The following is a 72,089-nucleotide window of genomic DNA, read 5'->3' as shown; positions in this document are numbered from 1 at the left end:
GAAGATTCAATTACATCATCTTCAACAGCTTCAACATCAATGATATCAGGTAGCACAGGCTCTATCGAATAGCTGACCACTTCCTCGAGGTCAGCCTGTTCTAAGCCTAGAATTATTAACACCCATGATTGAAACGAATCCATAAAACAGATGTCACATACAGTTAAAGAGAAGAAAAAAAAATATTGAACAAGAGAAGCAAACCTCTGCAAATTCTGTAGCAGAAGATTCAATTACATCATCTTCAACAGCTTCAACATCAATGATATCAGTAGCACAGGCTCTATCGAATAGCTGACCACTTCCTCGAGGTCAGCCTGTTCTCTAATATCACAGGGAGGAACATTTAGATCCACATTATCTTCCTATGTTGATACCCTGTGAGAGAAGGTCCCCTCGTTTCAATAGCGTTCATGTCTGCTAATAATTTTCTCTTCACTGCCTAAATATCACAGCCTCAATAAAACCTAAAAGCAGCTAAAAAAACAACCTTCTCAGATTCTTTCACCATATATAATATCAAGATTCACTAAACACAATCAGTATTCAGTTCAATAAGGGTAGTAACACCTCCAAGGTGAAGGAGAGATATTTTAGCAAAATATATGTGTGTAGATATATATATCTCACAATTCACAAACGAGTGACAACTATTTATTTCATCTTTCCAGTCGGATTTTAAATTTATGAAAAACTACAGGATAATAGCAAGCACTTGACACACAAACTATTATTCTAGAAAGGGGATAAATTTAATAAAAAATAACACTCGAACGATAGCCAAAACAAAACAACTATGAAGTATAATCAACTAATAATCGAATAACAAATTCAATTTGAGAAATTTATCGAACAGGCCAATGTATCCTTTTAAATTTCCCAGAAATAACCGTAACGCCGATACTTCATAAAGAGAATTGAACTAAAAAACAAATTGATCAGAGAATTATAGAGTGTTGAGATATCAAAATCTTACCTCCAAATCCAATCGCTTTAAAAATTTCCAGACAGAATAATAATAAAAACCGAAACCGAAAACCGAAGAACACAAGCGAGTCCCAGAAACCTTCTGAAAGTCTTACCTGTTAAGGGTTTTTAATCAAATAAATTTGAGAGTAACCGCAACGCACAGATGGAGGAGACATGGGGTTTGAGTTCTCTCATGTTTGAACTTAAATTATTAGTAGTTATTTAGTACTATGTTTTCTTTAAAAAATAAACTAAATTATTATTTGTTTCTATGGAAGGTTTTTGTATAATTGGTATTTTTTAATATATTATATGATAATATCATATATTTTTAATTGATTTAATAGCTTACCCTAAAAACTCTAATTAATAGATAACCAAAGAAATAATGGTATAATAAATTTAATATTTATCATTGAAATTAATTATGATTTGTAATTTATATTATACTCTATATAATATTAGGGTAAAGTATAGTAATGGTCACTGAACTTTTCTAAAGTTTTCATTTAGGTCTCCCAACCTTTAAAAGTTACAATATAGTCCCCTCAACATTTAGTCCATTTGCATTATGGTCCCTGACGTTACAATGCCGTTAGTACGTTTGCAATATGGTCACTAAACTTTTCAGATGCTTGCATTTAGGTCCCCAAACTTTTAAAACTTGCAACACATTCCTTAATTTCATTCTAAACCCTAAATTCCTTTTTGATATCGAATTTCCTTTTTCATTTCTCTTCTAATTTCCAGCGTAACTAAGTTTTGTTAGAAATGCAGAGTTGAAAAATACTACTAAGATGAACTAAGTATCATCGTTGAAAGTCACCAACAAGCTGGAATTATTTGTATAAATGACATATAATAATTTCTCGTTAATCCTTGTGGTTAAAGATTTTCCAACAGATGATCAAATATAATGAAATCCCAAACAACACATTCACCTCTCAGTCTCTTTCGTAACTCGAAAGGCATCATGACAGGGTCAAGTAGCTGCTCCAAATATATTACCCTGTCATGATGTCTTTCAAGTTACGTGCATGTAGAATTTTCTTCTAAAACTATAATTCAATACAATTCAACTGTAAAATTTCCAAAACATGTAAAAAAATCCAATTCGTTCACGATATATCAGTCCCATAATCAACATGAACTTTTTAAAAAGAATACGAGCTCACATGACACATAAAACCATAGGTCATATCAATACAATTCTCAGTAAACTAGTACCAGCAATATCTTGGATTGAGCCTGGCGATTTCACTATGTCGATACTCACAACCAATTCCCTGATTTAAAGAAAAACCAAACAAGAATATAAAAAAAAAATTAGCATAGGACCCTATTTCACTTCTATTCGGATGGATTGAATATCTTTCGTAAGGAGTACTAAAAGTTTTGATTAAGAAGAAAGAAAAAAAAAACACACACAATTCGAGTTTAAAATGGGAAAGTACAAATGAGGAAAAGCTTACTTCCGGATAACCCAAAAGAGAAAATAAATACCTTCTTGCAAGTGAGGGGAGAGGCTAAAAAATAAACGCAATCGGTGTTGCGTTCCAACAATTCTTCCTCCATTTTTTCTTTGTAAATAAAAAGCTGAAAGACAGAGCACTGCTTGGGTTTACAATTTACATAGTAGAAAATTGAAGAACAAAAACCAAACGGGAGTGCATGTGAGCGAAAGAGATTGAGAGGTGAATGAGCTGTTTGGAATTTCATTATATTTGATCATCTTTTGGAAAATCTTTAACCACAAGGATTAAACGAATAAATTATTATATGTCATTTATACAAAATAATTTCAGCTTTGTTGGTGATTTTCAACAATGATACTTATTTCATCTTAGTAGTATTTGTCAACTCTACATTTCTAACCCAATTTTTTTCTCACAATCATTTCATCGAACATCTATGCTTCACCTGAGATGACCTGTATCTAACATTACACCTTGAATCGTTGATGGTCCCGATAGTCCCTTGGTCGGGTCTCCTCTCAATGGACCCCTATTCAAGTCAACGTCTCCACATAATTCAAAGTTAGATTAGAATTTCCCATGCATTCACGACTGAAAAGTTACACAAGAAATGAGAAGAGAGAAGCGAAAAAGGAAATTCGAGAATGAAAAGGAATTTGGGGTTTAGAATTAAATTGATGACTATGTTGCAAGTTTTAAAAGTTGGGGGCCTAAATGCAAGCGCCTAAAAAGTTCAGTGATCATATTGCAAATGTACTAACGGTAGTGTAACGTCGGGGACTATATTGCAAATAGACTAAATGTTGGGGGACTGTATTATAAGTTTTAAAAGTTGAGGGATCTAAATGAAAGCTTTTGAAACGTTCAGTGACCATTATTATACTTTACCCATAATATTATTTAGGGTTAAATACATGAATAATTACTTATGTTTGTGTTTTGTCTATTTTTTATCATTGATTTCAAAAAAAATAAAATATAATATCTATCGTTTTTGTTTAATTAATATATGATCACTTTCGTTTTTATTTAATTAAGATGTAGTCATTACAGGTTAACTGATGTTAACAATTAATAGAATATATGACGTGCTAGTTTGTATAATCACACATTTGATCCCTATTATTTACATATTCTCTCAATTTAATCATACTTTTAAATAAATTTTAACATAAAATATATATTTTTAAATGAAAATAAAAATATTTTTAAATTAAGTTAATAATAAATATATTTAATAAGTTAATATAAAAGATATTTTTAAGTTAATATATATATACATATTATAAATTTAAGTATCATACGCCAAGACACAAAATATATACACCACGTTGTGTACTTTAGACTGAGCAATGGTATTGGCTTAATAGTTGGATACATGTTTAGTTTCTTAAGTGACCAAGGTTTGAATCTTTTTGCCCCAATTTGTTTTCCTTTATTTTCTCTCAACCAGTGGGTGACACATGTCACTCTTTGATTCGTGAAAGTAAATATTAAATTAAAATAAAGTTAGTCCTCCAACCGAATAGTGACACGTGGCATGACATGTAACATCATTCGATTGGAGGATTAAATTTATTTTTAATTTATTAAAAGTAAGATTAAATTGAGAGAATATATAAATAACAGGGATCGAATGTGTGATTATATCAAAATATTTAAATGTTGTTAACAACAATTAACTCGGGGTGTCCATATCTTAATTAAATACAAACGAAATTAACCATATCCTATGTTTTTTGAAATTAGTGACCAAAAGTGGACAAAATACAAACATAAATGACCATCGATGTAGTTAACCCTATTATTTAAACAATATTAATTAAATAAAGAGTGGACTGATGTGAAACGATTATATTTAAAACAAAAATAAAGAGTGAACCGAGGTGAAATGACTAAATTTAAAAAATAAATAAAAATGTAATTTAGAATTGGTAATAGTTTAGTAAATTATATAAAATAAGTCATCTTAATGGTTAAAGAAATTATTGTTGTTTATAATTTAAAAGTTCACACATTATTTTGTAACGTCATCTAAACATTCATTGTTAAATAGTTAAAATCTTTTGAATCGATACCGTATTGTAAACTCCTTAGATTTTTAAGGTAAATTACACATTTAATATCTATTATCAATTTTGATCCGTTTTAGTACCTAAACTTTTATTTTTTCCAAAATCATATTTGAACTTTAGTTTTTGTTTGATTTTAATATCTCTGTTTCAAAATTTAACGTTAAATTTTGGAAAAAAAAATTAAAAGTTCAAGTACTAAAACAAACAAAAATTGATAGTTTAAGTACTAAACGCGTTAAGTTTTTTAACGTGTACTAAAATAAAAAAAAAACTAAACATTAAGCACGGTTTTAAAAAATTGAAAGTTTAGGTATTAAAACGAACCAAAACTGATAATTTAGGTACTAAATGCACAATTTATCCTTTTTTTAATATGTATTTCAAACAAGCTAAAAATTGCTTAAAAGTAATGAACAAATGTTTTCATTTTGAAAAAGAAAAGTTACAACTACCCTACCATTGAAAGCTTTTCATCAAAGCTTTTCAATTAGTTTGACCATGAAGCATTAACAACACCTGCATCCAACACAATCCATGAAGATTCAAACAACTCATGGAAGAATTCAGCTTCGGTTTCCCCGGTCTCGTTGCGAAAAGCAAAACCGAATGCATTCCCTTTAAGTTCACTAAGATGAGGCTTCCAGCAGACCCCGACAATCAACACCTTTGATGGCTCTTGCAGTATGTAGGCACAAAGCAAAGGCTTCAACTTAGCTCCTTTCTCCTTCAAGGCATCCATTAGAAAGTAACAGAACTTAGTCAGAACCTGGGGTTAGCTCAACAACTTTGTGTCTATTTAATCTTCAAGCTTCACCCACCTAAACTTCCTCCCACTCCTGATGCATCCACTCTTTGTAATTGCATCTTCTTGCCTAAGAATAGCTCTTTGTAACTTGATTTCTTGTTGCATTCCGGATTTCAGCTTATCGAGATTACCTAGGGTCAAAAAACCACGAGTGAATTGCAAACAACGATTATCATTTCTCTTCTACGAGACTCAGAACAGGAAGGAGAGCTCAAGGAACTTTCGAATTGGATTCCAAGAATTGCAGCCATCACCAATATGCTAAAGAATTTGCAACGGACGAATGAAGTAAAAGAGGCTAAGGTTACAAGTTTTTCTTGTGTTCTATGCTGTGGTAACCATCATGTGAGTGAGTGCCCCGAAAACCACGAGTCCACTAACTACATGGAGAATTTCAATCGAGGCAACAACAATCCATATTCAAACACTTACAATTCAGGATGGTGTCGACACCCGAACTTCTCATAGGGAAATCAAGGGACCAATAATGTAAATACTTTAAATTGGAAGTAGACTATGACTGAACCCCCCAGTTTTCAGTAAAATATGCCATGCCAAAATGCCAACAAGGGTTCAACATCCTCTTCAAATACAAATTCTTTGGAAGCCACAATGTATGACTTTATCGCCACTATAGGAGCATTAATTCAAGACCATGTTACATCTATAAAAAATCATGGAGCCTTGTTGCAAATTCAAGGAGTATCATTGAGGGCCTTGGAGACTCAAGTAGGTCAAATTGTATAAGCATTGCATGTGCGTCTTCAAGGAACTTTGCCCAGTGACATTGAAGTTACTAAAGCTCCAGGAAAGAGCAATGTAATGCTCTTACTTTGAGAAGTGGAACACAAATCAATAAAGGAGATAAGTTTGGAGGGAAAATCATTATGGATTCAACCCCCAATTTTGTCCAAGAAATACCCGACTTACAAGCTAATAAGGTTCAAGATTGATACAATAATGAAGGGAAGACGAGTAAATCTGCTGATGAATGATAGAAAGATGTTATAACAGAAAAACATTCCACCACTTATGGAAGAAGTTAGATCCCCACCACCCTTCCCTTAACGATTGAAGAAGCAAAATCAAGAGCTTCAATTCAAGAAATTTGTTGATGCTCTTAACCAGTTGTATATTAATGTCCATTTTCTTGAAGTTATTGAGCAAATGCCACATACATGAAGTTTCTAAATGACATTGTTACAAAAAAGAAGAAGGTGGAGCGATATGAAACTGTTGCCACAAAAAACTAGTGTTGTTCTGTGCTGAGTAAGTTGCCACCGAAGCAGAAAGACCCATGTAGTTTTATCATTCCTTGCACAATTGGTGACACTTATGTGAGAAAGGCTCTGTGTGATATAGGATCAAATGTGAACCTGATGCCTCAATCTATATTTTTTAAGTTGGGGATGGGACAAGCACGACCAACCATTGTCATCTTACAATTAATTGATCGGTCACAAGTTTGACCTGAAGGAAGTATCGAGGATTTATTGGTAAAGGTGGATAAATTTGTTTTTCCAGCTGACTTCCTTATTGTCAATTGTGAAGCAGATGCGAATACACCCATCATTTTGGGACGACCATTTTTATCAATTGACCGGATTTTAATTGATTGTGAGAAAGATGAATTCACCATGCGAGTTGCTGACCAGAGAATTACCATGAATGTGTTTAACACTCTCAAGTATATTGATGATCATGAAGAGTGTTAATATGCTCTAAACATGGATGACCTTGTGGAAGAAGGAACAGAAGAATTCTACTATATAAAATTCTTGCAGCTTGAGGATTTTGGGGAATTTAATGAAGAAAATGATGAAGAGCTCGAGGATTTTCATTTGGAGGTAAAACAATCTAACTTGCTTGCATCCAAACCTGGTACACATTTCGAACCTCTAGATTTCACTAAGTTTACCCTCCACATACATCCCTTGAGCATGCCCTAACTTTGGAATTAAAGCTTTTGCCATCTTATCTTAAGTATGCATATTTGGGTAGCAATGAGATATTACTTGCCCTAGGCTGGACCATGACTGACTTGAAGGGGATAAGTCCCATTATTTGTATGCATAATATTCTATTGGAAGATTTCCACAACAATTTCGTTGAGCCTCAAAGGAGATTAAATCCTGTGATGAAGAAGGTGGTAATAAAAGAAATCATCAAATAACTCGATGTTGGAGTTATTTACCCTATTTCCAACAATTCATGGGTCAACCCGATACAATGCGTACCCAATATAGGTGGCAAGACTGTGGTGAGCAATAAAAATAATGAGCTTTTACCTACAAGAACTTTACGAGATTGAGGATATGCATGGATTATTGCAAACTTACCAAAACTACAAAGAATGATCATTTTCTTCTCGTGTTTATCGATCAAATGTTGAATTGATTAGAGGGGAAATCTTTTTATTTCTTCATCGATGGATACTTAGGGTATAACCATATTGTTGTAACACTAGAGGACCAAGAGAAGACCACATTTACTTGTCCTTATGGAACATAAAGAATGCCTTTAGTCTGTCCAGTGCTCCAACTAGTTTTCAAAGATATATATTGATAATATTTTCTGATATAGTGGAGGACTTTCTAGAGATTTTCAAGGATGCTTTTTTTATATTCAGAGATGAATTTGATTCATGCTTAGACAACCTCAAAAAAGTGATAAAGCGATATGAAGAGGCTAACTTGGTTCTTAATTGGAATAAATGTCACTTCATAGTGATCGAGGAGATAGTTTTAGGCCACAAAAAATTCTAAGCAAGGGATAGAGGTTGATAAGGAAAAGGTCAAAAGGATAAATAAATTGCGTCCCCAATTACAATAAAAGGTATTCGGATTTTCTTGAGACATGCAGGGTTTTATAGACGATTCATAAATGACTTCTCTAAGATCTCTAAGCCTTTGTGTTTGCTGCTACAAAAAACCAGGCCTTTGTTTTCAATAACGATTGCTACAACACATTTAAAGAACTCAAGGAGAGACTCATTATAACCCTTGTTGTTGTTGCACCTGATTAGACCCTATATTTCCTTATGTATGGTGCAAGTGATCATGCAGTGGGAGCAATGCTTGGCTAGCGTCGAGGTAAAATTATCCATGTTATTTATTATGCTAACCACACTTTAAATGATGCTCAAATCAATTATACGACCAATGAAAAAGAATTGTTGGCTGTGGTATTTGCCTTTGATAAATTTAGGTCATACTTGATAGGCGCTAAGGTTATTTTTTATACTAATCATAAGACCATAAAATACCTAGTGACTAAAAAGATGCAAAACCTAGACTTATTAGGTGGATATTCATTTTACAAGAGTTCAACATAGAAGTGAAATATAGGAAAGGCACCGAAAATCAAGTAGCTGATCACTTTTCTAGGTTAGAGAATGAGGTCCATGGCAATGATACCCCTGAAATTAAGAAGCATTTCCCTGAAGAGAAAATATTAATTGCTACATTAATTCCATCATATGTTGATATTATTAATTTTCTTGTTAGTGGTGTTTTGCCTCATGATTTGAACAGCCAGGGTAGGAAGAAGTTCAAGCATGATGTGCACTTTTATTATTGGGATAAACTATATTTTTTCAAGCAATGTACTGATCAAATGATACGAGGGTTTGTCCTCGAGGAAGAGCAACAAGAGATCCTTTTTCACTGCTATGCAACACCATGTGGGGGTATTTCGGAGGAACGAGGACTGCATCAAAAGTCCACCAATCGAAATCTTATTGGCCCTCTTTGTTCAAAGATGCACACGAATTTTATAAGGTTTTTGACAAGGCCAATACATAGGGAATATCTCTAGGCACATAAATGCCATTGAAAAATATTATAGAGGTTAAACTCTTTGATGTTTGGGGTATATACTTTATGGGCCCATTTCATTCTTCCTTTGGAGACTTCTACATCTTGCTTACAGTCGATTACGTGTTCGAGTAGGTTGAGGCAATAGCTACTCAAAATAATGATGTCAAGATAGTCCTGAAGTTCCTTCATAAGCATATTTTTACAAGGTTTAGAGCTCCTATAGCCATCATAAGTGATGAAGGAACACACTTTGATAACAAGCTGATTTCCAAGGTATTATAGAGGTATGAAGTGAAGCGCAAGATTGCTACAACATATCATCCTCAGACGAATGGGCAAGCTGAGGTCTCTAATCGTGAGATAAAGCATATATTGGAGAAGGTTGTGAATCCAAAGAGGAAAGATTGATATCCAGAGCGTGATGAAGCATTATAGGCTTATTGATCAGCCTTCACGCCACCCCTTGGAATGTCTCCTTTTAAGTTAGCTTATGGGAAAACATGTCACCTTCTGGTAGAGCACGAGCAATAAAACACTTTGGGAAATTAAAAAGTTTAATATGAATGCTCAGTTAGCTAGAGAAAAGAGGTTACTAGAGTTGAATGAAATGGAAAAGTTTAGGGCTCAAGCTTACGAGAATGACAGGTTGTATAAGGAGAAAACAAAGAAGTGGCATAACAAGCATCTTTTTCCATGGTATTTTCATGAAGGACAACAGGTGTTACTCTATAACTCTAGGCTGAAGTTATTCCCTGGGAAGCTCAAGTCAAGATGGTCAAGCCCATTCCAAGTTCACAAAGTCTACCCTAACGGAGCAGTTGACATAAAGAATCTGGAGGATGCTACAACCTTCAAAGTCAATGGTCAATGATTGAAAGCTTACAATGCTGCTCCTATTCTGCATGATAATTCTTTTTTCTTTTTTAAGATGCATGAGATTTTTATTTTTTCCCTTGTATTTTTCATTTTCATTTTGCAATAACATATTTTTATTTTTAGTGTAGCTTAGTAAATAAATAATTTTTTTATTGTCTTTTTCTTCTAGTTATTTATTTAACTTAATTTTTTAGTGTCTTTTGTCAATCCTTTTATTCAGAGATAGATGAAGGATTGGTTTGTGGATAGAGGAACTTTTCAATTTGAGATAGGGTTTTATCTTTACCCTAATGGAACCAGCCAAAAAACACTTTCTCCTTAACTTTAGGGTGGTGTGAATATTAAAAAAGAGGGAACTTTTGTCTTTTCACTATTTATAACTCCACCAAATCTTTAAAACCCTTTTTCTTTATTATTTTCTCTTTCCCCTTTATACCTTGCATTTAAACCCCATCACATCTCAACTCTTCTCTAAAAATCTCTTCCTATCACCATCATTATTAACCTAACTACTTTTTCAATTTTCTTTTCATAACCCCTATCTTCAACATCTCTCTATATTCTCTTGCTCAAAAACTTTTTTCTTTATTGTTTTATTTTTTCTTCACTGTAGTAAAACCCTAAAAGTCATAACTTTCTTTCATTCTTTTCTACAATGCCTCAGTGCAAGAACGTCAATGCCATATTTCATGCTCCTCAAACCCTAAGAATAGAATGGTTACTTGACGATGAACACAATTAAGGTTCAAAAGCTTCTAGGATATAATGTTTTTACCTAACAAGGGATTATCTTTCCCTTGAGTGATGAGGAGGGTTTTGATGCCAAATTGTTGGAGGTTAACTCCAATCAAAATTGGAAAACTTTCATTTCTTATCGTGGTTCGATCTATGTCACATTGGTAAGAAAGCTTATCTGATGAGTCTCACACAGTCCAGTATGGTGGCAAGCGATGTTAACATCAAGTTCATCGTTACAGCAATCAATAAATTCTATATATTGAAGGACATTGTTGACCTTTATACTTTCTTTGTTGACAATATTACAACCCAAACTCACCAAGAACTCTTGAAGGACCTTTGTTTTACAGGTACTATGTGGACGGTGTCCCCTTCGATGAACAAGATGACAATGGAAAATATCAACCTAAAGCCCAAAGCTAAACTGTGGAACCACTTTTTGATGACTCGATTGATGCAACTTCTTATCATACTATAGTCTCGCTGAATAGGGTGATGTTGTTCTATTCCATTATCAAGGGTCGATCTATTGATGTGGAAAAATCATTATGGATGAGGTCTATGGGGTTTTAAATAGAAAGCAAGCCCTCTGTTTTTCCTAATCTAATCATTTTTTTATAGATCGAAGCATGTCTATAAGGATAGTATGGATGAACCCATGCTGGCAAGGAAGACTTAACCCCAAAGAAAATCCTAGGCTTGAGAAGATTTAACCAAGATGCTCCAGTTGAAACATTGGATGGTGGAGCCAAAACTTTTGCTGCAGCAAGACTGACCTCAATGGTTGCATCCATTCATAATATGAAGGATAAATAGGATGAGATCAAGCACAGTCTCCAGACCTTCTTCACATATGTGAAGCAGCGTGATGAGGTGTTGAACACTTATTTTCAGGAGATGTTGTCTTATACTTCTGGTGATTTTCCTTTGTTCCTAGAGTCATTGTTGGTACCACCTAGAGCATCCCACCTTTCTACGAATATCCCAACCCCTCAGCAGGAAACCACTCAAACTCATATTCCACCTGAAGCCCCTCATACCCAACCAAGCAGCAAAAAGACATGGGTAAAGTCCCCATGCAATCTTCTCTTGTACCATCCACTAAAGAAGGCCCCATCACTGTTGAGAATAACGATGATAGCCATTATGATCCTCATATTGATCATGTCTCACCACCGTAACTGGCATCTACCCCGATAACTAGGTGTCGTTTGAAGCGTACTACTGGTTGCATTTGGAACTCCCCTAGTGAGGGAAATGCTGATTCGGATGATGATCAAGTTCTCCCACCACCTGAACCAGAGCCACTCATTACAGCACTTCTGAAGAAGAGAGTCAAGCACATGGCCACGAAGATTCCACCATCACCACAGTAAGACAGTTTTTTTTTCCATTGCATTTCATGTAGTGTAGTTTAATTACTTTTTATGATTTCATGTATTGAGAATAACGCCCCCCTCAAGTTTAGGGGATGTAGTGTTTGTAGATAAACATTTTCATTTGATAGTTGTTAGCAGAATGTTTTCTATGGCATTAGTTAACTTTTAAGTTAATTTTTTGGAATAAATTAATGATGCCTAATGATGATAATTTTTTTATAGCTATGATTGACTGAATGTACATGAATGTTGAGCTTGATAAAAACTAACTTTAGGTCTTCATTTTTGTGATTTATTTGGACATGAGTGTATGCTTTATATACTTAAGAAACTTAGAATTTTTTATGAAAGAACTCTCACATGTGACAACATATTCTGTTAATTAATGAATTGAATTAGTGAAATTCCCTTATGGTATGAATTGTGTTGAATTGTGAATAAATGCTTCGGCATAACTGTAGAGGGACACTCTATGCCATAGTATTGCTTGCATATTGCATTTCCATAAATGGTAGCTGGATTCATATGAGTGAATGAAAGTAGTCATGGGATGACTCTGCCTGACTAGCTCGGGGATATAATGTTTGCTCCAGTTCATCTAGAGTGTGGGATGGTAGTTGTAATACGTTGACTCCCTTCGTAGCAGTACCTTAAAAAATTAATTAAATTAAGTTAAACTTAAATGAGATGGGAGTAACTGTGCACTTAATGGGTAAAGAATTGTGAAAGCATAACAAAGGACTAGCTTAAACTTTTCTAATTTAGTTAAGCATAGATCGGATGCACTCACGCAAAAGTTCTTGATACCTTAACATGTCTAGCTTATTGACCCATTCTAGTTTCGAGAGATAAAATTTAAATCATACAAACTTACTTTGCTTGAACTTTGCCATAGCTTGAGGACAAGCAATAACTTAAGTTTGAGGGTATGATAACCCCGTAAAAAGGCTATAATTTGTGCCTTTTATTTAGGTTATTGGTTGTTTAAAAGTTTATTTCATTGCATATGTTGCATATAATACATTCATTTACATTTGGTGGTGTTTGTTGACTTGTTATTTTTCTAAAATTAATGCTGCTCGAGGAATGTTCATTTTGTTATGGTGTTGTGCAGGTAGCTTAAGGAAAACTAATGGGAGAGGACAATTATGTTGCAGAAAAAAGAGAGAGAGTATTTATATGCGCACTAGAAGACAAAAAAAATAAGATATTTCATTTTGCCAGCCCACATGTGACACCTGCTAGCTGACCCCCATACGTGAAGGGTATATTCCCTTAGGGAAACATTAAGAATGAAAGCACAAAACCCTAGGAGCCCACACTATATAAAGCAAAAGGACACCACGTTTATGGGAGAGAAGTACGTGAGATAAGAAAGAGAAAAAAAGAGTCAGTCGTTCTTCAACTTCTCTTATCCAACGAGGTGACCTCCATTATTGAAGCTCTAAGGGGATAAAGCTTGCTGGACTTTAATAGAAGCAGTAGTGGTTAGAGTAGTTCACGGTGTTCACTGAAGCTCTCAGCTTGGGAGTATTCTTCTTTCCTTTTATTGCTTCTATTTCCTCAATTTATTTCTAAAATGGATTGTATTAAACAAATGATTATGGATGCTTGTTACCCAACCATTAACTAACTTAAGTTGGCTTGGGTTTATTTTGGATGAATATGTTTTTCTTTTGATAAATGTCATAGCATTTTCAGTTTACTTTCATGTTTTGTTCACTGTTTTATTGCTTGGATATGTAAGAGCTTTCGAGAGATAGCCTTTATCTTGTTTGATGCTTAATATCGAGAGAGTTAAGCTTAGATCTACGTGAACAATAGGTTGGACCTCTTTAGAAAAACCTTAACGTGCCTTATAGATAAGGAAAGTGTTTCAACGACTAAAAGAAGTATAGCTTAAATGATAGTATCTTGCTAGGGTTTATGTTGAGAGGTATTGATTTAACATTATTCTGTCAAATTTCTTGCTAGAGATAGTTTAGAAGCAACTTAGAAAACTTTGTCGAGCATAGTGTAGGCTTGAAATTATTAATATTCGTTGAGGGTAAAACATAGGATTCTAAGGTAAACCTAGACATTTAGCTTTGTTGGTAGTTTCTCTCATGTGAGGTCAAATTGTGGTCTTATTTCTGCAGTTTTTCTTAATTTATAGTTTTTTTTAACACATTTCTCATTTAATCTTTGCCACAAAATTTTCTTATAGTTGATACTTGTATCAACACTCACAATCATTTGTTCATATTATACTTAGTTAGTTTGTTAATATTTCAATGCATAATCTTTACTCGAAATCCCCCAATCCCTATGGAGATGATACTCACTCATCACTTTATTACTTGTTTGATGTGTATACTTGCACAAATTGAGTATCACGATTAGCATACTATCACACACAACTAAATTTCATGAAAAATTCTTCTTTAAAATCAACCATGGGCGTGAGCTTCACAAGGTATGGAGGAAAAAATATTTTTTATATTCAAGCAAATTCCTTAGGTTTTTAGATTAAAACGTGAAATAGAAAATTGTTCTATTTGAAATGCTCTATCATTTGGTACCAATTATACATGCTAATCATGCTTGAAATCACAAGTTCATGAATATGGTGGATAAAAGGGTTGTTAGGGCTTTAAGAATTGATAATAGATTTTGATGTTGTTGATGTTGTAGAATTGTTTTCATGCTTGTATGAAGAGTAAAACTACTTCAAATTGCCTATATAAGATTTCTGCCATAACTAGGGTTTTGAAATAAATTATGTTTTAGATAAATTATATTAAGGGTTTGATTGTAAAAGCTTTGAAATGTTGTTTGAAGGTTGAATTTATGCTTGAATCAAGTTGAAAATCAATTAATCCTAAACCCTAAGTTCGACCTAATGAATAAAATTAAGGAAAAATTATGAAAAATCTCCCTAGGCTTAGAAATTATATTTAAAAAGTTCTACAAGCTTTTGAATGTTATTTGGACCAATTTGTAAATTTACACAAATTTAGGGACCTATTTTGTAATTTATAAAAAAATATGGGGTTGATGTGCAATTATATAATAATTGATGTACTATTCTAAAATTGAATGTTAGAATGTTGAATTTGATATTAGAATGTGAAATTGCCCATTTTGGAAGTTTGTATAAGTGAAAATTGTGTAATTGTTGAAGTAGTGTGTTGGCATTAAATGCTGGAATATCTAACTATGTTAATTGAAGCTTGAATTGAAGTTAAATGGCAAATGACTATTTTTAATAAAATGGAAAATTTGAGATAAATTCTAAAAGAATTCATAATTAGTGATTAAAATGTAAAATTGAAAATGTTATGTAAAGTTTTGATGATTTTAATAAAAAGGGACTTGAATGGTCAATTCAAGTGTTTAGATCAACATTTATGTTGTGACATGAAATTAGTATCGAATGGGCATTGAAAGATTTTTAGGAATTTATTTATATTGTGTGTATATTTTAGTAAGATTATAACATGTGGTTTGAAATATATATGTTTTGTAAATGATGTTCATTTAGATTATGATTGAAATCAAGATCAAGCAATATTAAAGCTAAGGAAAAGCTTAAGGATGAAATATGAATTACGAAGGAAGGTTTGCAATCTAAGTACACCAGGTGAGTGCATATTTAAGTTGTATTTATGAATCATGCAAACATTGACTTGCGATGATGAGCTAGTGACGTAATTAATATGGTAACAAGTGACTCCTAAATGTTATGTGATTTTTATTCATGTATAAATGTTCATTTGGTAAGATAATAAAATTAGTAAACAAGTTAAGGATGCAAATTAGTGAAATATGTCTAATTTGTGATCTAAACAATAAGTTTATAAAATCACCATAAATTCTACAGAAATGATTAGAGGATGTTTTTTATACCGTTTGATTTGTATATCAGTCTAGTTTTGTGTAAAATAAACTTCTACTAATTTTGAGATGTATAAAAATATATATGAATTTTTAATCTATGATAGGTCAGAAAACAGGACAACAAATTTAGCTCAAATCAGCTTTTGTTAGTTAGATAAGAAAATTCACCATAAATTGTACAAATTGAACTAGAATGAGTGCCTTATATGTTTAGATTTGTATTTGAATCTAGTTTCTAGTGGTATAAACAAAATATTTTTTAAGTGTGTATATTAATGCATAATAATTTTTTAGGGTAGCACAAACTACGAGAATATTAAATTTGGTAAATCATATATTTTATAATACTCTTATATTGTATGTTATCTTAAATGTTTGAAATGATCAAACTTTATTACAATTGGCATGATAGTTATGATATTTATTAAATGATGAATATGATGTGTATATGTTAAAACAAAAGTAATTGATGATGATCATGATATACACATGTTATGTAGAAATGAAATGTTTAGGGTATGAATTTCTCATTGCATTATTATATGAAAAGTTGTATATGTTGATATCTTTGATAATTTAATAACATTATTACATTGGCTATAAATTGAATATGTGAATAGTTTGGTTTAAATGAAAACAAATGGTTCATTAAGTATTTTGATTTGGCATAATACACCTTATGTATGATGAAGTATTTATACATGCTATATGATTTGAAAGAAAGTTAATGTTTTATAGAATTATTTGTTTTGACTTTATAAGTGTTATATATATATGATTTTATAGGTTACAGTATAAAGAAAGAGGTTTGAAAGTCAATTTTATATGTTCATATATTTTTATATGACATTCCTAGTACTTTAATTATTTTAATATTTTATATTTCGAAAAGCCTTAAATTTATATGTGCCTCACTAAGTGAATATTTAGCGTGTGATGATTTTTATGTGTAGGTAAATGAGAGCAAGTGAAGTAAGGAGTTGATTTTGGCATCAATCAATAAAGAACATTTATATGTATCAGTAATGACATCCTATGATTATTTGTTTTCTAGTCGACATATATACGCATAATAAGTGAACTTCCAAATCATTGCTTAAAATCGAGCTTTATTTGCATGATAATTTATTATATTTTGATTTTACACGATTAAACAATTTTGGTAAAAAGTTTATATTTTGATTTTACTCGATTAAACAATTTTGCATAAATATTATGTAACAAAAGTTTATTGATTTTTAGATAAGAAATATTTTACAAGTATCATGTGACATCTCTAACTCGTATTCAGGATTGAATACAGGAAGGGGTGTTACACCCTCTAAAATTTGTGAGTTAAAAAAATCTTGTCTCATTTTTCTTTACATTATTATTTCACAAGCGGGTGCTGAGATAAAATTTGGCTAATCTGATGCCTTAGTTTTGTAGTGGTTAGAAAATAAGGAAAGAGACAACTGAAACTCTTTGCTATGACGATAACTGCCATTTATGATATTTCTACAGCACCATTTTAATGAAACTTTGTACGATCAAATTATCACCATATGCTTTTGTAAACCTTTATTCATGACTTAAATGCTTCTAACTCATTCTTTTGAAAATCATCATATATGTGAATTTCAGAATCAACATGTTTTGTAAAGGAATTGTATCAATGTATTTATAGTCGATTGAACCAAATCCACTTCTCCCCACTATAACTTCTTTCTTTAAACCTTTCCCTTAACGGGGATAGTACCTTAAACTTTCCAGTGTTGTTGAGGCAAGAATATAACTAATTAGGAAATGCATTTTCTGTTAATCTTATTATTTCATTACTACTAATTATGATAGCTTTGTTTTACTTTTGCTCTTACGTTGCAACCAATTAAGTAGATGAAAATGTGTAAGATTTAACTTTTATAATTAGCAACACTATTTAAAGAATAAAATAACAAATTAAGTGATTGTATTGTTTCTTATTCTTCATACGCCTCTGGTTGAATCTCCATAAAGTAATATGATGAAAGATTCAAGTCACGAAGAAAACCATTTTCTACGTATAGACATGTTAAGTAAATATGCAAAGTAATCTTGGTTTCTTACAAGTATTCAAATGTAAGTTATCCCATATCGTTCAAAACAAACAAGAAATTGTTGTTTCTTGCCTCATATTTTTTCATTTTTTTGCTGAGATTTATCCCAATAATTGGCTTGAATATATTTCAGGTCTTTATGTAACACCCTAATCTGATCTGATTCAAAGAATCAAAGGATTAAAGTATCACATGGACCACAAAAATGGCTGACCATAAATTTTCTTAAAAACATTTGCAAATATCATATGAAAAACATACATAAAATTCGTAAAATAAGACATAATATTTCAAATTACAAAATACAGGATATGCAAATGATAAATCTCCAAAATACATGAAGTTTTAAATATAGTTATGACTTGAAATATTACAATGGTCCATGATAATACATGTCCTCTAAAAGACTGACGACATACTCCGAACAACGGTTGATCTGGAATATGACTACGCGATAAGCTCTTCATCGATCTCTCTACTAACCTGCGCACGGAAACAAATTTCTAACGTTGAGGCCACAAACTTAGTGCCACACTAATAACTATGATATACTATATGCATTCATTACATGAACATGCTAGCAAGTGAAGTCATGGCATACAAAGAAGTCAATAACATGTAGAGGTAGGTTTAGTGGTGTAGTCGGAAAAATTTTGTGCATCTCAAAACCACACCCTAGCCTACCTAAAATACGAGGGTATTAGAGTGAGATACAAAATTTTCTGCATTAGAAACGTACATCCTTAGATTATTTTTAGGCCCTCGAGTATTAGAGTGCTATACGAGATTTCCTAAATCAAAACATACACGCGACCAACTTATTCCGTGGAGTCTTGGGCAACTGTGCCCAGTTGGCAACTGAAGTGCCTAACGCACTAATAAAGCTATATTAAGATATTTCATCATGAAAGACGATCATCATACTACCAAAATAACTCGGGTGTCCTGGTTGTTTCTCGAGTATCACATAAGGCTAGTTCTATGTCATCCTGATTTACACCGTTCCTAGTTGTAATTGTAATTATTTCGGTGGTTCAAACTTGTAGTCTTATTCACAAAGTTTTGATGACCCTTAATTCCCCTACCTGAACTCCTAAATCGATTTGGGTTATATAGGGTGAGGGTATAAATACTGGGTCTCACAGTATCGATACTGACCTTTGGGTATCAATACTTATCCCCGATACTAAAAATAGCTTTGATGTTTTGGAAAAATCTTCAATATTGATACTCTTAGCTGGGGTATTGATACTCATGTATGAGGGTGTTGACTATTGATACTATTTCGAGTACTGATACCAAAAATGGCTTTGATGTTTAAAAAATTAGATGAGTATCGATACTCTTACGTAGGGTATCAATACTCCCTCCTGGTATCGATACTCCATCAAGTATCGATACTAAAAATGGCTACTGAAATCTGAAATCTAAATTTGGTATCGATACTCCACCTTGAGTATCAATACTCTTGAAACATTATCAATACCCTTTGAATGAATTTCGATACTCACAGCCTCAAAACACCTTATTTAGGGCTATACAAAGAACAATATCAATATTGTTCGTACAATACCGATACTCTTACCCATAAATGCTCTCTTTTGAGCATGAAAATATGCCTTAACTCTATTCATTTGTCATACTAAGGTCACTAAACTATGTTTAACTCTTATTTGAGCTATTAGGGGTTAAAATGAGTCATTTTTTATATTGAATAACATCAAAAATTAAAACTACCATAAAATGCTCCAACATGCTTCATGAACTAAAATGACCCATAATGCACAACTAATGAGCTACAAGTGGCATAATAAAGTCATAAATGTGTTACCTTAGTGCTATGATATTGGAAAAGGTCCTTACTCACCCAACAACCAACTTCTCTTTGCCTTTGGTCTTAGAAATTTATCCAATCTCTTTCACTAATCATAACAAGTAAAATGAGTTACTAACCCTTAATAACTTGGAATAAGGCTAAGGACATTTCCTAGAACTTAAATCTATAAAAAAAAATGAGTTGGAAATAAATGGTTCCTCAAACCCCCACTAAACCCTCATTTTTTGTCACTTGGCCAAATCTTATTTTAAAGGTTTGTAGAAAGTTAGAGGACTAGATTACAACTCTTACCTTGGTGTTCCCAAATCGGACTTGTAAGACTTCAAAGTTTCAACCTCTACTTAATTCTTAGAGGGGAAGAATGAAATGGAGAAAAAAAAAAAGAAGACAAGGGAAAATGGGGGGAAAAGATAAGGCTTCAGACGTGATATCATCAAACATAAATGGGATTTAGCCTTTGTTTCAAAAGATGGGATATTTTCCCTATTAGTCATTCCTCATTTGCTCTAAGTTTAAAAATGTTATTTTTATTACATGTTGGGCTCAAGCTAAGCCCAACCCAACCTAAATGGACAAGGCTTCTCACAAGCTATGGAAATTTTTATTTAAGGCCCTCTCGAGATATGCCAAGACTCTTCGCCTAGAATTTAGGGCATTACACTTTACGACACATTGTTCTCTTTAAACGAAGGTGTACTATGGAACATTTTTGTATGATGCCTATTGATAAGCCCATAAAAAGACTATATTTTCTTCCTTTTTACTTAGGTTATTGGTTGTTTAAAAGCCCATTTCATTTCATATAGTTGCATTTAGGTTTATATATTTGCATGTGGTGGTAATGTTTTGATGCAACATTATATTTTTGAAACAGATACTGCTGAAGGGGAAAGGTCTTGGTTTTGTTAATAATGTGCAGATGAAGAAAACTAACGGAGAAGTAATGAGTTTTCATGGCATTATGGACAAGGAAATTTGGTAGACAACTGAAGCTGAAGGGGACAAAGAATTGCTATAGTATTTTGGACAACAATTCTAGGCACAAAAAAGACAAAAAGACAAAGATATTTTGTTTCCATGTTGTCCCACCACAAGTGAATGCCTTACCGAGTTGTCTTTTTTGGACCACATGTCAGCCTACCTCATTCCTCACGTGAAGGGTGTGAAATCATAGGGTACAAAGAAAATTTTAGGGCACAATACCCTAGAAAATGCCCTAGTATAAATAGCCAATGACATCTTAAATTAAGGGAGCTTTTAGAAAGAGTGAACTAAGAGATAAGAGAAAAACTGTTGCACAAAAAGCTTCAATTTTTCTCTTTTTTTTTCCTTCCTTTTCGTGGTGTCCTCCATAGCCAAGCTCAAGGGGATAGTAATTGGGTCTTCGAGAGGAACCAAATTTACTAAGGTAGTTTAACGCAACAGTTCTAACTCATGGCGGTGGCTCACGTTTGGGAGTTCTTCTTATTCCTTTGTGTTTTTCATTTTTATTGTCTATGTGGGTTCATATTAAACGAATAACGATGATGGATGAACTTATCCCAACCATGAACTAACTTATTTGGATAGGGTTTACTTTGGATGATTATATTTTGTTTCGAATGAATGATGTATATTTTCCAAGTTTAAATGTTACTTTGTTTATTATTTTAATGCTATAGGTTATACTTGTAAGAGCTTTTGAGAGTTAATCATTTTCTAAGTTTGGATACCTAATATCTAGAGAGTTAGGTTATATCGACGTGAACAATGGAGCTAAGCTGGGATAGTGAGGCTCTAATCCGCCTTAGAGATAAAGAAAGGGTTTCAATGACTAAAAGAAATATGACTTAGTCGATATTATTATGTTACTGTTTACGTTGAGAGGTATTATCGTAGCATTTTCATTATTAGGTTCCTTACTGAAGATATCATAGGAACACTTTAATAAATATTATTGAGAAACATACTCTTAGAAAAGGTGAACCAGTCCAAAGACAAGGTATAATATCCCTTAGTAAACCTGACCATTTATCTCTATTGTAGCTCGATTATGTGAGGTTGCCAAGTCTTATTTCATTCCCTAGAGTTCAACTTTACTTTTCCTCAACACTTTTCATTCATTTATCTCAGTATATTATACTATTTTGCCACAATATTTTCATACTCATTCATCTGTATTTGATGAAATTGTTCCTCTAAAACATTCACTACCGTATGCACCTACCTTGAAGTTAAAGCCTAACTAGGTAGTGATGAAACCTTTCTTGTGATAATTTATTCCAATCTTAACCCTATATAAGAACATTGTTTGATAAATATCTTAGCACAACATAAGAAAACTCTAGGTTGGACTATGGCTGATTCAAAAGGAATAAGCCTATTATATGCATGCACAAGATTTTGCTTGATGAATGCCACAATAATTTTGTTGAACCTCAAAGAACACTTAACCCATATATAAAGAAAATAATGATGAAGGAGATTATAAAGTGGCTCGATGTTGGGGTAATCTACCCTATATCCAGCAATTCATGGGTTAGCCCGGTGTAGTGTGTGCCCAAGAAAGAAGGCTTGATCGTGGTTAGCAATGAGGAAAATGAAATCCTAACCACACGAACTGTGACTAGATAGAGGATTTGTATAGACTATCACAAGCTCAACAAGGCAACCAAGAAAGATCATTTCCCCTTCATTTCATCGATCAAATGTTTGATCAATTAGCGGGTAAATCCTTTTATTGATTCCTCGATGGATACTCAGGGTATGACCATATTGTTATACGCTAGAGGACTAAGAGAATAATGCATTCACTTTCATATGGTACTTATTGCTTTAGGAGGATGCCATTTGGACTTTGCAATGCTCCAACAACCTTCCAAAATTTTATGTTGGCCATCTTTTCAAACATGGTGGAACACTTTTTGGAGATCTTTATGGATGGCTTCTCCTTCTCTGACGATGATTTTGAACAATGCCTTGGCAATTTAGCAAAGTTGCTGAAGAGATGCAAAGAAACCAACCTAGTGTTGAACTGGGAAAAGTGTTATTTCATGGTGACCAAAAGCATCATTTTAGGGCATAAAATCTCATACAAAGGGATAAAGGTAGACAAGGCAAAAGTTAAAGTGGTCGAGAAACTACGTCCACCTACCACTGTGAATCATCCAAGTTCAATCGAGATGAAGTGATTAACAAAGGAAAGGATGAGAGTTCATATAAAGCTTTCAAGAGGATTACATTTTGGTTGATGTTTAAAGTGTCGAGGTGAGTACACATTTATAGTGTATTTATGTTAAATGTAATCATTGGTTTGCGATGTGCCAGTGACTGAGTTACTATTGTAACAAGTGACTCTTGAATATCATGTGACTTTGTGATGGATGTATTTAAGTTAAATTTATATTTAGAAGATTAGTATAACTAGTGAATAAGCTAAAAATGCAAAATAGTGAAATATGTCTATATTTTATGATCTTGATAGTAGATTTGAAAAATCATCATAAATTCTATAAAAATGTTTAGAAGGTGATTCTTATATCATTTTATTTGTATGTCAATCTAGTTTCATTTAAAACAAAAGACTGATTTCGAAGTGTATATTAGAATATATGAATTTTTGATCGATGATAAGTAAGAAAATAAGGCAACGAATTTTGCTCAAAATATAATTTGTAAGTTGGATTAGAAAATTCACCATAAATTATACAAGTTGAACTAAAAAAGGTACTTTTTATGATTAAATTTGTATTCGAATATAGTTTTTAGTGGAATAAATGGAATTGAATTTAGTGTGTAGATTAATACATAAAAATAATTCTTTAAGGGTAGTGCAAGCTACCAGAATAGGGAAATGAGGAGTAAATCATGCATTTTATGTTACTTTTATGTTATAGGTCATTGTAAAGGCTTGAGACAAGCCAATCTATTATATTGGCATGAAATATATGATTTTTATTATATGATGAATATGAATGTTTATATGTTAAAAAGGAATGTGATTAATGGTATTTTAATGATATATTAATGTTATGTGAAAATAAAATATTTAGGGTATAAATTGCCCATTGTGCTATTATATGAAATGTTTAATATATTGTTATATATGATAATTGATTAACAAGTGATAATTAATGAAAAATGCTCATTGTATGTACATTGAGAGTTCTTAGTATAGTTATCATGTCATAGAGTAATAGTAGGTGCATCGGGTACGTAGTATGTATGTGTTGATGGTACTACAATACATTAGATAGTACGTATATGTTGATGGTACTATCGTACTCTCAGATACATTATATAGCACATATGTGTTGATGGTGCTATAATATTCCCGACCTTTGGTATATTGATACATATGTGTTGAAGGTATCTTTATACATGTGATTCGACATTAAACATGCATTATTAGTGACTCTCATACCTTGCATTCTCATTTATATACCTTGATCTATGACATAAAGAAACTTTGAAAAGTACGTGTTATGATAAATAAGTGAGAAAGTTAAACTTTCTATTTATTATAAGTGACTTAGCATAAAATACTTTATATTTGACTTGATGATTTCAAGTATCTTGAATTGGAAATGACTTTGGTATAAGTTCATATTATATATTCATATAATATCATATGAGATGTTTTGTATTTTTATTATATGATTTATTTTATGCCATTGATATGTTTTACTTCGTATTATTGATAATGTCTCACTAAGTGTATACTTAGCATGTGATGATTTTCATGCATAGGTAAATAATAAAGATCTGAGTAGGGAGTGTTGGACATCTTATCTATTGAGAAGTATGCCTATAGTATCAGTAATGACATCCATATGATTTATTGATTTTATTAGTTGACATTTATATGTTATTAGTATTTGGTATAAACTTTACTCAAACATAGGTTGTAATAAATTGTAAACTAGCTTATGTTGGTGATGATAATTTTAAAGAAACAAATTATTATAGATTTTAATAATATAAATTTCGTAAGTTTCATGGATATCTCTGACTTGTGTTCGGTGACGAGCGGTAAGAGAGTGTTATATTGCTGCATTAAAAGTTGAAGTAATAACATAATATGCTTGCACAAGACAACTATTGGAAAAACAAGTTGGTTCAAAGCGAAAATATTAAGAGTCATTATGAAAATTGAAATTCATCTTAACATTTGATGTTGTAGATAATATATATTTTTTAAGTATGAACTCCGAATGTCTTTGCATAATCATTATAACAACAAAAACTTTTAGAAGTGAAAGAGTATAATAATTTCTTTCACATATATATATAAGAAAAAAGAACCACAAAAGATAGATGGCTTACCTCAAATTAAATGTAGACAACATTTGATCTTTAACTCTAACTCTAAATGATATTAAAGTCCAAATAATAAAGTATATCAAAACCCTATGTTATATATAAAAATAAAAGATAGAGATAGGCATCCACATAAATAAATATTCATAATAAAATAATAAATTTAAGGATTTTTTAATATTTTAAAGGATAAACTACACAGGAGACCACTAAACTATGGTAAAAACTCAATGTGGCTACCGAACTTTCAATTGAATTAATCAGACGACCCAACTATTTAATTAACTCAATCAAACCATCGGTCGTTAATTTTAACAGAGGTGGTGTCTGTTAAGCTTAATTGGCATAATTATATATTTGGTCTTTAATATTTACATATTCTATCAATTTAGTCACTATTTTAATTCAATTAAATAAATTTAACTATACAATTAGAACGTGACATGTGTCAATATATGATTGGAAGATTTTATTTATGAATTTTAAATTATTTAATTAAATAATTTTTCTATCCAATCAGGGTCATGCGAGGGAGGGGGAGGATAGAGTAGGCACCCAAACCATTGGGCCAAAGGTCCTCAATGCTTTAAAGTTACAACAATTTGTATTTGTCTTTTAAAGGTTTGCTAAGGATAAAAAATTAAATAAATTATTCACGACTAATAATTTTCAAATAAATTTTGGTTCGATTAATGGTTAAAGAAAAAAATTTGGTTAATTCAGTTCAGTTAATCAAACAAAAATTTATTTGAAAATTATTAACCGAACCAAATTAGCCAAATTTTTTTAAAATTATTAACTGAATTAATCGAAGCAAAAATTCAGTTAATTCAGTTATGTTAATCGAACCAAAATTTATTTGAAAATTATTAACTGAATCGAATTAATTTGAAAATTATTAATCGAACCGAATTAACTGATTTTTTTTCTTTCACCATTAATTGAACCGAAATTTATTTGAAAATTATTAATCGAACTGAATTAATGATTTTTTTAAAATTTTATAATTTATATAAAAATTGAATATTTTTAATTCAAAAAACAATACAATTAATTTAAATAATAATTTGTTTAAACAACTAATTTGTTTAATTTTTTATCATTAATAAACTTTTACAAGTCAAATACAAATTGTTGTAACTTTAAATCATTGGGGACCTTTGGCCCAATAGTTTGGGCGCCTGGTTTATCTTCCCCCTTCCCTCACGTGACCTTGGTTTTATTCCCTTGGAGCGCAACTTTGTCCCTTTAATTTTCACTTTCATTGGGTGGTGACACGTGTCACCATCTGATTGGGTTAAAAAATTATTTAATTAAACAATTTAAAATTCATAAATAAAATCTTTCAATCTTATATTGGCACGTGTCACATTCTAATTGAATAATTAAATTTATTTAATTAAATTAAAATAGTGACTAAATTGATAGAATATATAAATATTAAGAACCAAATATATAATTATGTCAATTAAGCTTAACGGACACATCACTACTTCTGTTAAAAATTAACGACCGATAATTTGATTGAATCGATTAAATAATTAAATTGTCTGATTGATTTAATTAAAAAATCAATAGTCACATTAATTGTTTACCATAGTTTAATTGTATCCCCTGTAGTTTACCCTATTTTAAATCGAAAGACTACAAAGACAAGGAGAGTAGGAGACAGCTACGGTCGAATTGTATTCCTGAAAGACAAATGTGTAATTCAATGTCAATGTCCTGTCGGCAACTCATTTGATTACTTCGGATCTTAAATCGGATAAAGCTCTTTTAGTTTCAATGATATTTTTCATTAATAAAATGTGAATTTAAAATCCTTTAATAAATTAATAATAATTTTATTACAAAATACATAGTTTACCCAACCTAAAATATTGTTTCTTTTCCTGCCCATTTAGCCTAAAAGGAAAGATCATTAGCAGAGCACAAACTCAACTAATCCCAAAGATTAGTTCCTTAATTTACACGAATCAATTTCTAAAAAGACTTAATTATAAAATAAGTGTTCAAACTTCAAACTATACCATTTTTTTCTAAATAGGTGCTCATTTTTTTAATCATCCAAATGCATAATGTTACAAACGTTGTCATCTCAGGTGCTCGGAGCATAACTGCCATCACCTCAGGTGCTCGGAGCATAACTGCCATTAAATTTCTCGTTAAATGACACGTATCACGTTTTGGTAATTTTAAAAGTTTTATTTTTTTAAAATTAAAAATATTATTATATTTATAAAAAAACTTAATTTCTCTTAAATTATAAAAACGCCAAATCCCTAAAAAATTTAAATCCCTAAACCTAACCTACAGATCACGATCACTATCGTTGACATAGTCTATATCATTTTTCTAGTCATACGTTATCATAGTTGTCGCCGATTGACTGTCGAAATCACAATTTTCAACATAAAGTTTACGGGGTACAAATGTTGATTGGTCTCGATTTTATAGGATTATTGGTTTTTGGGAGAGGAGGTAGGGTGGAGCTTCATCAAGACAAAGGTTGGTGGCTGGTGTGGGTTTATGTGTTAAAACGAAAGTTTTTAAAATTTTAAGGTTTTTCAAAGTATTTTTAAAAGATTCAAAAATTTTGAGGTTTTTTAAAGTATTAAAAAAATTGTATTTTTTTCCAAATATAATTTCATTTTTTAATTTTAAATAAAATTTTATCATTACTAGAACGTGACATATGTTTTTTTATAGCAATTATGACTCGAATAACTAAAATAATAATGTTTATAGCGTTAGACACTAAAATGATAAAAAAAAAATTAAGTATATATTTAAAAATAATATAATTTAAATACCTATTTAAAATAATAATATAATTTACACTTATTTTATTATTAAGCCTTCATAAAAATATAACACGAATCAACTCAGCTGCTGAAGAAGTAAAAAGGAAAAGAGACCAAAAAAAGCAAAAACACTAGTAAGTTTCTTCAAAAGAGCTTCTTCCTTTCTACACTAGGGCTAAATGTATTCATCTTTCAGTTTTTCCAACGATAAATCCTACTTCACTCAGTTCACAGAAATGGGTTTTTTCGATTTCTTGTAGAGAAACTAAAAACCAACTACCAGAACCAAGAAATCACACTCTTTAATACCGATTCCCTCCCCTTTTAACTTTACCTGATGAACGATCGATAACCATTGAGTCAAAATCAAGTGTTTTAGGATGATTCAGTTATTGTTCTTGGTCCTTTTTGCTGAGGGTGTAATGGCGTTCCTTCTACTGGTGAAGATTGAGCCTTTAAGGGAGCTTGTCGTAAAGAGCTTAGATCAAATAAAGATGGGGAAAGGTCCAGCTACCGTAAAAACTATTGCTGGTACCATGTCTGTGATCCTTTTGTCGAGTCTCATGAGCATTGTCAAGATCCAGAACAAGGGTGCGAAGCTCGGAACAATGTCACCTATGGATCAGGTTCTATGGAGGACCCACTTGCTTGAAGCTTCACTCATTGGTAGGATTCCGCTTCTTCTTCTTTTTTTCCTGTTTTTTTTCATTCCCCGCATTGGGTTTTGGCATTCATCTGTTAGTAATTTTTTGTTTTTGTTCGACTGTTCAATTATTGCCTGTTTTAGCCTCTACAATGTTGATTGGTACCTTTGGTTTTAAGGTTGTGCTTAATCAACTGAAATAATAGGAAATAACTCTTAATATCTAATGAACACCGGAAAGGACTTGGAAAACACTCGAAATGTAGTTGTTGAAACTATGCTAACAACCTTTGCAGCTTAGGACAACTGCGGGGGTATACTATATAGGCGAGAGTAACTGCACTAGGTCGTTGATTAATTCATCTATCTGCATTTGGGGATAACATTATGTATCAGGGAGAGCAATGCTATTATATTAACATATCATGAAGTCCGGTACATAAGCTATAAAGTTTTAGTACCTGATTACCTATATTGACTCATTAAGTTGATTTCTGCATACGGAAATTAGGGGTGCTTTAATCTTTTAATGAGAATTTTTGTCAATGGTTCTTAAAGAAGAATCAGTAGGCTTAGTACATGGTCACTCGCTGACAGTAGAATGTTCTAGATATTGATTCATGGCGCACCATTCAGTGTTCAAGCCGTCAGATATGTAGCTTTTTGAAATGTGTGATTGAAGGTCCATTTGCTCGATAAGTCATTAGAGCATTTTGGAAAATGAAGCCAAATTTGTATTCAATAGTTGATGCGGATTTGAACTCAAGGCCTTTTGGAGGTTTGTTGTGCATAGTGTTTGGTTATTTCAGTCGTACGGGATTCGTTGTTCTTTTCCTCATTCCTATGAACCCATATATCCATCAATAATTATGGTGTAGTTATTGTTTCCGATATTTACCCTAATGGTTCACTTAACGATTCTATCTCTTGGTGGACCTTTAACCAGTTTACTCTTGTCTAGACTTTATTGAGCCATCAGCTGTTTGAGAAATTCATGGATTCATAATTGTTGGCTTTCCATTGAAAAAAAATGGAGTAACCAAACCTTTGCAATTACGGAGTTAACACTGTTATCAGTTGCTACATGCTACAAATAACACGATATATACGATCTAGCGTTGCTACATTTGTTTTGTCTTTGCGGATCATGTAGAACTAAAAGCAGTTGGATTGAAGAAGCGTGTATATGTAATATAGCTGACAAGACTTTTGTCACTATGAACTTTACCGGGTCTAGTAACTAGTATGTTCTCACATCATAATCCCTTCTTAACCATTTGTTAATTCTGGATTAAATACGCTAAGGTTATACTTACAGTGGATACCAAATTAAAGTTTAAGATGTCTTGTGATAAAAACCTTGCTTAAAATTAAACAGTTTGAAGCTTTATTATATGCATTGTTCTTAGTTCAAGGTGTTTAGGGAAAGAAAATCGCTATTTTATCTGCAAATATTAAGTGCTTGGAGTGGAAGAGAGTTTTATATGGAACTGTTCTAACAACGAGATCAAATGCTGAAGGCTTCTAACATCTGGTATATCTGTTCAATTTCATGAAATTTTTATGATAAGGTTTCGATTAGACTCTCACTAACCAATCTGGATATGTAGTTATGTACCCTGTTTTGAGGTGTAGAGATCTTTATTTGTCATTGCTTAAATAATGCGTGTGCAACACTTTTATGTCCGGAATTTGGAAATATAAAAATGTGTCAATATATCACCCTTCATAGCTTTATGGCCTTTGGGTTTATGACATGGTGATTTTTCTGACAAAAAACTTGAGGATTTCTAGAAGTTAAATCTTTTCCTTTCCGATACATGAATCGGTGAGCTGAAAATTGAAGAGAATTGCTCAGTCATCAATTATAAACTGAAAAATCTTCAAGCTTGTAATATCAAGTGAAATGAAGAACCTTTTTATTCTTTTGTTTAGAGGTATTGGTACATAATTGTGATTGTCTGAACTTGATCTTGTAGGTTTTACCCTGTTGCTCGGTTTCATAATTGATCGTATGCACCATTATATTAAAAAGCTTATTGGGTTAAGGATTAGGGTGAGATCTTCAAAAGAGGAACTCGAACATCTCGAGAAAGAAAGATCGCAGCTTAAAGATACGGATGACAAAGCCTCCAAGGAGATAAAGCTACTAAAAGAAGAAATCTCTATTCTATCAGAGAATCTGAAGAAGCTGAAATCGGAATCTGATGAGAAAGACAAGAAGATCGAAACTGCCGAAGCGCATGTTGCTGCTCTCCAAAAGCAATCTGCAGATTTGCTACTTGAATATGATCGTTTATTAGAAGATAACCAGAACCTTCAGAATCATGCTTCGGGATACAAGAGTTGAGGAAATTTTGAAGGGCTGGGTGAAAAGAAAAAGTTAGGGTACTGTTGATGTTTCTTAAAGAGACTAAAGGGATCTGTGCAGTGGGGGGAAGTAGATCTCTGCATTGTTGAAAATTTTTGTAACTCTTGAAATTTTAATTGTTTGACATAACTAAATTTAGCTCTATTAAGCATAATTTACTTTAATACTAAAAAGCTAATTAAGAAGCAATCAACAATAAGTATTTGGTTCTCAAATTTCTTCTGCAGTGCCCATTTGCTGAAATTGTCAAAAGCAGAATGGAGTTTGCTATTACCACCATATTAACTTTGCTCAGCAAAAAAGTGAAAATTAAAACATAAAAAAGTTGGCAACACAATGCTTTAATTTTCTAAAATGTCAAAACAAAAGAGGGGATAGAAAGGAGTACTTGCATATGTACAATCTTAAAGGAAGAACATAATTTAAGATGCTCGATTTCTTTGCTGCATAGATGAAGGATGAAGGCAGTTTTGACAGTTTGGAGTGAAGAACCTGCTTTATAGTTCCTGCAATAATCCTTCATATATGGTCCTTGCAACGATCAAACTTGGTTCGAATAGTCATTCTCACCCACCTTAAAGTTTCTCATGACCAGCAGTGAGGTTCGATGAAGTTGAGTTTGAGAGGCCAAAAGCAACAGGAAGCCCCTTCATTTGACCATGAAAATCATCTCACGGTTCAATTTATCCAATGCAAACGCTATCGCTTCGTATTCATGGTGGGTTTTATCTCTCATAAGGAAACCAGGGAGCTTCCCGTTCACATCCAGGACACTGTAGCCAGGTACGTTCCTTCCGGGGTCTTTCATGAGTTTCCTTACCGTTACAGCAGCTACTTCATTCCACATGTTTCCCTTGGCAAAGAAATTTCAGCCCAATGCATGAATTCCCAAGTCATCTGAATTTAACTCAAAGACCTTTGCAGCCATTTCCATTTTGATGGCTTCCCATGATTAAACCAGTATCGACCTTCATTCACCGGTCCTGAGTGGAGAGATGAGAGGTGCAGTGAAAGTTGCATGAACAGGTTTTAAGCTCATGTTTGTCAACTGACAGGAGAGCGATAGAGCTTCCTTTCCATGCCCATGTACTCCATAACTGGCAATCATTGCATTCCAAAAGATCATATCTTTGGAAACTATCCGATCAAAGACTGCAACAGCATAAGAAAGCAATCCACATTTTGCATACACGTCAATCATTGCAGTGCCCGGAACTTGTTCCAAATCAAGCCTTCTAGTGATTCAACCATGTACAGATTTACCCAATTTTAACAACCCACATTGTGAACATGCCATAAGAGCACTGAGTCTGGTTTAAAACCACAACCCTGTATCTCTACCAACAATTCCAGTGCATAAAGCCAGAAATCAATGCACCATAAGAAATATCATTCTTACTTGGCATCTTCTTGAAGACACGCAAAGCATATTGAGAATGCTGTCTCAACCAAGAACATCCATGGAGAGACATTTCCTAATCATATATCCATGAATTGCCAGTCCCAACTTTGAGTCCCCAAGATATAAAGATGCCTGAACCAACCCCAACATCACAATACCATCTCCTTCAATCCCTGCCATCTCATTTCTCTATACAAATCACTCGCTTCACTTGCCCCCCCCACTCTGCACAAATCCTATTACCGTAGTAGTCCAACAGACAAGATCCTTCATTGGCATCTTGTTAAACACCACCACCGCTTCATCCATTTTCCCGCACTTCACATACAAATTCAAAATGGAAGACGCTACAAACACATCATTTAGATATCCAAAATCCACAGCTTTACGCCAAATATCCTCCCCCATTTCCATGTCCATCAAGCTAACACAGGCCTTAATAGCCATGGTAAAAGTGGAGCTGTCAGGCCTAGTGCCTTCCAGAATTATCTGATGTTATGGGAAAAAATTTACGAAAATAGGTAATGATAATCGCATTCCATGAATCTACACATCTACTTTACAATTTATCAAACACTTTACAAGCTCACAAGATGTCGCCAAATTCCGCCTAAGATGCTATAAAATTGCCAACGGATTTTCTATGGATGAAATAAAAGCCGGTTAGAATCGTGAAGCGTGGATTTCAGCTATAGATTTCAGGCTAAGAGGAGAGGTTTAAGATGATTTCGCCATTTAGGAGGCTGCATTTTAGCGACCAACAGGAGCGAACAGAAAATAGAGGAAGCTTGCTCCAGCTCCACTAAAAAGAACAAAAAGGCCGTCTGTGGGTATCGAGAACCCACGACGACATGGTTAAAAACCATGCGCTCTAATGGCTGAGCTAAGACGGCTCACATTTTTCTTTTCTCCAAACATTACAAAATTATGCTTACACAAGATCAATCTCCGAAGGTCAACTGTCCAAGTTCAGTAATTTCAGAGTGCAGAGCAGAAGAAAGTGCAGCAGCAGCTTCTCTAGGAATGGCCGAAATCTCAGAAGCTAACGACTCCGATTTCTCTAAATTACAAGACAATTGTAGTGAAGCACCACAGCGACCCGAATCTGAACCAGACTTCGACCCGAAGTAAATGCGTAAAACCGAACCCGGATTGAAGCGCCTCTTTCTCACCTTCTCTGTCATCTTCTCCTTCCTCCTTGGTCCGCCTACATATCTCTGGCACAGCTTTGATTCTAAATTCGTCCCTTTGTTCTCTTAATAAATAAACGAGTCTTTTTGTATTGAATTTGCAGGTTTCCCATTCTTATGTAAATCCGTCGAAATCTACCGTTCTCCTCTGTCGTTCCTCGAAATCGACTCGCTCTCTACTCAGCTACGATCCGATAATTTGCTCTACCCGCTCCATTTCTGCGCCCTTTTCGTCGGATTCGATTCTGATCCAGATCACCTCCGTCGGTCAATCCTAGTCGAAATTACCAAATTGACCTCTCATAACCCTAAATGCTCCGACAACTATACCCTCTCTGTTACTGTGGATTTAGGACCCCGTTGCCTCCACAGCCCAACCTCATCTCCACACTCGAGTTCTTACCCGTGTGGATCGATTACCGCCACTGATTTGTTTAGAACGATGACGATGCGGTTGATGAGAGATTGGCCTCAGTTTTTGGCGGGAAAACTAAGGAATACAGTGTGGCGGTCGTGAAGGGTGAGAGTGAGAGAGCTGTTGTGGGGAAGCATAGGCACGCCTGGACGGTAGTTGGCGGTGGGAGCGAGGTGAAGGTTGCAGCGGTGAAGGTTGCGGAACTGTTGGTCAAGGTGTTTATTAATGGGGGAAGAGATGAAACATATATTCGTGTTAGACTAATATAACTGGTTTACACATGTTAGTATTTGGCCAGCTAAGGTGATGTAGTTAGTTAAGCTGTTAGGCTATTAAGCCAAGCTGTTAGAGCGGTTGTGTAGGTTGTTAGGCTGTTAAGAGGCAGTTAAGAGCTTGTTACAGCAGTGTATATAAGCAAGCCATGATGAATGAAGAATGTGTGATTCCAGTACTAAATGATTTGCTTATATCCTTTCTAATATGATATCTTTCGCCAACGTTCTTGGGCTCTCTAGTCTTATCTCTACTGCTTCGTAATCTCCATTGGTTATGGAATCAACCAAGAGCTTCTCGCATAAGAAGATCAATGTAGTTCTCGACGAAACGAACTTTCTACTATGGAAGCAACAAATCCTCTTGACTGTTCGGAGCCATCGTCTTGAACAACTCCTGTCCGGTGCCTTGAAGCCTCCATCAGAAACGATCGTTGGTGCCAATGGTGAGGTGAGCGTGAATGAGGCGTTTGAAGATTTTGTGGCGCAAGACAATGTGCTTGCATCCTGGCTGCTGTCCACCATCAGCTCTCATCTTCTTCCACAGTTCGTTGGGGCTGAGTCAGCTGCTGCAGTGTGGACTACGATGCAACAACTATTTGCGAGTAGATCCACGACAGCTGCAATGAGTTTGCATTGCAAACTACAATCGCTCAAGAAAGGTAATGACAATATGTGTGTCTACCTTACTAAAGTAAAAGAGGTGTGCGATACACTTGCCTCGTGTGGCAGTGCAGTCTCCCATGTTGGCCACATTTCTAGTGTATTGAAAGGCTTGCCCAGGGAATACCAACCTTTTATGGTTGTTATCACTACAATAAAAGAGACACTCTCTTTGGACAGTTTGTACACAGTCCTGCTTGATGCTGAAGCCCAACTGGCTGGTTTCGATGAGGAACAAGATTCGCTTCCCATGAGTGCTAATATAGCTCTTCGACGTGATGATCGCAACTCTGTTGAAAGTGATCGCCATGAATCCAAGAATTCACGATCCAATACTGGTACCAGCTCGGGCAGTCGTGGTCGAGGAAGAGCCAAGATCCAGTGCCAGCTATGTGGGAAACTTGGTCACCTAGTTGATCGTTGTTGGCATCGCTTTGATGAGGATTTTATGTGTGTCACTTCTGACTTACGATCTCACAAAGGACAGGCTGCTAATGCTCGTTATGCAGTTGCTGAAACTCCAAATATGAGCTGTGATTGTTGTCAAGCACGGTATCAAGGAGCAAACCAGTCACAAGCCAATGTTACATTCAAATCTGCTGATCACTGGGTGGTTGACTTAGGAGCAACGCACCACGTAACACCCGATGCAGCAAATGTCTCCAATCCTGTTGAGTTTCGAGGCTCAGGTAAGCTCACTGTGGGAAATGGAGTTCCCCTTAACATAAGAAACATTGGTAGTTCGGTAGTTAACTCTACTTCAATAGCTTTGTTGATTAATGAGTTATTGCATGTGCCTCGGATAACCAAAAACTTGCTTTCGGTCTCTAAGCTTGCTAGGGACAATGCTGTGTATTTGGAGTTTCATGCTGGGAAGTGTTATGTTCGAGATGAGCTTTCAAAGGAAATACTCTTGCAAGGTGATGAGAAAGGGGGATTGTATACTTTTACACTTGACTGCAAGCGTGTAGGAGTGCACGATGCTGCTGCTCACCTTGTATCTACTGGTTTGTCACAGTTGGAACTTTGGCACTATCGCTTAGGACACCCAGCTAGCTATGCAATGAATAAAATTGCCAAAGACATTGATGTAAAGATTGATCCAAATGTTAATAAAACATGTGTAGCTTGCTTTATGGGAAAAGTCATAAGCTACCGTTTTCAACTTCGAATACGCAGTACAATACTCCCTTTGAACTTGTTTTCTATGATTTATGGGGACCTCCACATGTTGCATCAAATGGATTTCGCTATTACATCTCATTCGTTGATGCATGCACACGGTATACTTGGATCTATCTACTCAAAAATAAGTCACAAGTATGCACTGCGTTTCAACTGTTTCATAAACTTGTGCACAATCAGTTTGGACAGACGATTAAAGCAGTCCAGTCCGATTGGGGTGGTGAATATAGGCCCCTCTCGATGATTCTAACATAATCAGGTATAATGCATCGGCTATCCTGCCCACATACGTCAGTACAAAATGGTGTTGTCGAGCGTAGACACCGTCACATAGTAGAACTTGGCCTCGTGTTGCTGGCTCAATCATCGTTGCCTATACGGTTCTGGTCGCATGCTGTGATGACTGTTGTGCACTTGATTAATAGGCTACCCACCACGGTTCTTGGAGGCTTGACCCTTCGAAAAACTACTCAAAAGAAAGCCAGATTACAGTGCATTGAGAGTCTTTGGCTGCCAATGTTTCCCACACTTGAGACCGTTTCAGAGTCATAAGTTGGCGTTTAGATCACAGCCTTGCACTTATCTTGGCTTCAGCCCCCAGCACAAAGGGTTTCAATGCCTTGCAAAGGATGGTAGGGTTTACAGATCTCGCCATGTGGTGTTTAATGAAACAATTTTTCCTTTTGCAGACAAGGTGACTGATAGCTCGGCAGTTGGTGGCTCAGGATGTCGATCACATGGAGTTCGGTCTTCAGACATTCCCGTCGTTGCTAACGTGAGAAATTGGTCGTACAGAAGTGCTTCAGATGGTTTACCTAACGGTGTACAAAGTACAAGTGGGAATGAAGTGGTCAGTCATGACCCTGATAGCCCCTCACAAATAGCTGGGGAAGATGTCACATGCAGTCCATCACAAGCAGTTGAGGAAGCTGCCACAGAAGACACAATAGATACCTCTGCAAGCAATTAGCTGAGTTCAGATGTGTCTATGACGGTCAATGTGATGCATCCTGATGATAATACTGAGCCCAGTTTAAGCACAGGCGCAGATGTCTGTAGCAAAATGACGGGCAGTCGTTCCATGCAAAACTGTCATCCCATGCTCACACGTAGCAAGTGTGGAGTTTTTAAACCAAAGTCTTACTCGAGTTACTTTGAGAGTGAAATACCAACCACAATTCAAGAGGCCCTGCAGTCTTCCAGCTGGAGAGAGACTGCTCAAGCTGAATTTGATGCCCTTCAGCGCAATAACACGTGGGAGTTGGTCAAGCTGCCTGCAGAACGTGTTCCAGTTGGATGCAAATGGCTTTTCAAATTAAAGTGTAACCCTGATGGATCTAATAAGGAACGACTGGTTGCAAAGGGATTTGACCAAGTGCCAGGTTACGACTTTAATGATACGTTTAGCGCGGTTGTGAAGTTTGCCTCCTTTAATGTTATGTTGCTTGTGGTTGTTGCGAATAACTGGGAAATGAGAGATATAGATGTGAACAACGCGTTCCTCAACGGGGACCTAGATGAAGTGGTGTTCATGCAACAACCACCGGGGTTCGAGCAAACAGATGAAGATGGTGCTCCACTAGTTTGCAAACTTAAGAAGGCCCTCTATGGTCTCAGACAAGCCCCTCGAAATTGGCATACTAAGCTTCGAAATAACTTGCTTCAGCTTGGATTTACAACATCAAGAGCTGACCCCTCGTTGTTCATTAGTAAAACGGATGATGGTGATCTATATGTATTGGTATATGTTGATGACATAGTCATCACTTGGCAGTCTTCCAATACGATTCAAGAAGTTGTTCATCTTCTTGGTGATAGGTTTTCGTTAAAGGACCTTGGCCAGCTCAAGTTTTTCTTGGGTATTGAGGTGCAAAGGTCACGTGATTCAATTTTGTTGAATCAAAGGAAGTTTGTGTTAGAATTGCTTGAGAAGGAAGGAATGAGAGGAGCTGCTGCGTGTGCGACACCTATGGTGGCATCCCCTAAACTTTCAGCAGATGATGGTGAATTGCTGATCAATCCTATTGAATACCTAAGCATAGTCGGTTCTCTTCTCTATTTGTGTCACACGCGACCAGATGTGGCCTACAGTGTTGGGAAAGTGGCACAATTCATGCATGCACCAAGAGAAACGTATATGACTGCTGTTAAAAGAATACTAAGGTAATTTAGCTGGGACTGTGGACTATGGTCTCGTGTTCCAGTCGACTGAAACAGGGTTAAATGTTAATGCATTTGCTGATGCGGATTGGGGAGCTAGTGTGGATGATAGGCGGTCCATCTCTAACTATGGAGTGTTCATTAGTCCAAGCCTGGTTGCATGGAGCTCCAAGAAGCAGAAGTCTATCTCCAGGTCAACGATGGAAGCCGAATATAAATCACTTGCTGATGTGGCTGCTGAGGTAACCTGGGTCAACGCACTGCTTGCTGATCTTGGTTTGCAACAGACACAAGAACCAGTGGTGTGGTGTGACAATACTGGTGCAGTGGAAATGAATGCCAATGTTGTTTACCATGCGCAGTCGAAGCATATAGACTTGGATGTGCACTTTGTGCGTGAGAAGGTAGCTGCCGGGCAAATTCGAGTTAACTACGTTCCAGCAGCTCATCAGGTGGCTGATGGCTTCACCAAACCGCTGGCAAGAATTGTGTTCGAGGAGTTTCGCAACAAGATATGTGTAATACCTAGTTTTAATTCAAAAACAAAAGAAGACAGGAAAGAGTAGGAGGAATGTTAGACTAATATAACTGGTTTACACGTGTTAGTATTTGGCCAGCTAAGGTGATGTAGTTAGTTAAGCTGTTAGGCTATTAAGCCAAGCTGTTAGAGCGGTTGTGTAGGTTGTTAGACTGTTAAGAGGCAGTTAAGAGCTTGTTACAGCAGTGTATATAAGCAAGCTATGATGAATGAAGAATGTGTGATTCCAGTACTAAATAATTTTCTTATCTCCTTTCTAATAATTCGGAATGAGTTTATGCCAGTCGGAGCTGATGGGAAGATCTTTCTTTCCTTCAATTTGCTCAATGTGGATCCACTTGATTGGGTTTATGATTGGTATGAAGCATTTTGATTCTTAACCGCTGCACCTTCTTGCAAATTTAATCGATTTTCAAATGTTTGTTGATTTTGTTTTGATTCTGTTTGTTTATATTGAAAATCTTTAGTTGAAGAACTGTTTGATAATGTAATTCTAAACAAAACTTGTTATAGTTAGAATGTTATGGTGGTGGTGGTGCATTTTACTCATCTGATGTTTCCTTTTATTGGTCTGCTGGGATTTTGAGAAGATAGTTGATACCTTGTTGGCCCCTATGATTGAGGCTTTGGGACCAGTGGCAAACATCAGTGTAGAGAGTCAGGTCGAGGGTCATTCTTCATTTCATTTGTATCTTGTATTCTGGTTTTCTTCTGATTGAGGTTTTAATGTTCTCATACATAGGTTTTGTACCATACACCAAAAGCCTCATTCTCTTACTGGAATCAAAAGCTGGAGAGCTATGTCTTTAGCACCAAAGATCTTCCTTTCTTTGTATGCGTCTTTAAGTATTTTCTGCTTCTGTTTCTGTATATATTGATAGAAGATTGCTGCCTTTTATTTGGATTATTGTATGTTTTTGCTATTATTGCTTTCTGGCCACAAGAAATGTCAGATATTGGAAGTAATGGAGCTCACGTATTTAACAGGTAAATTCTAATGAATGGCATTTGGATACTTCATTTGCAGCTGGTGGGCGATCAAAGATATTGCAATTTGCTGTGTATATTCTTTTACTCAATGCTTCCTTTATTTCTTAACTGTAAATAATGATTGCATTTATTGAGTTGTAAGGGTGTATCGGCCTATAACTATGTGGTTCCATCCATGTCAATGTACTTTTTTTGGTTTGATGTCCATTTTGGGAGAAAATGTTGATTCAGGAGTGTCAGCCTACTTTGATATGCTTTTTTTCAATAACCTCTCTGGTTAGCTCTCATTTTTTTTATTTGTTTGCAAGTCATTTTCTCAAGGTGTTCATTTTTCTCTGTCACCAGATATATACCATCTGCAAAGGAATGCCCTCTTCTTCTCCAGCTACCAAATGGAGAGATTTCTAAGACAAATGGCTTTTTATCTCCAGTTAGTTATCAAGACTTAATTATATTCATGCTTTTCACTACTAATTATTCTGTGAGACTGCATTACCTTATTACTTCTCATGAAACCTTTTAGATGTGGAGAGGTGTTATTGTTTGGAATCCCCAAGGCTGTTTAAAGGATTCAGAATTTGAGCCCAGTGCCAAGAACATAATTCCAATACAGGTTAGATGATGCACGAGTAATTCAACTAAAAATTGCTGTCCCTTCTCCTATTCTTCTCTGTCTCTCTCTATCTCTTCCATACACATGGTTCGATTAGCTTTCTCTACTTTGATGCATGAACGTTCTTAAACAGGATCTTTAGAACATGTTTGAAGTATTCATTGGGCAGTAGTTGGCAACTTTTTGGTTTCAAATCTGTCAATGTTTATGCTGGTGCCTCAGGTGATTGGAAACTTCTGCCTAGTGAAAGAGGTTTTACTGAGTGGTAAGATAAAATCCAATGCAACTACCAAGCTATGCCTAATAGTTATATTTTCTAGTTCCCGGCAAGTAATGGTTTAGTCCAAACTGAACTCAATTTGTAGTGGTTTGATCAGCAAGCTTTAAATTCCATCAAATATTTCTTAAAAGAATAAGCATAGTATTGTCTTGATCAGTTGTTCATTTTATGTTCGAGTTTTCTTACTTTCAATTCTTGTCCAAGGAATTGAATGTGTTGTCACGGCATTACACATGTTTTAGTCTTCATTCTTGTGCTACAACGCTTGGATCTCTTTCAAGATTGGCACGTGTCCATTGGTATTAAAAATGACTATCTGATTCAATAAGACTTTTTGCCACTGATGACAAATTTTAGTGCAGGTTCAATCACTGCCAAGGATGATTATCATGGATGAGATAGGAAAACAGGTAAGATACCACGTTGGACTATAAGTATATTTATCGGAGTACTTGCATTTTAACTGTTTGCAAAAAAAAACGATTGAACTATTTATGGTGGTGTCTTCGACAAGTTAAAGCTTTCTCTTGAGGAAGCGAAGCTGGCACTGAGTAATGCTTCTAGTGGAGTGAGTGTATGAATCTTCAGCTAGTATTTTCCTAAATTTACCTGTAGATTATTGTTCAATTGTCTTAATTATCTGTGCTGTCCAAATCTCTTATCAACTAGGCTGCCTAACAAATGATTTACACCTTTTTGGTCAGCCACCTCAAGTCAAGCAAGGCCTCTGGCAGAGGATGCCTTTTTCCACCCATCTATTTTGTCTGTTAGCTACTATTCCTTCGAGCACTGCATTGCTGTCTACTCGGTTAGTTAAATGACAGTAGTCTCTCTCTCTCTCTCTAATAATTGAGGAGAAACTTCTTTCAAAATCATGTTTTTTACTACTTTGTATTTTGAGATTTTGCTTTCCAGTGGATTACTGTTCCTTTTCTTTACAACATAGCACTGTCTTAGTTATCTTCCTTGTAAATTCTGGTTGGTGAACTAGTTCTGTTAGTCGAAACAAATTGTCTACGAGTTCACCAGAAGTAGCATTGATTTATTGGACTTGAATTACAAGGCTCAAGCTCTGTGGCTGTTCTACTTTTGCTGACATTCTTCTTGCCGGTTTCAATGCATATTGTGCTAGCAGCTTAGAGAATTGAGAAGATACAAACAGGAGAAGGCCAAGTACCTAGTTTGGAAGGCTAAAGCAAACACAGCATCTTAAGTATTTCCCTGTATCGAAGACTGACATCAAGCAAAGGCCTCAGCTGGCAAGAGGGAAGACTCTTATCAGCCGCGTGAGAAATTCAAGAGACAAAGGATCCGAAACATGATTTTCTTAACACGTTTTGCAGGCTTGTATCCATAGAAAATTTTATCACATTTGCTGAATTCGAGACTATTTTGATGAGTCCAAGTTTTGGATGTATGCTGATTATGGATTGATGAAATAATTTCGAGTTAATCATAGAATCATAGGAATGCAATATTCCTGTGCCAATCCTTTTCTTTTTAAACACAATCCCCAGAGCAAAAGAAAACTACATAATTCAACCTGATAATCTCAATATATAATTAGTAGCCGGAGAAAAATAAAACAAGAACATGTATGATAAAGTAGGTTAGCACATGGTTTTCATCTCGAGCAATAGGATTTAGATTTGAGAAAGCTTCCAAGGATATAAATCAAGACAATGCACAGAAAATTAGTTGGTTTAAAGTTTCAAAACGCTAATTTGGGCTTAAAAAAAATTCCACCTATTACTTCCAATCTAACAATATTTCACCCTTTGATTTCAATAACAAGCTCACTAAGGCATATTTTGTTAATCAATTTGAACATGAAATACCAGAAAAAATAGCTACATATGCAGGTTCTTATCAGCCAAAACATGGCCTTGCAATATCCTAGGATCGGCCATTAATACATCTTTAGATTCAACAGGCAACAACCACTTGTTGCTAAAACTCCAAATATCAGCTCCTTGACTCTAGTTCGAGAATTATCTTCTTCCTTGGGCCCTGGAGGTACAAACAAAAAGACAACTGAAACCAAGTAAAGGGAAGAGAAAAACAAGTTGAGCATAGAGATAAAAAATGCTTTCAATACATGCGTATTGCAGAAAAAAGCAGAACATTGAAGGGTTGTTGGCCGAAGGAAGTTCTTTAAAGACCACAAGCAAAAGGCACAGGCATTTATATAGAACTACAGATGGAACTAAAGTGTCATATACAAGAATTTCTCAGAACTCCCTTCAGCACCAATTATCAGGACATTCCAAAAATTCTAATTTCTTTTCAAGAGGCCAGCATTAACTTGCATGTAACAGTTAATTTAAAATGATCATATGCACGTATAAGGAACTCAAGAAAAGCACGCAAAATAAAGGGATTTTATAGGTCATGAAAGAAAAGGACATTCTTGTAGAGTTGAGAAGATATGCTTTGGTGCTTTAGAAGAGAAATAAAATCTGGAGCATCTCAAATTTAAGAAATTGGATAAAATGATTTAAAGTTACCATTGGTATGCCTAAAGCTTTTAGATCCTCATCAGTCATGTGTACAAGTGCAGCCATATCAACCTGCAGAAGGAGGTTAATAACAGATGTAGATATTTGTTTAATTCATATACTGATGAAAAAAATAAGAGCAAGGGGGGCCTAGGGTTGGGGGAGTACAATATACAAAGGAACGTAGAAAACTCATACTTCCTCAGCTTGAAAAGTGATTTTATATTTTTCGAGACCCAAAGACTGGAGGAAGGCCACTACTGATGTATCAGCCTGCATATGAAAAAACACTGCTTAGACTGCAGAATCATCATAAGCTCAAAAATGGAGGATCGCCTCTTATTTCGGAAACAACAAAAGAGAAGTATAGTTATGCAAACATTGAGACATTTACCATTCCATTTAATAGAAAACCAGAAAGACTTTAATCGACCTATTTTTCCAAATTCCACACAATCCCTAACTTGACAAATATTCTTAAGCATCATATGGCATAACATTGTTTGTTGTCCGACTAATTAGACTTTGAAGCTGACAACACTAAGCAGAATCCAATTTCAATTAATTTGTTAATGTGGAACTTAACCTAGTTGATTTCATTGTGCGTTCCAAATTAATGTAAACAAGACCTGGCAAAATGCATGCCATTGTGGGGCAATTACTTGGTTCGATTCATCATGCGTTAAAATCAAGCCCATGGGATATGCATACCATTAGATGGCAAGATTTTGAACTCCTTCCCCACCCGCCCACACATGCATACTCTAGCAGATGGTACAGACAAAAACAAAGCTTTGACGTATCATGCTTGTTCAACAAACAGAAAACTACAAAATGCAAGGAAGGTGCTAAAAAGAAAAAAGAGCATAAGCTAAATACATTCTGCTTAGCCTTCTTTCTTGCTGTTGTATTTGCAGCCCTTTTGGGCTCTGGTTCAGGAGTTTCAACTGCTAAACTTTTCCTGGCTGGTTGGGCAACTTTTACTTTCTGTGTCTGTGGATCAGCATTTATTGGCTGTGTAGTCATTGTTCCTGATAATTTTTCACGAAGATCATGTACACCTGAGAGAGTTCCCCTTCTGCTTTGAGACACAATTTGGAGATTTTTCCTTTGCAGCTTCGAACGAAGATCTTGGGCATCAACTTTATGATCTTCACAAACCATTAACACAGTCAAAATGAAATTTAAATGATTTAGATGCATCCAAGTATAGCAACAATATTTATTTGCATGTGATTGTGTCAGGGAATCCATACTCGAAATATTAGGTACATCTTGGTAAAGATCATGTTCCCACTTGTCATCTTGCCTCTGTCTGCAAGATAAGGCATAAAGATGCTTACAGATTAGGATGATTAACACACAAAGTGAAAATGAAACAAGCACAAGTTAAACCACGTACACCAAAGCTCACAGTCAGCAAGCAAACATAAGAAAATTGTATAGGGTCAAAAAGATAAAAACCAAATCTGTATACTGGCTAGCTCTCTCATTTTCTATCTTCACACCAGGGCAAACAAGTATATAGCCTATTCAGCATTGAATGTAAAAGGCTCGATACTCCATGAAAAAAAGATGAAGAAATAAATCATAATGCCGAGCGTCCTACATACGTTGAAAGCTAAATTCTCGAATCCCCCTTCCCAGATCCTAAATTACCCACGACCTATGTTCAATGCATCATATACTTTAATACAGGTTTAAGAACTCAACAAGACAAATCTAACTCCTGAATTTTGCGAATTTAGTTAAATAGCCATTCCTTCAAATTGTGTACACTCCGATGTGCTCATGAACTCCGTTTCAAATCTTTCACATCATATTAAACTCAAATACCCAAGGCAAATCTAGCAACGAAGCTTATTCATCATCCCAAAAGACCATTCACTAAACTAGAAAGGTAAATTACTGCATTCCACTAAAGTCAATAAGTAAAAACGGACAATTCTTATTAATGCAAAGAAATCCAGTTATTTTTTCCAGTTATTATCACCGGTCAAAACAAACAGAAAAAAAATAGAAGCAAACCTCTTGCCAGTGATTTGACGCCGCGGATTAAAGCTATTAGAGGAGTTGCCATTGAGTCGCTCCTTTACCGACCTTTTCCCAGCACCCTCCTCCACTCGATCAGCATACATTTCTATCTAATAAAACCCAAACCCTAACAATTATCTTTAAAAATCACTAGGAAAAAAGCAGAGCCGGGAGACTTCGAAAGATCTGCCTTCTTGAGGACTTTTCAATTTTTTTTCAATTTAAAAAAAAATTCTAGCTAGAGTGAGGGTGAAAACAAAGATTAAAATGAAAAAACCCTAGCCCCAAATTTGTATTAAATGTAAAGATGGTTTTTTTTTTTTACAAGAGTGATTCCCTCCAGCTTGTAGATCGGCGAAAGCCCTGGGGGTTGCTTTCGAATTTTGATTTTTGAGAGTTCAATGGGAAGCGAACCCTTTGGTACTTCATTTGTATGTAAAATAATAGGCCGGCTTACATCCCAAACTTATGTTTGTGTATGATGAAGCAAAACGCACCGTTTAGCATAACTAAAGAAAATAGAGTATGTAATGGGTAAATGCCCCTCCATAGACTTCATTAAAATATAATTGCAATTACAAGTAAACATAACGCAAATTTAAAATGTGATCTTTTAGAAATCATTGTTTTTTGAAATTTTTCTACCCCATAACTTTTTTGTTTTGTTATCGTCTAGACGCTCATTCAAGAAGCAAACCCACCAGCCACGTAGATGACTCAAGGGGGAAATAGTCGAAATAGCAGGCAAGGGAAATAAACGTATCCGAAATTCAGAAGGGGAAGACTTAACAGAAGAAAGAACATAAATGAAATTCTGGAAAGATACAATAGCAGTTCCCCAACCTTTACCAGAATATTCAATAGCTCGAAAACAATTGAAGAAGACGATTATGAATCAGAGGAAGAGATGGAGAATGAGGATGATATCATTCCGAAAATTAAGATAAATAATGTAAAGGTAAAGGAAAGACTAAGAATACCTTGGCGAAAGGCCTTTGTAACACCCCCAATCTGTACCCGACCCGAATACGAGTATGAGGTGTCACATTAACTTTTTAAACTTTGACTCTTGACAGAATTCAAGGAAATTCAAAACTGTCATTAAAAATAAAGTAGTGTATTTACATAAGTTGACCAAAATAAACAAAATCGACCAGAGCATTAATTAATAACTAACACATTTCCTTACATGCCAACATACTATACGAAATCAACATACATACTTTATTAGTTACTTCTGATATGATCTTCTAGCAGTGCTACTATTCTTGCCACTCCTATTTCTGTTCTTCCCGATTCTTGGTACCTACGTGTAAATCACTTACACGCTAAGTTACAGACTTAGTGAGGCATAACATAAATATATGTATATACATATATAACAATGAATTCATGAACATGCATTCTTACCATTGATCATGACATTTCAACTTGCATGTACCTATTACACTATAACATATATGATGATAACATGCACATATATAAAACTTGTATTCTTATGCTAGTTTCACTTTAATTTATTTTTGGATCGCCCATGAACGTTATTGAGAACAGAATGTATGCGAGTACACTGAGGTTGTGCACCATGTTGTCACCATAGCTCGAATAAAATCCCACTAGGGGCATTGAATATTTGTCCCGAATGACCACTGATAATCCCTCGACTCTTGGCATGCCAATTATACCTACAGCCCTCACATTAAGTAACATGGGCTTAATTATAATACAATTCTCATTTTCATATCTCTTCTATCACTTTTCACATAAACACATAATTCACTTCATATGAGTACACATGATCATTTTCATTATTTCCCATACTTGAATGGATTCTCATATAATTACATTCATTCAAATAAGTTCATATTAAAGGATTAATGAATTACGCATGAAAGCACTATAGCATTAATACATATATAAATATGCATGTACATGAATGTGAAATCATAAGTTTAACTATAAGAGATAGACTCATCGCAAGTCTTATCTCAATACAATTTCATATAAGATATGCACTCACCTTTGCCTTGCTTTGACTCTATTCTAATCCTTCGATTATTCCTAAACAATATTACGTTCTATATCTACATAGTAATACATTGATACATATCAGTATACTAATTGATATATTCTAAACTATCACTCCTTAGGCTAAAAAAGAAAGTTATTTTCATCTTTTAATGAAGGTATGCATCGATGCACTCTACAGTGTATCGATGCATTCCTTAACGTGTGCATCGATGCACTACCTGTGCATCGGTACACAAATCACCTTCGATGTTTTAATCTTAAGGGGGTGCATCGATGCACTCCTCATGCATCTATGCATTAATTGCATTCGATGTTCATTTATTTAAGAGTGCATCGATACACATTGAAGATGCATCGATGCATATAACCCAAAAATTCCATTTTAAGCACGAAATTCACTCTCTTGTCATCTCAACTCTTCATCTTTCACCTCCTTTAATATCCCTAACTTGCATACACCTACTTAAACTAATTTATACCCATTCAATATCTCTTAAACTTGAAAATTCAATCATCCACATAAAATTCAAGAATCTCACTCAAATTCCAACATGTTCTAAAGCTAATTCTAACATTTCATATTCCTTAATCAAGTTGGTGACAAGTCAAATTCAACTTCCAATTCTCATTATGAACTTTATTTCAAAATTTCATTCAAGAACTTCTAACCTTTAATTCTTCTTACAACTCTTCATGTTGTTTTTTAAGATAAATTAAGCTTTCCCTAAGCTTAATTAGCATCTAATGATCAAAATCAAACTTAAATCTCAACTAATAATCAACTAATAAGAATTCTTACATTTACCTTGGCTCATATGCACAAAGAAGAAAAGAGGAGAAGAGTTGTCTGGAAGTTTGGATATTTGCTTCCTCTCATACACGTGGCCTCTATATATATCTAACCAAATTTAATTATTTTCCTTGCAAAATGACCATTTTATCCTTTTATTCCTCATTCTTTTCAATTTGATCATACACAATATTTTTCATATAAGTCTTTAAACTAATCAACTATTATACTTAAATCACCAACTTCTGTAATTTTACAATTTAGTCACTAACCCGGTATTGAGGATGTTACAAATATCCCCTTAAGAAAATTCGTCCTCGAATTTTCATTGTGCAAAGAGATGGGGGTATTAATTCCTCATGTATTCTTCACGTTCCCACGTTGCTTCCTCTATCTTGTGATTCCTCCACAAGACTTTAATTAAGGGAATAGTCTTGTTCCTTAGTTGCTTAATCTCATGAGCTAAGATTTGAACTGGTTCTTCTTCATACGTCAAATCTGGTTGAATCTCGATTTCTTCTGTAGTCACAATGTGGGAAGGATCAGATCGATACTTCCGAAGCATTGAAACATGAAAGACATCATGAATTTTCTCCATTTCATGTGGCAACGTTAATTGATATGTCACTGGTCCAACTCTCTTTACGATCTCATAAGGTCCAATGAACTGAGGACTTCCTCTTCGACCAAACCTCAACACCTTTTTCCAATAAGAAACTTTGAGAAACACTTTATCTCCAATTTGATATTCTATCTTTTTTCTCTTTTGATCCGAGTATGATTTCTTTCTATCAGCTGCTGCTTTGAGATTACCTTGAATTACTTGGACCTTTTCTTCCACTTCCTGGATCAACTCAGGACCAAGAATTTCTTTATCTTTAAGCTCGAATCAATTTAGGGGTGTACAACATCTTCTTCCATAAAGAGCTTCATAGGGAGCCATTTTAATGATTGATTGATAACTATTATTGTACGCGAATTCAGCAAGTGACAAGTATTTCTCCCACGATCCTTTGAATTCTATAACACATGCTCTCAGCGTATCCTCCAAAATTTGGATAGTTTGCTCAGATTTTCCATCTGTCTGATGATGGAATGATGTACTAAAATTCAGTCGAGTGCCTAATGCCCCATGCAAGGTCTTCCAAAATCTCGAAGTAAATCGAGGGTCCCAATCAGAAACTATGGAAACAGGCACTCCATATAATCTAATGATCTCCCTTATATATAACTCAGTATATTTATCCATGGAGAAATCAGTCCGTACAGGAATAAAATGAGTTGACTTAGTCAATCTATCTAAGATCACCCAGATTGAATCTCTTTTGTTCGGAGTTAAAGGTAACCCCGTTACAAAATCCATTATTACATTCTCCCATTTCCACTGAGGAATAAACATAGGTTGCAATAGTCCTGACGGAACTTGATGCTCAGTTTTGACTTGCTGACACGTCAAACATTTGGATACAAATTCTGTAATGCCCCTCTTTATTCCAGGCCACCAATATCGACTCTTGAGATCTATATACATTTTGTTTCCTCTCGAATGCATGGTCAATGGACTACAATGAGCTTCCATTAACAAGTCTTTCTTCAACTCATCATCATCTGGAATCACTAGCCTTCCTTGATAATAGAGGTTCCCATAAGCCTTTATTTCATAATCTGTAACGTCTCCATTTCTTATATGTTGTAGCTTCTTTGAACACTTTTCATCTCTAGCTTGCAATTTTTTAATTCGATCTAGCCATGATGGCTTGAGAGTCAATTCCGCACATATAGCACCGTCTCCTCTTAACGATAGTCTAGCATCCATAGCTCGTAAGACTGCAAACGTCTTCCAACTTAAAGCGTCTGCTACCATATTTGCTTTCCCCGAATGAAAATCGATCACTACATCGTAATCTTTTAGGAATTCCACCAATCTCCTCTGTCTTAAATTTAACTCCTTCTGAGTCATCAAATATTTCAAACTCTTATGGTCTGTATACAAGTAGCATCGTTCACCATACAAGTAGTGACACCATATCTTAAGAGCGAACACTACTGCAGCCATCTCCAAATCGTGCGTTACATAGTTCTTTTCGTGCGGTTTTAACTGTCTTGATGCATAAGCCACCACTTTACCTTCTTGCATTAACACGTATCCCAAGCCATTATGAGACGCATCACTATACACTACAAAGTTCTTGCCAGACTCTGGTTGAACCAACACTGGAGCTTCTGTCAAAATATTCTTTAACCTTTCAAAACTCTCTTGGCACTCCGGAGTCCACAAAAATTTTATCTCATTCCTCAATAATTTAGTTAAGGGTAATGCTATTATCAAAAAGTTTTTAACGAACCTTCGGTAATATCCAGCTAACCCAGAAAACTCTGGACTTCTGACACATTCTTTGAAACTTCCCATTCTAAAATAGCTTTAATCTTTTGGGAATCCACTCGAATTCCTTCTATAGAAATTACATGTCCAAGGAACGTCACTTCCTTCAACCAGAATTCACATTTGGAGAGTTTAGTATAAAGCTTTTTTTCTCTCAAAATCTGTATAACAATCTTTAAATGTGAAATATGCTCTTCTTCTGACTTTGAATACACTAAAATATCATCGATGAACACCACTACGAATAGATCCAAATAAGGTTAAAATATTCAGTTCATGAGATCCATGAAAGCAGCATGTGCATTGGTTACCCCGAAGGCATTACTATGAACTCATAATGACCATATCTCGTTCGAAAAGATGTCTTCAGAATATCTTTATCTTGAATCTTCAATTGATGGTAACCAGAACATAAATCAATCTTCGAAAACACTGAAGCTCCCTTTAACTGATCAAATAAATCGTCAATTCGGGGGAGGGGATACTTGTTCTTGATGGTCACTTTATTGAGTTGTCTATAATCAATGCAAAGACGCATTGATCCATCTTTCTTTTTGACGAACAAAACTAGAGCTCCCCATGGTGAGACACTCGGTCTGATAAACCTTTTGTCCAGTAATTCTTGTAATTGGATCTTTAATTCTTGTAACTCTTTTGGGGTCATTCTGTATGGTGCCATGGTGATAGGTGCAGTTCCTGGCATTACCTCAATCTGAAATTCTACCTCTCTGTCTTGAGGTAAACCCGGTAATTCTGCAGGAAAAACTTCAGGAAACTCTCTAACTATAGGAATTTCTTTAATCCCCTTCTCTTTAGCTCTAACATCCAACACACTAGCAATAAACCCTTGAAATTCCTGTAACAATAACTTCTTTGTCGACATCACTGATATTACATTAGCTAATGAGTTTCATCATTCGCTAAATACAATAACTTCTATACATTTTGAACTTCTCAACGTTACTCTTTTCAGTCTATAATCAACATTAGCATAATAACGATATAACTAGTCCATTCCCAATATCACCTCAAATTCGTCAAAAGGTAATTCCATCAGATTAGTAGGGAATTCAATTCCTTGAATCCGTTTGGGACACCCTCAACACATCATATTGACTTGAGCACTGTGCCCTAACGGATTAGTCACTACTACCTCACTGCTAATAACTTTTAATGGAATATTCAATTCTTTTACTAACTTACTGCAAATGTAAAAAATAAGTTGACCCTAAATCAATCAGTACAAACACATTCTTGTTATACAACTGAAAAATACCTGCGATAATCTCTGGGTTATCTCGATCCTCGCTAGTCTTGAGATTATACACACGAGCTGTAGAACGTATCTCTTGTGGAGCTGAGGACTCTGACTGACTTCTTCCTCTGCCTCTACCACTTCCCCTCTGGGTAGCCGAGGCAAACCTTTTTGGCTGAGCAGATTCACCAGCTAACATGGGACAATCCCGAACAAAATGTCTAGTGTCCCCACATTTAAAGCATGCTCCAGAAACCATCCTATATATCCCTGAGTGATTCTTTCCGCAATATGGACATTGTCTAACTTGACTTGGGTTAGATCTCCCAGCTCCAGATCCCACTGACTGTGTCTGTCGACCCCTCATCTAATTTGATCCCCTCGCAGAAGATGTAACTGACTCTGATCTCGCTTGGGGTCAAAAACTCACATCTCTGCCCCTTTTTTATGGTGTAGCACTCGATGATGCGCCCGATCTTTTCGAAGTCTGAGCTCGGGAATCTCCGAACCTCTCATTCTGAGCTCTTTCCAGAGCTTTAGCACGATTCACCACTTCTTGAAATGAAGATAAGTTCAACACAATAAGCATCTCTTTTAAACGAGAACGTAATCCCTCTACAAACCACTCGCAAACATCCTTCTCTGTAGGAATTAACTCAGCAGCGAAGCCACTTAACTTGTTGAATTCATAGTCGTACTCATACATTGTATGGTTCCATTGCTTCAAGTTCATGAACTCTTGCTTCATCTGTCTGATAAATTGATCTCCGATGTATTTTATGCTTGAACTCTTATAAAAACAAGGACCAAGTTACCTGATCACCAGACATTCTCAATGTAACATTGGTCCACCAAATCCTGGCTTGCCCTCGGAGCAAAGAGACTACTCCATCCAACTTCTCAGCATCAGAACAATGAAGTCCTTCAAACATAATTTTCACATCATTAAGCCAAAGGTCCGCAGCAACAGGACCTTATTCGGCTTCACCTCTAAACTCTGGTGCTCCTAAACCCTTCAACTCCTTTGCAACATTCATTCTCGGAGTTGAAGTAACAGAAGGTTGAAAACGCGCCAATACCGCATCCAGTGTTCTGAAGAACACGTCTTGATCACTCACAGGCACTCCAGAGGGTGTCTGATCTTCACTCTGCCTGGCCAGACGGGCCTATCGTATCCTACTTCACTTCTAGAACTACCATGTCCGGACATTAATATAAAAAAAATAACCATATTGTTCTATTAGCAAAATAACATACTTACTATTATATCAGATCAGAAGTTTTCACTATTTTGTTGGCATGTATACTTTATACGACACTCTAGACTCCTATTTATTCCAAGAATCGACTAAACCGTAGCTCTGATATCATTAAATGTAACACCCCCAATCCGTACCCGACCCGAATACGAGTCTGAGGTGTCACATTAACTTTTTAAACTTTGACTCTTGACAGAATTCAAGGAAATTCAAAACTTTCATTAAAATAAAGTAGTTTATTTACATAAGTTGACCAAAATAAACAAAATCGACCAGAGCATTCATAATTAACACATTTCCTTACATGCCAACATACTATACAAAATCAACATACATACTTTATTAGTTACTTCTGATCTGATCTTCTAGCAGTGCTGTTGTTCTTGTCACTCATATTTCTGTTCTTTCCAATTCTTGGTACCTACATGTAAATCACTTACACGCTAAGTCACAGACTTAGTGAGGCATAACATAAATATATGTATATACATATATAACAATGAATTCATGAACATGCATTCTTACCATTGATCATGACATTTCAACTTGCATGTACCTATTACACTATAACATATATGATGATAACATGCACATATATAAAACTTGTATTCTTATTCTAGTTTCACTTTAATTTATCTTTTAATCGCCCATGTACGTTATTGAGAACATAATGTACGTGAGTACACTGAGGTTGTGCACCATGTTGTCACCACAGCTCGAATAAAATCCCACTAGGGGCACTGAATATTTGTCCCGAATGATCACTATGTCTCGAAGGACCACTATGTCCCGAAGGACCACTGATAATCCCTCGACTCTTGGCATGCCAATTATACCTACAGCTCTCATATTAAGTAACATGGGCTTAATTATAATACAATTCTCATTTTCATATATCTTCTATCACTTTTCACATAAACACATAATTTACTTCATATGAGTACACATGATCATTTTCATTATTTCCCATACCTGAATGGATTCTCATATAATTGCATTCATGCAAATAAGTTCATATTAAAGCGTGAATGAATTATGCATGAAAGCACTATAGCATTAATACATATATAAATATGCATGTACATGAATGTGCAATCATAAGTTTAACTATAAGAGATAGACTCATCGCAAGTCTTATCTCAATACAATTTTAATATAAGATATGCACTCACCTTATCCTTGCTTTGACTCGATTCTAATCCTTCGATTGTTCCGGAACAAGATTATGTTCTATATCTACATAGTAATACATTAATACATATCACTATACTAATTGATATATTCTAAACTATCACTCCTTAGGCTAAAAAGAAAGATATTTTCATCTTTTAATGAAGGTATGCATCGATGCACTCTACAGTGTATCGATGCATTCCTTAATGTGTGCATCGATGCACTACCTGTGCATCGGTACACAAATCACCTTCGATGTTTTAATCTTATGGGGGTGCATCTATGTACTCCTCATGCATCGATGCACTAATTGCATTCGATGTTCATTTATTTGAGAGTGCATCGATACATATTGAAGATGCATCGATGCACATAACCCAGAAATTCCATTTTAAACACGAAATTCATTCTCTTTTCATCTTAACTCTTCATCTTTCACCTTCTTTAATATCCCTAACTTGCATACACCTACTTAAACTAATTTATACCCATTCAATATCTCTTAAACTTCAAAATTCAATCCTCCACATAAAATTCAAGAATCTCACTTAAATTCCAACATGTTCTAAAGCTAATTCTAACATTTCATATTCCTTAATCAAGTTGGTGACAAGTCAAATTCAACTTCCAATTCTCATTATGAACTTTATTTCAAAATTTCATTCAAGAACTCCTAACCTTTAATTCTTCTTACACTCTTCATGTTATTTTTTAAGATAAATTAAGCTTTCCCTAAGCTTAATTAGCATCTAATGATCAAAACAAAACTTAAATCTCAACTAATAATCAACTAATAAGAATTATTACATTTACCTTGGCTCATATGCACAAAGAAGAAAGGAGGAGAAGAGTTGTCTGGAAGTTTGGATATTTGCTTCCTCTCATACACGTGACCTCTATATATATATCTAACCAAATTTAATTATTTTCCTTGCAAATGACCATTTTATCCTTCTATTCCTCCTTTTCAATTTGATCCTACACAATATTTTTCATATAAGTCTTTAAACTAATCAACTATTCTACTTAAATCACTAACTTCTGTAATTTTACAATTTAGTCACTAACCCGGTATTGAGGATGTTACAGCCTTGTTGGATAAAACGATTACCTAAAAAAATCCTGATTAACCAAATCACTACCACGTGAATACTTGAAAACAACTTTGATTAAGGTCCTGATAGAAGAACCTTGGAAGATAATGGACCATTACCTTATCGTTCAAAAGTAGAAGTCAAACTTCGTCGCTGTAAAGGCACACATATCCTCAACATCGATGTGGATTCATATCATAAGCCTGCTAATAGAGTACTTTGATGAAGGAATCCTAATAAATATTTGGAAACTTGTCGGTATCATATTAAAAGTTGAATATCGTACAACGTAGTCGACAAGAGGAAGATTCACAAGAACTCTGCGTTGAAGTGGAGTTAAACAAACCTTTGTTGTTAAAGATAAGAGTAGAAAACTTGACACTGAATATCGAATATGAAGGTGTCCGTCAAATTTGCTTCCACTGCTGAATGGTATCAATCATAAAGCGAATCATTGCCTCGTTAGAATCATTGAAAATACGCAGAAAGATATAGAAAATGAACCGGTTCAGAATTCGAACTCTAAAGAACAGCAAGATGACACTCATCCCAAAGAAGACAATTCTACAAAGGAAATCAATAAACCAAAAATGTATGGACCTTGGATGTTAGTCTAAAGGAAGCAAAGATGATGACGAGGAACAAATAAAAATCAAAATAGAACTCCATAAGATAATACAAATGGTAATCATTTCCAAGTACTTAGGGAAGATTTGCTTAAAGAAAACAATCAGAAAAGAGTCAACGGAGGAAATTTTGGACATAAAGAAAGATCATCATCACATGCATGAAAAGGCTGGTACTGAAAATAACCAACAATCTAATACTAAGCCTGAAAAGAGAGACAAAGGGAAAAGACAATGACGATCTACCCAGATTCCAACACACAACGCTCTAGCTGTGAAGACCCACAATTTTTGGCTCCATTCCATAAGAATGCCATCGAGAGGAGCAAACAAACAAATAGTAATAAAAAGAGTAATAGGAAAATGCCCTCAAAGAAGGAAGCAGAGGTTAGAGAATCGACAAATCAAACTACTGATGAGAATGGTAAATAGAAGAATAATATAAGGATATAAGTTATGGCCATATATCAGCAAGACCCCCAATATCAGGTTCAAAAAGAGATCCAAATACCATGGTGGAACAAACAGTCTGAGGCTTTGGGACGGTCATCACCAACCCCGAGTTTAAAAATTGCATAATTCGTGATTCCTATGAACCCTCCGAAAATAAAGAATTTCGATGAAGTTGATATCCTTAAATTGTTAGGGTGTGGAAAATAACAAATTCATCAGGAATTACAAGGAAATAATTCAAACCGAAAAGTTAAACATTATGGCTCTTTTAGAAACAAAAGCTGTAATAGGTACACGGGATTCTCTTAAAAACAAATTGAAGTTCGAAGAGTATTTTGAAATCCTCGCTCAGGGGAGACACTGAGGCTGGATTATTATCTGGAATTCTAGACAAGTTGCAATTAACATTCATTACAAAACTGACCAAGTGATCTATCACGAGTTAAAGGAAAATGACAAGGTTTGGGTTACTAGCTTCGTTTACATCCAACCTCACACTAATAAGAAAGAGGAATGTTAGAATGATCTTGGTAGCTTATCAGATGTTATAGATAAAGCTTGGATTTTAGTAGGCGACTTTAACGATATTGCATCGATCGAGGGAAGAGAATGAAGCATTTCAGATTGTTTAGATCGCATCATTCAGTTTCGTGAGAGATGGAACAAATGCAATCTTATGGATGTTAGAGGGACTTGAAATAGATTTACCTGGGTTAGGAAAGTGCAGGGTAAGGTGATTCTTCAGGAAAGACTTGATTGTGCCCGTATTAATTCTGAATCTGTTGATTTATTCTTCAACCTGCATGTTACGATTTTGGTTAGGCGTTACTTCGACCATCACTCTATTCTGTTAGATACCAGCTTGGCACACGCGATTGATAAAAATAACAGACCGTTCATATTTGAAGCAATCTAGCTCCCCACCCATATTTCACCAATATCTTCAAAGGAGCCTGGGATAGAAAAAGGTTTCCATAGTAGAAGCAATTGTCAAAACTGAGAAAGAAGTCAAAAGTTTGGAAAGAAACGGCTTTCGAGAATATTTTCAGACAGAAACACATTATTAGGAATCGCCCAAATGATATACAAAGATCCTCGCACTACTTTTATTCCGACCACATTCAAAAGCTCAAAAAAAGTTTAAACAAAGAGTATCAACCTATTTTAAATCAAGAAGATATTTTATGGTTTCCAAAGTCAAGAGTAGAATGAGCTTTGAAAGGGGAAAGAAACACTAAATTCTTCCATCTTACGACCAAAATCAGAAGAAAGTGGACTTCCTAGACTGTTCATTAACAAATGTTGGATTACTGACAAACAAGCCTATATCACCCACATTGTTGACTACTACATGGTCTTTTTACACAAAAAGAGGTGGGGGTTTTATATGAACTTTATGAGAAATTTAAACCAATGTTGAACAATGAAGAAAAGGTTGTTTTAACCAAATATGCCTCATTAGAAGAAATCAGGACAATGATGTTTTCTATGAAAGGACTAAAAGTCTCGGGGCAAGACGGAATTCAACCTATTATCTTTAAGAAAAACTGGGATACGGTTAAGGAGACCTTGCTGTATTTTGTAAATTCGACGCTTACTTTAGGAGAAATGGATAGTCGGGTCTTAAAAGTGTATCTTGTGCTTATTCCCAAAACTAATGTGACAGAAAGACTACCGTTATTTCGTCCCATAAGTCTTTTTAACACTTCCTATAAAATTCTTGCTAAAACGTTGGTTCATTGTCTCAGACCGATGCTACAGAAGTTGACAGGGCCATACCAAAATAGTTTCCTAGCTGGAATGAGCGCTACATATAACATTTTGGTAGTTCAAGAGGCGGTACACACCCTCATAAACTTTCAAGGACGAAAAAGGGGTCATGATCATGAACCTTGATCTCCAAAAGGCATACGACAAAGTAAATTAGAGTTTTCTACAGAATACATTAAAAGAATTCAATTTTCCTGATGAGACCATTCCCATCATCATGTACTGCATCAGGGACAACACAATTAAACCTCTTCTGGAATGGGGAAAAACAGAAAGTTTTACCTTGAATGAGGCCTACGATAGGGAGATCCCTTATCACCTTATCTTTTTATTATATTTATGGAAATATTATCCCACATGATTTTAGAGAAGGTGGAAAATAGATAGTGGAGGGCTTTAAAATTATCAAGAGGAGGTACTAAAATTAGTCACTTATTCTTTGCTGAAGATCTTATATTATTCTGTGAAGCAAAAGAGAAGCAAATTCTAGGAGTCAAAGAATACATAAGGAATTTTAGTCAAGCTTCCAGACTTAAAGTCAATCTACAAAAATCCAAGATCTTCATATCCCGTAACTTAAATAATGAGACAACCAACTATTTAAATTAGTTAAGTGGCATTCGAACAAGTAATCTTGTAGTTTACTTAAGGGTTCCTATAATCCATAATAGAGCAAATACCGATATATATGACCTATTGGTGGAGCAGGTTATGAAGAAATTAGCAAGCTGAAAGGGGAAGGTCCTCTCCCTAGCAAGCCGTCGTACTCTGATCCAATCAGTTTCATCTGTGATTTCTGTACACACGATGTAGACTGCCTTACTTTTAGTCGCGATGACTAACAGATTGGACAACCTAAATCGTAATTTTCTTTGGGGAGGAGGTACAGACTATATCCATAACTATTTGGTCAACTGGGACGTGGTTCGTAAACCCAAAACTGTGGAGGGCTCGGATTATGTAAAGCAAGGTTAGTTAATATGGCTTTTATGGTGAAGAGCGGTTGGAAAATATTTCGAGAACAGGACACACTTTGGTACCGAATCTTCAAAAAGAAATATCTCAAAAATAAGAACATTTTGGAAGTGAGAAATAGATCCAAAAACTCGTCAACTTGAAAGGGAATTCTGAGCACTATTGATATTGTTAAAAAGGGGTACAAACATAAAATTCATACCAGAGGCCAAACTAGAGTCTAACATGATTGGTGGGTGGAAAAACAACACTGGTAAAGGATTATCCGAAAAGTGATTTCTATGTTAGCAAGAGAGTGGATAAATTCATATCGGAGGAAAGAAAATGGGATACGCAAGAGCTTCAGAACTTTGTGTCAAACGAAACAATTTATCAAATTAGAAACATTCCAATTCCTTGGGCAACAAATTCTTAGACACTAGACATGATAATCTGGGGCTTCTCGAAGGATGACAGCTTCACGATTTAAATCCGCTTGAGAGGAGATCCTAAATAAAACTCCAGTTGAGTAACAAAACCTTAAACTTGATTAGATTTGGAAGCTAGAAACCACGAAACGAAATAGAATATTTATCTGGATAAACTACATTAACAAATTATATACTAATGAAGTAAGGCTCAAGAAGAAGACGACCCAAGACGGTGACTGCAGGAACTGTTAGAGAATTATGGAAACCTTCGAACATGCCCTAAGGTACTGCACGACGACAAAATCTGTCTGGAACGAGATCAAGGTGACTCAACACGATGACCAGTTTAATAGCAGGAACTTCACTAGTTGCTTAACTTGTAATACCCCAAAATTTTGACAACCGACCAAAATATAAATTTGGAAAGTTTGGTGGTCAAAATATAAATTTAGGAAAAGTTTAATGACCAAAATAATAATTTTTCTAAAAAGAAATTTTATTCCATAAATAAAAAGTTCATATTTAAGAATGTACCTTCTATGAAATTTAAATTTTGATCTTGAATTTGTATAAAATGCTATTAAGCGATAAAATTTAATAAAATAGTCAAATAACTGGATTGAATCAAAAGTTTAAGAAATTTAAAAGATGATAATATGAGGTTAGTAATAATTATTCTGATATTTTTAATCAGTAGAATTTAATATGAATAAGTGGAATTAAGTGGATTTTTCCATGTTAAAGTGGAATAGTGAATTTAATTGACTAAATTGAAATTTTAAAAAATTAGAAGCGTAAAGATGGAAAATAATAAATTTCATTTTTTATATTTATTTAATATTATTAAAATGGAGATAAAAGGATGGCATGGGGGTAAATACTAGGATTCATTAATGGCAAATTGGACTTTTGGACCAAATTGAATTTTAAATTCATTTTACTGGCTTTTTAAGGAGATATTTTGGAAGAAATTTCAAGAAAACTCTCTTCTTTCTGCATAGGGATGACAAGCGGGTATAATTTCGTGGATTCCGCACCGCATCTGCTCCAATTGGGACGGGGATGGGTATAATTTTAGTGGGTAGTGGGCGGGTGTGGATTTAGAAAGTGGTACCCGTCGCGGGTAATCGGCGGGTAATGGGTTTGAAACCTTACCCGCCCTGCATCCGCACCGCATCCACCCTCCCCACATCCGCCCGCCCAACTAAATATCCATTAAATTTTCGATCATTATGAATTTAGGTATAATTTTAAGAGACTAATTTATAAATCATAATACTATATAAGATATAACTTGTAATTTAACCAAGTATTAGGGATAAATTTATGCATAAGTTTTTTTCTTTCAAACCTGTCGTTACATCGCCGATCTTTCAAACATCTGGTCTCCACTCTCTAGCTTATTCAGGTACGTTTCTTCCCTTTTTACTTGAAATTTAATTTTTGTAAGAGTCATTTCCGTAGTCATTTCGTTTTAAGCTCCTCTACATTTCGTTTTAAGAGTTTAATTTTTATTTGCTCGTACTGATTTTTAGATTCATCTCAATGTTTGTTTTAAGCTTAATTTCTTAATGTTCTACAAATCAGTATCTTGTGTCTGAGCACCCACGTTTTAGGCCAACAGAGTCAGATCGTTGCTTCTCAAATCTCTATTTTTAACGCTACTGAATAGAATTAAGTGTTTCACTCGTGCTTCTCAAACCTCCATTTTTAACGCCATTAAAACTAACTTTTTCAAGTTCAAATTTCAACAGAGTATTTTACAATACTGGTGTTTTATTATGGTGTTTTATGAGAATGATGATTGTAATACTGGAGTATCAGATGTCACAAGTATTGCTTGAAATTTTAGAATGTTGTGCCAAAGAACAAAAACATTATGTGTTTGTCATTTATGTTTCTTGACTTTAATTGTCTTTTATTATGATGTTTTATGTACTTTAAGATCTATATTAACACTTAACTAAGATAATCCTTTGTTTATTTTATTATGTTTTTTAATAGATGTGTTTGTTTTATGTTTGTTGCTTATGTATAACTTAAGTTTGCTGTCAGGCGGATCTAGCCGGGTACGTCTCTAGTGGGTGTGGGGATGGATTTGAGAATGTACTCGCGTGGGCGGATGTGGATTTGAAAATTTTTACCCATCATGGGTGGTGGGCGGGTGGTGGATTGAAAAATATTATGTGGGTATGGGGATGGGGGAGGGGGTATCCGCACCCGACCCGCCCGTTTGCCATCCCTATTTCTGCATTAGTCGTGTACTCCATAGCCAAAGGTGAGCAAGCTTTGTTTTAAATTTTTGAGCCATTTTAATTAGAATTAGGACTAAAGTGTGAAATAATAAATTGTTCCCCACTAAATTCTCTTTCTTTTGGTGAAGTGGGTTTTTAAGGTGGATGAAGGGGAAGTGATAAAATCATTGAAATAAAATTAGCTTTTGATCTTAGGAGTGTTATGGAATCATATACAAGCTTAAAAGAGGAGTAAAAATCATAAGGAGATTTTATTGAATATGTTCGGCCATGTTGGATTCTTATGGAAATTTGTTGAATTTGATTGTTTTTGATATAGAAATGATTATAAATGAATGGAAATGGGTTGTAGTTGATTAAATTAAGCTTGAATCAAAGTTGGAAACCATTAGGGGAGAATATCAAAAGTTTCGGCCAAGGAGAAAAATTAAGAAATTTTGTACAAAAAATTTCTTTTGGGTTTAGATTAGACATAAGGATGATTTCATAAGGTTTGAATTAAGTTTTGGATCAATGTTAAGCTTAGAGGACCTTTTCCATGTTTTGAGAAATTGGAGGATTGTTAAGTAAATGTTGAAAAATTTAGGTACTATGCTGGAAATTATAGTTGGAATGATGAAATGTTGAATTGGGTTGGTTTGGAAGTTGAATAATTCCTAGGGATTAAATTGCAAGTTTTTGAAAGTTAGTGGTGAAATAGAAAAGGTGCAATATTAATGTACTAATTTGGAAGTATTGTAAAATTGGTTGAGTATGATGATTGTTTGGGATTAAAGTGAATAGTAAGAACCAATTAGACAAGTTTAAAATATGGGGGGTTTAATTTGAAGAAATGTGTAATTGTGGGTTGAATTTTAAATTGTGAAAAGTTAAATGATTTAAGGTTGAGATTTATTAGTTTTAAGAACTAGGAAAGTTATTTTTGCTAGAGTTGAGTAGAATTGATTTAGTTATAGAAATTAATATTGAATATTTATTTACCATATTTTATTTTAGATTGTATACAAATCCGTGTTTAATAAGTTAGTTAGATACTAATATATGTTCAAATTTGTTATGGTGGGTAATTATTTTTCAAGTAGATTGTGATCAATATCGAGATCAAAATGAGCTTAAAGAAAAGGATAAGGTTTGAGAGTGACTTCAATAATTATACTAAGATAAACTAGCGAGGCATCATGTGAGTAAATTTAATTATACATATACGATGAGAATGACTTGTTATGAGTCGACTTGGTTTATTTGAAAAGAAATATTTTTAAATTTTAATATGAAGTTATATTTTCATATGGTTTAATACATGGTATTTTGTTACTTTTGGGCATGAATTGCCTTATACATAGTTTTCTAATTTTTTTTATTTTTTTTATTCATATACATGAATAAATTGATCCGTGACATGTTAATAACAATAATAAAAATTCAGATAAAAGCCTAATGTATATGTATTGAAAGTCTAAAGTACAAATGACATGCCATGAGGTAGAGCGATTACATGATATATATTTATATAATACCTATAGTGCAATCTTACGAGACACTTTCGAACGTAAATACATGACTACGAGACATTTATAGTGCATATAGCAAGTTTTTATGATTAAGGGTATATGAAAAGTACGAGTTATATAGTTTAAATATGGAAAACGTCAGTTAAACGAATCAAAAGCTATTAAAGGTTTTATAAGATACTTGATTTATACGTATGTGTGATTTATATGTGAAATAATTTTTAAGCAGTTTGATTTTTATGCATTTTCATATACTTTTAATTATTTTTCTATACTATGATTTTTATATAATATTTAGTAAATTGTTTAGTTTTATTTAAAATTTATCTAATGTCTCACTAAGTGAAAACTTAGCGTATGATTGTTTCACACTTAGGTACGAGTAAGCGAGTAGAGTAATGAGCGTGTCAGCATTATTTATGAGGAATCGAATTTACCTCTAGAATCGATAAAGATATCGAACATCATACAATGCTACTTTTTAATTATGTAGTGGCATGTATATTATAGAGTTTTTTTAATTACTCTAATATGAAATGTGTTTAGGTTGTAAATATTTTAAATATTAAAATTTTTAGGTTGCAAATATTTTAAATATAAAAAAATTAAGTATAATTAGTAGAAATAATGAATAGTATTTTAACAAAATCATGTTTTAAAAATTAATTAATAAATTTTGTTATTAGGCAGTTTTAAGCCACATTAATATGGTATAAAACATTTTGAGCTACTAGTTAGCTGCCTAAAAACTAATCCGATTTTAATATTAAAATATTAAATTAGGATTTTACATGATTATTTGATTTAAATTAAAGAAGTATGATTTGGAAATTTAAACCAACATTTTTTTTAATATTTAAAGTTTTATACAATTGATGTGACATTTTTAACTTGTATACATACACATATACGAGTTAAAAGTATTACATAACTATAAATTGTCGTTCTAAGAAGATCGAAGAAGAAGAATTCACTAGGGGAATATTATTCTCAACGACCTCACGGGGGATTTGAAAGAACAAAAACGAATCAATCTTTCAGAATAACAACAGAAACTCAAATCAAGTGACCCAATACAACTACAAAAGAACCTAGATGGGTTAAGTGGAGAAGACCACCCGAAGATTATTGAATTTTGAACTCGAACGGGACATGCAAAATGAACACCGGAGACGCCGCAACAGGGAGCTTAATAAGAAACAAGAATGGCGACTGGATTCAAGGGTTTCTGATAAATATTGGTAAATCAACTAGTGCGGTGGTCGAAATCTGGGGTTTAAGACAAGGTTTACGAATCGCGAAATCGTTGAAGCTGATGTGAAATGAGTAATTGATACCCTAAACAAGGAACAAAACGATGACATTCAGAATGAGGTAATGTTTAAGGATTGTGAAGAAATGATAAAAGAAGGTTAGATATCGGAAATTCGGCATACCTGGAGAGAAGAAAATGGATATGCTGATCGACTGACCAATTAAACATTTGAAAGAGAATGAGGGACACACATCTTGACAGAACCACTACAAGAGCTCTTATCATTGTTGCAGGCAGATAGAGATGGTGAAACAACACCGAGATGGTAGATTACTAAGCGCAATCGTTTTGTATTCTTCTTTTCCCACTAATGTTCCAAAAAAATAACACAAATTTAAAATTAATATAAACTCATATGATTCTCAATGCTTTAATTTTATTCATATACTTTAATTTTATATTTAAAAAGAATCTCTAATCGATTTTGTTACTTTTAACTATAAAATATAATATTGAATTTTTTACTAACTTGGTTTTAAACGATACAAAATAAAAATCAAATAAAAAATAAATTTGAATGTTAAAATGCAATCAAACGAAATAATAACATAAACTGGTAAATTTAGCGGCAAATTTCAACTTCTGGTAAATTTGTGACCCTATAATTAATAATAAAAAAGGAAAACATCAGAATCGATCTTGCCGTCATGGGTTCGAACCTGAAAACCCTAAACAAAGGAAAGAAAAAGCTCCCGTGTTTCAAGATAAATTAAAATAAAATCAAAGGTGACGATTTCGGATTTTCCCTCCACTTTCAAGTGTCGTTTACTTTGTTATAAGCTGCTGCTCTGCTGTTGTTGTTTTTCCTTTTTTTATAACCCTTTTTGTCCGATTATCTCTATTTTACAGTTTCTTAGATACCTCTGGTTTGGATTGAGATCCTCGTGTTTAACTTCACCGTTTGACCTGGAGTGCGTGTACCTTTACGGGCTTGATTTATCAAACAGAACCGAGATCTCTCAGTCTTAGTATCACCAACTGGTATGTTTGGGTCGTGGAATATTTGAGGGAAAATGTATGAAACTCTTGGGTTTATTTACTTAATTATTCGTTGGTTTTGGTAAAATGGGAAAAAGTTGAGCTGATTAAGTAAAACTGTTCAGAAATATTAACTTTTAATTTGTTAATGGGTTGTTATTATTGAAAGTGATGTTCCTAATTACATTTATTTTGAAACAAATTACATTGTTGACTGTGAATTAGAGTTGGTGCTCGAACAACTTTGCCTTATAGTTAAGGCACTGAATTGGACATTTTTATACGTTAATGTACCAAATTTATCATTGGTTATAGTTTAGATACTATTTTCTTATTATCAATTGTTGAGCATTGTATGTCTTATATTTGAGTGATTGACGAAATATGTGTTAGGATTGTAGTGAAAAAAAATTGAAAAATGGAAGAACCCCAGAATGATGGCCCAGGAGCTAAGGTCTCTGTATTTGATGATTCGATCGAGAATCATTTTAGGGCAATGTATACAGTTTCTAAGATTTGTGAAGAGCCCAAGAATGATGATCTTGATGAAACTGATATGCAGAGATTTTCTTCTTCAATCACTTTCTTAAGGTAAATTTATGTTTTTCTAAAGGAAAAGAGGATCTAGCGTTGATCGGTTGTCTTTTCTGATATAGGTCTGATTGTTTCTTTTGATGTTAACTTTATCAGTGTAATATAGAAATTTATGTTCCTAATGTACCATTGATCGTGCCTTTAGGGAATGGAGGCATTTTAACTATGAACCGAGGGTTATTAGGTTTGCTAATGAGAAAGATGTCTTTGGTGGCGTAGAGTTGCCCCAGTTTTCATCATCAACCGTTTCCAAGGTGAAAGCAATTTTTTTTTTATTCTGGGCCTTCCACTTGGAGGAATCCTCAATTACAGCAGAAAATCTTATGGAATAGTTATTATAGTATAGTGTTCTGATGACACTTTTTTTGGCTTATGGAACCAGCAGGGCGGAGTATATGAAAGAAATGCATCTGCAGAATTCTGGTTAGATTGGATTTTTTTTTGACTGATAATAGTTCCGAATGTTATTTGGTTACTTTACGTGGTAAGAGGATTGTCTAGTTTCAGTTTGGAAAAGGTCATCATTTCATTCTTGACCAGCATAAATGCAAACTACTAGACTATAAAACTTCTTCCATTCTACAGGACTCCTGTCTCTCTTTCTCTCTCTCTCTAATAAATAAACCCTTATGAACTTTTACAGATGGTGTGTGCTCTTGTTAAGTCTGTGATGCATATGAATGTTATACGATATTAACTTGGGTGTTATTGTTCCTCTTATATAAGATCTCTATGTAGGCTACCTTATTTTATTTGTGAAAGTTATTTAGAGTTGAAGCCTGTCTTACAACACCCTGCTAAATGGTATGTCATATACATTTATTGAGTAACATGATTAAACTACAATCTTCTTGCAGCAAGGACTTCGTGATGTATGTTGGAGGGTCTGTTTGGGCATTGGATTGGTGTCTTCGAGTTCATCAGAATCCAAATAATCTTGTTAAATGTGAGGTACTTCATTCTCTCCTCTTAAATCCAAAACTTCTTGTGGGAGCTTTTCATTTGTTTATTTATTTAATCTTCTGGATTTTAGTTTCAATTTGCATTTTGCATTAAAATGGTTTTCTGTCAGGCTTCACATTATTCTAGCCCAAATCTAGTTCTACTTGGATATTTCAAATAAAAGAGACAAAGCCTATATTTGTTCTTAAATAACGATTTAAAATTTTACTGCATGCTTTATTAAATAGTCTTAATAATAATTATCATTGTCTTATTGCTGCAATATTGTGAGATCATCCTTGTTGTGACATATTTTGGTTTGCCTTCTTTCCCAGTTTATTGCTATTGCTGCTCATCCTCCGGAATCTTATTATCATAAGCTGGGTGCACCACTTATTGGTAGAGACATGATTCAAATATGGTGTGTGCTAAATGATAGGGTAAATGAGGAAGAAGCTTCTCTGTCAGAGAAAAAGCCAAAACGGAAATATCAAATAACAGAAGCCTTGGACGAGAGCTTGCCAAAGAAGCCTAGAGGACGACCTAGGAAAGAGCGAATAGATGAACCTCTGCCTGATAAGGTTAAGAGGCTACAAGGCAGACCTAGAAAGAAACCAATTGTTGAATCTCCTGGCTGTGATCCGCATGTGCAGCCTCTAGCTGTTCAGTACCCAGAAGATTCCATGCAGCTTGTTTGTGTGGAAGATGTTCCTGGAAATACAAAAGATGTTCCAGTTAAGAATCATCGTAAAAAACCAAAAGGTCTTAAAAAGGAAGCATCTACATCTGTTGAAACCCCTAAAACTTCTAGGAAGAGTGTAAAATCGAAAAGTAAGACACAGGAAAAACTAACAGTGATGCTAGAATTCAAAATGAAGATTCAGAATCTTTTTCTTCAATAAACCAACAAATTCATCCTAACTCTGGGCAAGATGCTACTGCACCAGATAATGTGTTAGGTTCTAATTCATTCAAGGTCAGCCCGAGTTATCCTTCAATTCCAGGGTATGTTGCACTGCCAAGAGCTGTCCTCTGCTTAGCTCACAACGGAAAAGTTGCTTGGGATATAAATGGAAGCCATATCATATAAATGATTCTAAATGCAACCAACGGATGGGCTATTTGGCTGTCTTACTAGGAAATGGATCTTTGGAAGTGTAAGATATCTAAAAGTTTTCTTTGTAATTTTTTTGCATATCATTGTTTAGGACTGAGTTATAAAAGAATGAGCACCATTATCTTATACAACACTAATAGAACACAACATCTCTTTTAGGGGGTTGTTCTTTTCCTTGTCTTATTTAACAGATTAGGGCATTAGGCTAGCTTCATAATTTGTCATCCATAAGCATTGCAACTAAAAGCCCTGTTTGTGGATTCTTTTCAGTCCTAGAAGCAGATTGAACTGGAGAAATATCTAGAGAACTATATGTTGATATTTATTGTATTTCAAGGTTTCAAAATAAGGAAATATGTGGAATAATTCTAATAGTAATACTTGTTAAAAACAATGAAATTCTGTGTAAAACTCGTGTATTTCTGTTGTAGGTAGTGTTACATATTCATACAAGTAGTGGCCTTAACTTAAGAAACTTTTAAGCTAGGAAAGTAGTTAATTCTAAGGAATACACAATCCCTTAAAGTTATGGATTACAACTACTAAGGAATATTTACAGAATCCTATCTTAATTACTCATAATATTCCTAATTTAGGAACCTATTTTCTGACACTCCCCCTTAAGTTGGAGAGTGGATGTCTTCCATATTCGGCTTGCCTGCTAACTTCTGAAAAAGCTTACAGGTAGTCCCTTGGTAAGTATATCTGCAACTTGATCTCCAGTGGACACATAGGGAGTACAAATTAGCCCACTGTCGAATTTCTCTTTTATGAAATGTCTATCCACTTCAACATGTTTTGTCCTGTCATGTTGAACTGGATTATGAGCAATATTAATTGTTGATTTATTGTCACAGTACAACTTCATTGGACCTTCCCATTTAATCTTTAAATCTTCTAAAATAATCTTTAGCCACAACAATTCGCAGATTCCATGTGTCATTGCTCTAAACTCAGCCTTTGCACTGGATCTAGCCACAAAATTCTACTTCTTGCTTCTCCATGTCACTACATTTTCTCCCAAAAAAGTACAGTACCCTGAGGTTAATCTTCTATCAACCATTGATCTTGCATAGTCGACATCAATATAAGCTTCTAATGTCAAATTTCTTCCTTTTTTAAACAAAATTTCCCTGTTAGGTGTACCCTTTAAATACTGCAGAATTTGATTCACAACCCTTAGGTGTGTTTCTGAGTATACGCAAATAATGTGCAAGTATACACAATCGCTCAAGTAATATAATGATGAGTGAATATCGTCTCCACAGGGATTGGGTGAAATCACAAAAGTCTAACCAAAACAATGCACTATTCTATCTAAGTATAGTTAGTTTTGATATATACAAATGTCACGGCAATGTAAATGTGTATGCTGGTGGATATGAAGTGATGGTATGATGGTGTAGCAAATGGAAATGCAATGGGAATAATGGATGTTTAATGTTAAGTATGGTGAAATGTCAAGGCAATGAAAAATGGTAAAAACAGTACATAAAGATAAAATGAAAAGAAAATAATCCTCACGTGACAAGCTTCTAAGTGAATGAATGGTAGGGATTGATCTACGGATGCTAAACTTATTTCTCAAGTATATTTAAGCTAACTGGTCTTTACTTACTCGACAGGGCTTTCCTAAAGTGTTCTAAAGAACCTAACAGAATAGGATGCCAAGGCATCTGTTCTCACTCAACGATGTTGGACAGCCTACCCTATTGATAAAGAAACCCTTTTTAGTCGTTGAAATCCTATCCTAGTCTCTTCCGAGATCTAAGGGAATAGATTATAATACTCCTAGGCCGGTTCAAAGCCCCTTGAAAATATTATAACCCATTGCTTATGAGGATCTTATCTTGTGTTTCTTCCGAATACTTACAAGTATTTTTAGCTTAGGATTCTTCCGAATACCTAACCTTCATCTAAGAAATGGACATTTTCATGCCTCTTACAAGCCTAGATGGTGAAGCATTCATAAGCAAAGTAAATAAAGAACCAAAATAAACTTAAATATACCATTAAAAATAAAGTTCAAACAACTATTAAATCAACCACCACCAAATAAGTTAGTTCACGGTGGGGTTCAAAATATCCAAACACAAAGTCATGAAAATATTTGTTCCAACAACCCATAAATAAATATAAAATAGCAGCAAAAAGGGAAGTTGAGAAGAAGCCTTCGACGAGCCACCGGAGGTCTCCTCTCGGCCACCACGAACCACCTAGCTCGCTAGCTCCTTTCGGCGCCTAGCTTGCCACTCCTTGGAGCTTTATCAATGGAGGAATATCCCAAGGAAGAAGAAGGGAAAAGGAAAAATAAAAATCTGATTTTTGCTACAGTGTGCGTCTCTTTCTTTTTTTCTCCCCCATGAGGTGTCATATATAATAAAAAATATCTAGGGGTAATGATGAGATTGTTGGGTGCAAAATACCTCTCATATCCCTAGAATCACATGTTGGGCGTGAACCTTATCCTCCAAGTGGCAGTGGTCCTTCACGTGCAGAGACAGCTGTCCAGCGCCAGTTGTCCTTATGCAGAAATATATATATATATATATTTTTTTTCTGCGCTGGAAATGTCAAGGCATTTCAATCTGCTTTAGCAACGTGTGATACCGCGGCATTACTTCCCAAAGAATCATTTTTCTTGCTATTCCTTGCACACCACAAACAAACTGCACCTTTCCCTCAAACAGCACCATTAAGAAATAAAATAACACAACTACCACAAATGCACTATATGCAACTACATGATCCTAAAATGCCTAAAATGAACTTTTAAACAAACAAAAACTTAAGTGAAAAAAGCCTTAAAAGTAGCTTTTTTAGGAAGTTAACACACCCTCAAACTTAAGCTATTGCTTGTCCTCAAGCAATGGATAGCAGTTACATAAGCAGAATGTTATGGCAATTTTCTACAGTAGGGAAGTAGGACACAATTGAATTTCAACCCTCAGAAAAAAAAAGCTTCAACATGCTAGACTTATCAAGAATTCAAGTATGAAGGGTTGTGTGTTGAAGGTGGATTTCAAGAAGGCCTACTGAAGATACTAATTTTTTATCCATATTATTATTATTAATATTATTAATATTATTATTATTATTATTACTATTATCATTATTATTATTATCATTATTATTATTATTATTATTATTATTATTATTATTACTATTATTATTAAATATATTAAATACATATAAATATTATTAAAAATAAATAAATAATAAAAAATAATTGCAGGCCCAATTACAATTGGACCAGCCCAGTTACAAACCAACCAGAGCCGGTCCAAATCCAACCAGAAACCCTAAATATTTGGGTTTCCAGTTAGGGTTTCCTAACCCTAATCTAGCCAGCCGCCATCTTCAATCTCAACCGTTGGATCTGGTTTGATCCAACGGTCCACCAGTTGCCAGAGGAAACCCTAGGGTATCTATACCCTAGGGACACGTCCCAACGCCGCCGCTGCTGCTTCCAGAAGCCCTCACCGCCTCCGCCGCTGCCACGTCCCGAATGATGCTTCCAGAAGATCAACGCCAGCCGTCCATGCAAGGCTACGGGTGAGTCACCACTGGTAGTCCGGTGACTCACCGAGGCCCCCTCTTCGGACCGTTCTGAGACGAACACCGTGGTGGCTATAAAAGCCACCACCCATCTGCGAAAGAAAAAAAAGAAAAGGGAGACAAAAAACCAGGGACAGAGACAGAACCAAAAAAAAAAAAAAGGAAAATAGAGAGAGATATAAAACTACCACGATCCCAACAGAGCAAAAACAAAAACAGAAGGAAAAAGAGAGAGAAGCTTACCAAGGAAGCCTTGACCGTCGCCGGAAACACTGAACATCGCCGGAGAACCGAAAATACCGAAGGTATATTTATAGA

General features: G+C 34.7%; 4 protein-coding genes, 1 long non-coding RNA gene and 2 pseudogenes across 5 annotated transcripts in view; 4 read left to right on the top strand and 3 right to left on the bottom strand.

Moving 5' to 3' along the window:
- The window catches only part of LOC120200936 (E3 ubiquitin-protein ligase RNF4-like), a 1,700-nt gene extending 1,557 nt beyond the window's left edge, over positions 1-143 (bottom strand). The window contains exon 1 of the mRNA XM_039201651.1: positions 1-143. This exon is cut by the window's left edge and continues 19 nt beyond it. Within this exon, the coding sequence (XP_039057582.1) occupies positions 1-143 (143 nt within the window).
- Positions 144-20,108: 19,965 nt separating this feature from the next.
- LOC120200951 lies at positions 20,109-31,208 on the top strand. The gene is made up of 3 exons (XR_005523616.1): positions 20,109-20,119; positions 22,459-22,461; positions 31,055-31,208. It is a non-coding gene; the product is annotated as an uncharacterized LOC120200951 (long non-coding RNA).
- On the top strand, positions 28,140-31,208 carry LOC120200950 (B-cell receptor-associated protein 31-like). Its single transcript, XM_039201658.1, has 2 exons — positions 28,140-28,694; positions 30,651-31,208. Exons 1-2 carry the CDS (start codon positions 28,409-28,411, stop codon positions 31,019-31,021), a joined length of 657 nt encoding a protein of 218 aa, XP_039057589.1. The 5' UTR covers positions 28,140-28,408; the 3' UTR covers positions 31,022-31,208.
- A 213-nt stretch (positions 31,209-31,421) lies between these two features.
- On the bottom strand, positions 31,422-33,377 carry LOC120200949 (annotated as a pseudogene).
- Positions 33,296-41,707, top strand: LOC120200928 (annotated as a pseudogene).
- A 799-nt stretch (positions 41,708-42,506) lies between these two features.
- Positions 42,507-45,684, bottom strand: LOC120200948 (ankyrin repeat and SAM domain-containing protein 4B-like). Its single transcript, XM_039201657.1, has 6 exons — positions 45,277-45,684; positions 44,505-44,563; positions 44,128-44,399; positions 43,447-43,521; positions 43,258-43,320; positions 42,507-42,760 (listed from the first exon to the last, which is right to left on the bottom strand). The coding sequence occupies exons 1-6, from the start codon at positions 45,384-45,386 to the stop codon at positions 42,716-42,718; spliced, it is 624 nt and encodes a 207-aa protein (XP_039057588.1). The 5' UTR covers positions 45,387-45,684; the 3' UTR covers positions 42,507-42,715.
- Positions 45,685-65,468: 19,784 nt separating this feature from the next.
- Positions 65,469-68,249, top strand: LOC120200929. Its single transcript, XM_039201649.1, has 6 exons — positions 65,469-65,563; positions 65,962-66,151; positions 66,300-66,408; positions 66,540-66,577; positions 67,012-67,105; positions 67,432-68,249. The coding sequence occupies exons 2-6, from the start codon at positions 65,979-65,981 to the stop codon at positions 67,996-67,998; spliced, it is 981 nt and encodes a 326-aa protein (XP_039057580.1). The 5' UTR covers positions 65,469-65,563; positions 65,962-65,978; the 3' UTR covers positions 67,999-68,249.
- The last annotated feature ends 3,840 nt before the right edge of the window (positions 68,250-72,089 follow it).

This window comes from Hibiscus syriacus, unplaced genomic scaffold (genome assembly GCF_006381635.1).
Source record: "Hibiscus syriacus cultivar Baekdansim isolate YM2019G1 unplaced genomic scaffold, ASM638163v2 tig00006666_pilon, whole genome shotgun sequence".
NCBI lineage: Eukaryota > Viridiplantae > Streptophyta > Magnoliopsida > Malvales > Malvaceae > Hibiscus > Hibiscus syriacus.
This window is presented reverse-complemented; position numbering and strand designations above follow the sequence as displayed.

Coding starts and splice junctions, on each gene's coding strand:
- LOC120200950 (XM_039201658.1), top strand. CDS start 28,409: ATGATTCAGTTATTGTTCTTGGTCCTTTTTGCTGAGGGTGTAATGGCG. Junction 28,695..30,650: donor GCTTGAAGCTTCACTCATTG/GTAGGATTCCGC, acceptor TTGATCTTGTAG/GTTTTACCCTGTTGCTCGGT.
- LOC120200948 (XM_039201657.1), bottom strand. CDS start 45,386: ATGTATGCTGATCGAGTGGAGGAGGGTGCTGGGAAAAGGTCGGTAAAG. Junction 44,400..44,504: donor AGATGTACCTAATATTTCGA/GTATGGATTCCC, acceptor TGGTTTGTGAAG/ATCATAAAGTTGATGCCCAA. Junction 43,321..43,446: donor TCACTTTTCAAGCTGAGGAA/GTATGAGTTTTC, acceptor CTCCTTCTGCAG/GTTGATATGGCTGCACTTGT.
- LOC120200929 (XM_039201649.1), top strand. CDS start 65,979: ATGGAAGAACCCCAGAATGATGGCCCAGGAGCTAAGGTCTCTGTATTT. Junction 66,578..67,011: donor AATGCATCTGCAGAATTCTG/GTTAGATTGGAT, acceptor ATCTTCTTGCAG/CAAGGACTTCGTGATGTATG. Junction 67,106..67,431: donor ATAATCTTGTTAAATGTGAG/GTACTTCATTCT, acceptor CTTCTTTCCCAG/TTTATTGCTATTGCTGCTCA.